We start from the raw sequence: 70,446 nt of genomic DNA on the forward strand, positions 1-70,446 counted from the left end.
CACAGTATCCAATATTCATAGTATAATTCCATTTTCATTAAAAAGTACCACTATAGGGGTTCCTGGTTGGCTCAGTCAGTAGAGCATGCAACTCCTGATCTCGGGGTCGTAAGGTTTAGCCCCACATTGGGTGTAGAGGTTACTTAAAAAAATAAAATATTTTTAAATTTTTTTTTAATGTTTATTTTTGAGACAGAGAGAGAGACAGCGTGAGCAGGGAAGGGGCAGAGAGAAAGGGAGACACAGAATGTGAAGCAGGCTCCAGGCTCTGAGCTGTCAGCACAGAGCCCGACGCGGGGCTTGAACTCACGAACTGTGAGATCATGACCCAAGCCGAAGACGGACGCTTAACCAACTGAGCCACCCAAGTGCCCCAATAAAATATTTTTAAAAAGTACCATTGGGGTGCCTAGGTGGCTCCAATGGTTAAACGTCCAACTCTTCATTTTGGCTCAGGTCATGATCTCACAGTTAGTGAGTTCGAGCCCCAAGTCAGTATCTGTACTGACAGCACAGAGCCTGCTTGGGATTCTCTCTCTCTCTCCTTCTCTCTCTCTGCCCCTCCCTGACTCACGCTCATGTGCACATGATCTCTCTCTCTTCTCAAAATAAATAAAAAAACTAAAAAAATTTTTGTTTTAATTTTTTAATGTTTATTTATATTAGAGAGAGAGAGAGCCAGAGCGTGAGCAGCGGGGGGGGGGGGGGGGGGGGGCGCAGAGAGAGAGATGGAGACAGAATATGAAGCAGGCTCCAGGCTTTGAGCTGTCAGCACAGAGCCCGATGAGGGGCTTGAACCCATGAGCCGTGAGTTCATGACCTGAGCCAATGTCTGACACTTAACTGACTGAGCCACCCAGGCACCCCCCAAAAAATTTTTTAAGTACCATTATATATTAATACATATATGCATACAAAAAAAGTTAGAGTACTTTGCTCTAAGCCATTGACAGAGGTGCCCGTGGTGTGGGTGTGTCAGAAATCGGTCAACAATTCAACAAATCTCTTTATTGTTCCTTGTGGGCACTCATTAGCTTACATTCTCAGCCACCCTTGCAGATAGGAATTGCCTTGTGCCTGGGATCTGGCCAATAGAATTGACAATTCTCCATACTCTTTCTGTGGCTGCTTTGGAAGGTCTGTGTTCAATATGGAGGCACGAGATGAAAGGAGCCTGGGCGCCTGAATCATTGTTTAGAAGAGAACAGTTAAGTGATCAATGATGAAATCCTATTTTGGATTTCAGAAGGAAAAAATAAACTTTTATTTTATTATGCATCCGAGATGTCAGGATTTGTTAAACTGCTAGCATACATTTACTCGTACAGTAGGATTTTGGAGACTAACTTTCTACAATATATACTTATTGTTTGCATTTTGTAGAACTTTCTTTTTAAAAATTTTCTTTCTTCTTTTTAGCCAGCAAAAATGGGTTTATTTATTATAAACACTTTCTTTTTTAATGTTTATTTATTTTTGAGAGAGAGAGATAGAGGGGGTTGGGCAGAGAGAGAGGGAGACAGAGGATCCTAAGGGGGCTCTGCCCTGACAGCAGAGAGCCCAATGTGGGACTGGAACTCACAAACCATGAGGATCATGACCTGAGCCGAAGTCGGATGCTTAACTGACTGAGTCGCCCAGGCGCCCCAACAAAAATGGGTTTATTTGGGAATAGCAGAAAATTGCAATCCGGGATAACCAAGCTATGGCAAAAATCATAGGCAATTTCTTTCTTGCATTTGTAATTAGCCTATTATACAATATAGGTTTTAAAAAATTAAATCATAGGTAACTTCTCATACTGCATTTATAATTAGCCGTCTATGCAATACAGATTTTTAAAATTAATGTTTCATAATTTATAATCAACTTTTTCTCCTTCTCCTCTGAGTAATTCCTTCTTACTTAACGTTTTTGTAGAAAATGCAAAGTTGGATGGTGTTACCAAATGGCTGATTGTCCAAGATGTAGAAGTATAGGAGTCAGCTTGTTATCCTTTTTGGTTTTCTTCATTGAGATGCAATTCACATACTGTAACATTCATCCTTCTAAGCATACAAAATTCAGTAGTTTTTCACATATTTATCAGGCCTTGCAACCATCACCACTAATTCCAGAACATTGCCATCACCTCAAAAGAAGCTTCATACCCTTTAGCAGTCATTCCCCATGTCCTCCACCCAGCATCTGACAACCACTGATGGACTTTTTGTCTCTATGAATTTTCCCATTCTGTGCATTTCATAGAAATGGGATCTACAGTCGGTGGCCTTTTGTGTCTGGCTTCTTTCACTAAGTACAATGTTTTCAAGGTTTACCCATGTTGCACCATATATGACTACTTCATTCATTTTGTGCGTGAACACTGTTTCATTTATGGATAGACCACATTTCGTTTATCTATGCCTCAGCTGATGGACATTTGAGTAATTTCCACTTTCTGACTATCAGGAATAGTGCTGCTATGAGCATTTGTGTACAAACTATTTTCCATAGTAGCTGTATCATTTTGTATTCCCACCAACAGTGTATCAGGGTTCCTATTTCTCAACGTTCTAACCCTTGTTACCGTCTGTCTTTTTGATTATGGCAGTCCTAGCGGGCATGAAGTGGTATTTCACTGGGATTTCAGTCTGCATTTCCTGGCTGATTGATATTATTTCTATTTTAATGTTTGTGTGTGTGTGTGTTGATGGTGGTGATGTGATAATTACTTTCCTGTAGCGATAAGGTATTTGTGGGTTACATATTGAAGAAAACATAAAATAAAGAAAGAGTTGGTTGGTTTGGTGTGGAAAGGAAGGAAGGAAGGAAGGAAGGAAGGAAGGAAGGAAGGAAGGAGAAAAGAGAGGAAAGAGGAAGCAAGCAAGCAAGAGTTGGTTCTATTCTCTCACATGTTTTTCATTCATCTGTTCTCCCCTACAACAAAAAGACACACAATCAATTCATTTTAACCTTTTAATGTAGCAAGGTTGCTAGGTTGGGCCCAGTTTTTGACTCAGTGCTTCTCATGTATGAGATTCATTAATACCCTTCTCTCCACCTCCACGTATCTATTTAAAGCTTAGTCGACTCAGGCTGCCTTAACAAAATACCATAGACTGAATGGCTTGAAAAACAGAAATTAATTTTCTCACAGTTCTGGAGGCTGAAAAGTCTAAGTTGAAGGTGCCAACTGATTCAGTTTCTGCTGAGATTCTCTTCCTGGCTTGCAGACAGCCACCTTCTTGCTCTGTCCTCACATGGCCTTTCCTCAGTGGATGCTCTTGGAGAGAGGAAGAGAGAGACAGAAAGACAATGTAAGTTCTCTGCTATCTCTTCTTATAAGAACACTAATCCTAACATCAGAAAAACCCATGCTCCTGACCTTATTTAACCTTAATTACTAAAGGCTCTATCTCCAAATACATACAGCCACATGGAGTGGGGGGGTGGGGGGGTGGGGGGGGGTTAGGGCTTCAACATATGAATTTGGGGGGTGGGAGTACACAAACATTCAATGTATCCACTGATTTCTTAGGAACTCCCTGAGAAACAAAGTGTTGATTTCTATCCACTATTTTATTCAGACACATACAAACCCATCTGATGGATTTGCAGACAAGCTCAACTGTGCACTCGAGGAAAAATTCGAGAAGGGGGCTGCATGAGGCTGGCACAAAGAGCCAGTCCAGCAACAGGGACCATGAGAGGGGAGTACCAGGTCACTACACTGTACAACACCAAGGGTACCATTCGTTGTTTAATCTATGTGAATGGCACTTCGTGGTGTTATTTGGAGTGCAAAACCTATACGCTGGTTCTGAATACAATGTATTCTAGTAACTAGTAACTAGTAGTACCCTTCCTGACACATTCCCATCCAGACATTATGGAGGTATCACTGGGGAGAAGAGTGCTCTATGCATGTGTTGAAAAAGCTGGATCACTAAATATCATCTCATTTGGGGGTTCTCTTTCCTATCTATGGTACTCTTCTGAGTTTACTGTCCTTTTGCTACAGGCCCCTCCTACTTGAGCTTAATGCTAAGAGATCAACTACTAATTAAAATCCTTTGTCTACAAGCAACAGAGACCAACTCTGGCTAACTTCAAGGGAAACATAAAGGAATTTATTGAAAGAAAATGTGAAAATTCACGAAATCAAAAGACAATCTGAGCAACCAAGGATCAAGATATTCAGAAATCAGGGCAGTGCTGGATATGTAGGTAATAGAAAGCCTATTCAGGATGCCGCCCCAGAATCAATCAGCTCCAGGAGTTTTCTGTCCTCCTGTCTCCCACTAAAATATTTTTCCAGTGTCCTATTGGGATTTGATGCCATCGTCTGACGAGGGAAGGGCAGAGACCCATGACTGACAGCCCATCAAGCCAGCGAGTAGTGGGGGAGGAGACACTCTCCAAAAGAAGGAGCTAGAATGCTGATAGAGAAAAACAACAGATGTCCTTGCATTCCAACCACGGGTTGCCAAGCAACGTCCTCCCACTTTTTTTCATACCATACACAATTTTTTAAATGCCTCTGCCTAACATAATATAATTATCTCACATGCAAGCAAAAAAATACATTCAACTCCTTCCAAAAGGATACAACTCGTGTCCAGTTATGGCATCCGTTCCTTCCCAGGTTTCATCAAGGTCCCCCTCCATACTTTGCAACTTGTGGACAAAACGACAAGTTTAACCTTTGCCAACCAACACAGTACACAATTCTAGAGGAAGGCAATAGGGAGGAGAAGGATAACTACTTTTAAATATATCTGACTTTCAGTGCACCTGGGTGGCTCAGTCGGTGAAACATCTGACTTCAGCTCAGGCGGTGATCTCACAGTTCGTGAATTCAGGCCCCACGTCGGGCTCTGGGCTGACAGCTCAGAGCCTGGAGCCTGCTTCGGATTCTGTGTCTCCCTCTCTCTCTGAGCCCTCCTCTGCCCCTCCTCTACTCGTGCTTTTTGTCTCTCTCTCTCTCTTAAAAATGAATATCTATCTATCTATCTATCTATCTATCTATCTATCTATCTGACTTTCTGTATGTAAGTCAGAGAAGGAAAACCCAGTCTTCCTCCTGTGTTTCCCCTTTACTCTCACATGACTACTGCACTCACAGCGCTTCTGACACCAGATGTGGGGGTTTCTCTGTGATGCTAGCTAAACGTCCTACAATTTAACTCAATTCTGATGCTATCTATCTGGAAATAGTGTCAGATCCCACAAGTTAAGGACCCTGTCCTACAAGACTGTCCCCACCCGTACCTCAGATGCCAACTGCAAACCCAAATTGTTGCCTGCATTTCTGACCAACTGGCTGTAAATCAGAGGTTCCCATGACACCGTCCTCAAGTTCTTAATGTGTTAGAGCAACTCACAGCACTCAAGAAAACCATTTACTTACTGCTTAATAGTTTATTATAAAAGATATGGTAAAGGACACAGATGAACATCCAGATGGAAGAGATATGTGGGACAAGGTGTGTGGGAAGGAGTACAGAGCTTCCATGCCTTCTCTGGGCACACCATTCTCCCTACACCTCTACCTGTTCACCAACCGGGAAGCTCTCCTAACCTTACACTATTGGGATTTTTGCGGAGGCTTCCTCACATGGGCATGACCAATTATTAACTCCATTCCTAGCCCCTCTCTCCTCTTGGTGAAAATTCCAAGCATCTGATCATCGCTTGGTTTTTCCAATGACCAGCTGCCAACCAGGAGCCCACTAGAGTCACCTCATCAGAACAAAAGCCACTGCTACTGCCCAGGAAATTCTAGGGATTTGGGGACTTTGTGCCAGGGCTTGGGTTAAAGACAAAATACTAGAACAAAAGATGTTCCTAGTGTTCTTATTACTGAAGAAATTAGGAGGGTTTTAGGAGCTGTGTGCTGGGAGCCAGGGGTGTGTGTATGTGTGTGTATGTGTGTATATATATATATATATATATATATATATATACACACACACATTTTTTTAATTATCTCACAAAGTTATACCTCAATAAAAGAGAAAAATATACATGATGCAGCAAGGAAGGAAATACAAGTAGAGGCAACAGTCCTCACTTATGGAACTGATTATAGTATTTATGGCTCCTCCCCTACCTGTCCACATTCTCTTGTCATTGGCCAGCACCTCAGTTGGTCTAGTGCTTTGCCAAGTGGGTTGTAATAGCCAGCCTTCAAGGTAGCACCCAATAATTCTCAACTCCTGGTGATCATGCCTTTGTATAGTCCCCTGCCACATTGAATAGATCCTAGAATAGTTTAGATTACTGAGATTAATTCTTCTCCTGGGTAGCTACATCAACCACTCTCATGCTTACTACTCTGGTTTTCAGCTCTCTCTCCACTTTGGACCCTGGAGATTTCTCTTTCATCTTACCAATTCAGTTATGCATTTCTTTTTTTTTCTTTTTAATTAAAAAAAATTTTTTAACGTTTTTATTCATTTTTAAGAGACAGAGAGAGACAGAGCACAAGCATTGGAATGGCAGAGAGAGGGGGAGACACAGAATCCGAAGCAGTCTCTAGGTTCTGAGCCATCAGCACAGAGCCCAACGCGGGACTCAAACCCACGAACCGCGAGATCATGACCCGAACTGAAGTTGAATGCTTAACCGACTGAGCCAGCCAGGCTCCTCAGTTATGTGTTTCTTAAAATGTTAGTCAGCATTTCTAAGTGTTTATTATATGAACGTGTTCAGTTTTTCTAATGTTTCAGATAGCTGAGGTTGGAAGTCCCTGTGTGTTTACTTTTCTATCCCCCACCCCCCCACTGGACTGCAAGCTCCATTGGGACAGGGAGGATGTTTTGTTTAGAATTACGTTCCCACAATCTAGCACTGTGCCTAGTATATAATAGACATTCATTACATGTTTGTTAAATGAATGAATGCAAGCAAGGAAGGAACAGATGCCATAACTGGACATGGGCTGTCTCCCTTTGGAAAGAGTTGAGTGTGCTTTTTGTTTGCATGTGAGATTATTTAATTAATTAACTAATCAATTAATTACTGAGAAGTCACATAGAAGACTTTCCTCCTTTAACAACATTCTCTTTCAGAATTGTCTGTTGCTGATAATTAGACCTTGGGACTTGCCTTTCAGATTATCAGTGTTTGGCCTGCAAACACGGTGGTCATTTGAGTTTTACTTCTTATATTTATTTTTTTTTTAAACCTTGAAATTCTCTAGTGGAACTGGAATTTGGTTATGCTGAGCCAGTCATAACACTGACAGACATGGACTTCTCCATGTCAGGCTAAAAGAGACAGCATTAATTTACATAAATACAAATCTTGCATTGCTATTTATAGAGTTGTTCTTTAATGGATGGATATTTCAGGATTGAACATTTGCATTGTTTAGGGGCGCCTGCATGGCTCAGTCGGTTGAGCGTCCGACTTCGGCTTGGGTCATGATCTCACAGTCTGTGAGTTCGAGCCCCGCGTCGGGCTCTGTGCTGACCGCTCAGAGCCCGGAGCCTGTTTCGGATTCTGTGTCTCCCTCTCCCTCTGACCCTCCCCCGTTCATGCTCTGTCCCTCTCTGTCTCAAAAATAAACGTTAAAAAAAATTAAAAAAAAAAAAAAAAGAAAATGTGCATTGTTTAGAATAGGTGCCCCCTAGTCTGTGAAGTTTGACTTGGTCAATTTCATGATCCAAAGAGAATTCTTGATTCTTTTTTTCTAATCCTGCACCTGCCCGCATCTTTCCCTTTTCTGAAGTTTTATCTAGTATTCAGGCCAAAACCTTAAGAAACAACTGTGTATCCTCTTTTTTCTTCCCGTACTCCAGGTGTCACCCCACATCCAGTTCATTAGCAGTCTTGTTGACTCTCCTTTCGAAAGATTTTGAGAACCCAACCCTGTCTCTGAAGTCCAACCCACCAAGTCTAAACTCCCATCATCGGTTACCTCGCTTACTGTGACGGTCCCCTAACTCATCCGCCTGCTTTCTCTCTTATCCGCACTATCAGTTCTCCACTCAACAGCCACAGGGAACTCTTCCAAAATATAAATCAGATCCCATCAGGTATATAGTCATGGGCCACTGTAAAAGGCACCTGGAAAACTTAGCCTCCTGTGTCATCCCTGGCCACACTGTAGGGAAGCCAGGGCCATTTCATAAAAATGATGTATGTTCCATTCCCAGCAAATTAAAAAAAAAAAAAAAAAAAAAAAAAGAGGGAGGTGTTGCTGCTCTGGGAAATTATAAATAGCAGAGTTTGGCCTAATCATCTTGGCTCTTCTCCACACTTCATTGGACAGCCAGTGCAAATAACCTCTGAGCAATCAGCATGAGAATGTTGGAAAAGTAGTCATAATAACCTGATATTTTCCGGATAGGTTTCTCCTATGCTACTTGCTTCTCTCATTACAAAGTTGACCTTTGATGAGCTAGTGAAAGGCTGGTTCATATGATGACCCAGAGTTGCTGCTCTGATGTTATGCCATCACTCAGCAGGAATGAATATGGGGGATTTTCATCCTTTTCCATGATGCCTTCCAGAAGGACCAATGGCCAGAAATCCAATAGGCAGAAAAAGGTTTTCTAAATCTCAGGCAGAGAGACATATTTACCATGAAGCTAATAAAGCTTAAGATTTAAGACTTCTTCCTTGCATGACACCCTTCTAAGGGCCTAATTTTATATTCATATTTATGTATTCCTTTTCTTAAAAAGAACCCCACCTGTTTGCAATCAAGTTTACAACCCCTCCTCCCAGGTTTTGTGACAACTACCAGAAAAAGGAGATTTAGGGTGTTGATAACATGAGGAGCTAGGGGGAAAGAGCAGCAGATGCTGTGTCCCTGGGACCCTCTGTTTTGGTGACCCCCTGAGAAACCTTCTGTCCTACCCATTCCAAGTCACTCAACATCTATACCCTTAACTCCGCAATCATTGCTTCTTGCCCTTCCAAAGAATCCTGGCAAATTGCCAGCTGTGTGGACCCCCACAAGATCCCACTTAAAAAGATGATCTTAAATATCTTAGTTATAGAACCATATATCATCTTGATCATCTCTTTTCCATAGAATAGCAAGAGACCAGTTTGTAGTAGGTATTTCCTCTTGGCACATCTGTCTACCATCTAACATAAGAGCTGAGATTCACTGAAGTCCTGTCAGGATGGATTTGAACTTCTTGGAACACAGTAGACTCTCTGGCTTATTAAATAAACTGAACTAAAAATGAGACCCTTTGCTTTGATCTCTGCCCCCAAATCACACTCTAGATTTGCACTGACTTAGGTAGCCCCATTTTTAGGCAAAATTGCACAAAGTAACTGAACAAGTGTTCGCCCTTCCCAGGTGTTGCACCCTTCATCATTTACAGAGTAGGACATTGAAGTCTTACTGAGTTACATCTTTAATACTATTTTATAGGGGCACCTGGGTGGCTCAGTAGGTTAAGCATCTGCCTTTGGCTCAGGTCATGATCTCATGGTTAAGGAGTTCGACCCCTACGTTGGGCTCTCTATTGTCAGGGCAGAGCCTACTTCAGATCCTCTGTCCCCCTCTGTCTCTGCCCCCCCCCCCCCCCCGCCCAGTAAATAAATAAATAAATAAATAAATAAATAAATAAAAGCTTTAAATAATAATAATAATAACATTTTTTAAATGTTTAAGAACCACCATTTAAAAAATATTCCATAAAAGGGGCACCTGGGTGGCTCAATCAGTTGAGCGCCCAACTCTTCATTTTAGTTCAGATCATGATCTCACAGTTCGTGAGATGGAGCTCTGAGTCAGGCTCTGCATCAAGGGCATAGAGCCTGCTTGGGATTCTCTCTCTCCCCCACTCTCCCTGCCCCTGCCCCCCTAGTGCACACACACTCTCTCTCTTTCTCAAAATAAATTAAATAAATAAATAGATAGATAGGTAGGTAGATATTTAAAAAAATAAAATAAAAACACCCTATAAAAACTGTATGATTCTCAGACCTCACAAAACCCAGCTAATTGTATCTCTTCCACACTTCAGGGAGTGACAAATCAAAGATTTCATTACTATTTAAAAATCAAGTTAATTTAAAATCAATGTATTCCTGACTATACTATATATGAGAACATTCCACACTTCCCAGCAATGTGGAAGTCAAGGTAACAACTCAAGTTTTCAGTCTGGCTAAAAAAAATCACTTTGCTTCTAACTTTACCTAATATTCTATGCCTCCTATGTGTTAAGTATCGCATTGTCCAAGAGGCTCACCAGAAAACTACATAGTCAAATAAATCTAACAGTTTTCCCCCCTTAGGTTCTTACAACTGTATCATATGTAATAGTATTATAAGAAAGATGGGGAGGGGTCCCTGGCTGGCTCAGTCGGTGGAGCATGAGACTCTTGATCTTGGGGTTGTGAGTTCGAGCCCCACGTTGGGTGGAGAAATTTTAAAAATAAAATCTGTAAAAAAAGAAAAGAAAAAAGAGGGGCACCTGGATGGTTCAGTTGGTTAAGCACCTGACTCTTGATTTTGGCTCAGGGCATGATCTCAGGGTTCGTGGGTTCAAACCCTGTGTCAGGATCTGTGCTGACAGCGTGGAGCCCTCTTGGAATTCTCTCTCCCTCTCTCTCTGCCCCTCCCTCCTCAAAATAAATAATAAACTTAAAAAAAAGAGAGATGAATTCCATTAACTCTAAGACCTCCACTCAGTGGGTTTAAATATCCATGTTACATATTCACAGCCTACTAGTCTATAATGAGAACTGGCACTCAGGGCCACTAGGCATAGGCTTAGAGATCATTCCGGACATAAAGGGCCCAGCCCACACCCCACTCACCAAACCCTACACACTGGGGCAGAGCTGCATCCACTCAGAGAGGGGGTACCCTTTACTAACTTCCTCTAAGGGGCCCTGTGGGACAGAGATGGCCCTACTGCCCGCGGCTGTGTCAAAACAGGAAGGAGAAACCTACCCCTCCCATACCTGTCCTACATAACACTTCCTCACCTACCTTCCCCCCCCCCCCCGCCCCCCGGAGGTTTATACACTTCTCCACTCTTGGGTTTCACTAATTGTTCCTGCCTTAGCTACCTCACTCCCTCTGCCCCCATAATTTGCAAAGCTGCCTCTCTCACAATGGAATTAGGACTTCTATTTGCAATGCAGAACAGTTTTGTTTCTCTCTTTGATCCTTGGCCTTCCAAACTATGTTCTCTTAGGCCTGCTGAGAATAATGAGCAGGCCTATTGAAGAGTCAGGTACCCGTTAATAGCTTCTCCCTTTCCTACACAAAAACACAAAGGCCCTGCCAAAGCTTTGAAACTAAACCCTGAGACTCCTCCAGTCTGTGCTCTTGTGTGTTATAAAAAGGAGCCCAGTGAAAGAAATAAAGGGACAAAGAGTGTTCTCTAGTTACAATTTCTAGTCTAGTTCTAGTTCTTTTTCTAGTTACAATTGTTTGCATTTTCTGATTTTTCTGAAATGAATATGCAGAAGCTCAGGGAGGTTATGTAACTTGCCCAAGGTCACACAGCTTAAATGGTAGCCTGAAAGTCAATCCCATCTCAGGACTTCAGATTGCATGTATGGTTCTTTCCACCATAGCTGAGCTATCCCTGGAACGTTGAGGCTGGCTGCCAGGCCTGGAGTAGAAAGAGGCTTTCCCATAAGGAGAGAGACACATTACTGTCCCTCAGCCATTGAAAAATATGATACAGGATATAAATATCTCTACGGTCAAGAGAGCTGAAGAGAGCTGATCCCTTCACCCCTAAGTGGGCAGCCCTATGTACCAAGTTTGTGCTATGATCACTTCCCGATTCTAGCTGAGCTAATAGGATCTCTCCGTCTCTCAGGGAAATCTGTAATTAGAATCAGGGGTATCTAGTTCAATCTGGGAAGGTCCCTCAAACAGAGAAAAAATATGCTTGAGAGCTGTACTTTGGCCATCTTCTACCTGCTATGGGGAACAAAAAGCTAAGCAATGATGTTGAGAGAGAGGGAGAGTGACATATGTGAGGAAGAAATCGGGATTCCTGATGTTTTTAGTTACTGGATCCAGTAAATTCCTACTTTGTCTAAGGAGTCCAAAGAACTTAAGACAGAGGGTGCTACATCCCAAGCCAGTCATTTCCAGATTCTAAAAACTACAAATCAATGGCCATGTATCACATATTTCCATGTAACAAGAAGCCAAATGGTTTAGTGGCCAAAACCACAACAAGGGCACAGACTTCCTGCATGACTGGGGCAAGTTTCTTAATATCCGTTTCCCCAATTGTGAGATAGAAATAGTACCTTTCTCGTATGATTTTTGTGATGATTAAATGAGTGGTTATCTGGAAAGTCCTCAGAAATAATGACGGGAACATAGAAAATAGTATGTAAATGTTAGATGTTATTCAACTTTTTTTCTTCTCCTTTCTCCTATTTTATACATGGGGAAACTAAAACCCAAGAAGGCAAGGGTATTGCCCAAGGCCATGCTGCAATTACACAGTAAGGCTGGGCCCAGAACTAAAGTCTTCTGATACCGAGTTCAAGGTTTGGTCCATCACCCTGAATGTCCCATAACAAACCACCTGTTACAGTGTTTCCTTGGAGAAAATGTTAGAACCCAAGCCCTGAGGGTATTAGGAGATCTGATTAGGAAGTAGCCCCCTGCCTCTGCTCCTGGTTGGAGAACAAGGCTACTCTAACTTGGCCTGCTCAGCTGGGCCTCCATGCCTGTACAGTTGAGGAAGAGGAAGAGCGTTTGTAATGATAATGTAAGATTTTGAGAAGTATTTTGCAAAGAATCCTGCTGCCAAAAACATGTCTCCTAATATTTAGGAAATCAGGAAGTGCAGAATCACAAGGAACCAACATCAATGATCTCAGCGGCCAGAGACACCAAAATGGGTGATTCATAGGAGGATGCCTAAATATGCACCCCAAACCTCTGTGTGCTGTCTGCCAAAGCCCTAGGCCTGATCATCACTGATAGAATAATAACAGCCTCTCCTTTCCTTCTGCCTTCCAAATTCACATGAGCACCTCTCATTTTCGGGATACCTAGGACCCTGCTGTTAAGGGAATCTGGGAAATGTAGTTTGAGGCTTCCAGCCCCCAAAATATAGGGGAAATTATGGAAGGAAGTAAGAATGGTGTTCACCCAACAATCTGGTATGGTTTATTTTATCCCTTTGGCTAGTCAGTGACGTTTATATACATTTTTCTATCCATATTTAACTTTCAAACAACATTACTGTTCCCCTTAATATGATGCAAGTATCCCTCATATAAATAAAGATGTTGTTATAGGCTAAGTTGTGTTCCCCTCAAATTCATATGTTGAAGCCCAACTCCCAGTAGCTCAGAATTTGACTATATTTGGAAATGGAGCCTTTATAGAGATGTTTAAGTGTGGGCCTTAATTCAGCCTGACTGGTGTCCTTATACAAAGAGGAAATTTGAACACATAGAGACGCTAGATGTCCCAGTTTCTTTACAACCTTGCAGGGTTTTGAGTAGAAGCATGAGCTGATCTCACATTTTTAAAATGATCACACTGGCTGCCATGTCGCAGATAGAAAATAGGGAGTAGGGTGGAAGCAGAGAGACCATTTTGGAGACTGTTGTAGCAGTTTAGAGAGATGATGATGGCTTGGATCAAGGTGGTGGTAATGGTGCTGGTGGAGGTAAAGAGTGATCAGACTGGAATGTGTTTTGAAGATAGAGCCAATTGAATTGACTGATGGATCAGATGGGGAGCTTGAGAAGAAAAGAAGTGTCAGGGAGATTTCAAATATTTTTGGTCTGAACAATTAGGAGAATTAAATTGCCACTTACTACACTAAAATCAATCTGGGAGAGGAAGAGGGTCGGGTTACCTGTGTTGGGGAGCAGACTCAAGGTTTTGGTTTTGACACGTAGATTTTGAGATGTCAGTTACTGATATAAATAGAGACATCAAATAGAAATGGAATCTACAAGTGTGTATTCAAGAGAAAAAATGAGGCAGAATGAATAGTTTGGAAGGTGTCAGGATATTTAAATCCAAAGGGCCAGAGAAGATCACCTATGCCAATGATTTTCCACTGGGATGTTCCACCCAGTAGAGAAGCATTTGGAAAATTGCCAGAACATTTTGTGGGGGCGGGGGATGACATGATGATTAGGGTGGGGACCACTACAAGGCTTTAATGTGTGGGACCAGGGCTCCTGGGCTTCCTGTAATGCTTAGGACAATCCTGCACGACAGGAATTGTCCCACATTCCACATAAGTTTCAAATGTCCTATCAGACATTCGTTTGGTGGAAAATACATTGATTGTTTATCTCAGTCTAGAGCCTAAACCTATTCTCCACATAAACACAGAGTATTTTTTCTATGGTTTTAATATGTACTGAATATCTCAGGAACACCACTTCCGTGTGATTACTTGATGGAAGAGGGTGCTTTGTCTTGTTCAGAAAATCAGCCGCACAGCTGCTCTCTGTGTTCGAGATGCCAGTCCAGTTCTCCTGGATCAGTCTGCATGTGCAGCTTTGGCAGGCATAGTGATTCTAGGAATGGCTGCAAGCATCTGATGATTACATTAGGGCTTCTGGTGAAGTTGTGCATAATTTATACATGTTCGAATATGTGACACTTTTCTGCGCTGGTTTCCTCTTCTTTCTCCTTATAATATAGGGAATGAAGTTCGTTATTGTGAAATTGTGGGTGTAGAATGGCGTGAAAGGTACTCTCCATTTGCCCCTCCAGACCTGATCCACTCTCTGCTCTTGGGTTACTTGCTCTGTGCCCCAGGAGGCAGACTTTAATGAATGGTGTCAATCAGCTCCATTGCCCAGTGGCTTCCTGTTGAGTTCGGCCAAAGGGAAATACTGCTCCCTCATCCTGGCTCTTCAGACCTTGGGATGGCACACAACTCCCTCCAGTGCTTCCTCATTCCTTGTCAGTTCCCTTAACTTTGCCCACATCGTTTTCAATAATCCCTTCATTAAACTGGCTTCAATTGGACTCAGCTTGAGTGTGCCATCTGTTTCCTGCCAGGCCCTAACTAATACACTAGTGACATTATTTCTGAATTTCATTTCAGGACAGCAAAGGGCAAATTACAAAAGATTTGTTATAAAAAGGGAGTAAATCCAGAATGTGGAACATTCTTGAGGACAATTGAGCTGGTTTCTGCAGTAAATCAGTAGAATGAAAAATAAAGGGAGGGGGAGGATTGCTAGCATTAAAAAAGATTGAAAGGGCACGACAACAAAATGTAATGTGTAGACCTTGTTTGGATCCAAATTTGGACAAACCCCGTATAATAAGGCATATCTGAGACACGAAGGAAAGTGTAGTTGTGGGCTGGTTTTAAGTGATACCAAAGAACATTTTTAAATTTTGTTAGGTTTGGTCAGGGCATCATGGTTGTGCAAGAAAATGGCACATATCTTTAAGGTGTAAAAGGGTATAGATAAAGCAAATTCACTACTATTAAATGCTAATAATAGATATATGGGGATACATTGTACTGTTCTCTCTACATTTGTTTGTATGTTCGAAATTCTTTATGGTAAAACATTTTGAAACTAAATTAGATTAAATTTAAAAAGGACGTTGTGAGGGGCACCTGGGTGGCTCAGTCGGTTGAGCGTCTGACTTCGGCTCAGGTCATGATCTCACAATTTGTGAGTTCAAGCCCCGTGTCAGGCTCTGTGCTGACAGCTTGGAGCCTGGAGCCTGCTTCACATTCTATGTCTCCCCATCTCTCGGCTCCTCCCCTGCTCATGCTCTGTCTCTCTCTGTCTCTCAATAATAAATAAATGTTAAAAAGAATTTTTTTTAAGGACATTGTGTCTAATAGGGGCATCAACCAAGGCAGGAAGTGAAGATAAGAGATTTGGATTGAAACAGGAATGTATCCAGGCAAGATCTATAGAGGGGAAAGGGGGCAAGAGAATATTGATAATAATGACAACAAGGGCCCTAAGGTAGGTAAATGGGCAAGGTGAAGGGTAACAAAAAGGTGGTAGGGTCAATGGGCTGGATGTCCTGAAGAAGTTGAAAAGTTATTGGATTCAGGATACTGACAAGAGTGAGCCACAAAGACAAGTGGTGATGGTCAAAGAATGATGCTTAAAAATAAACAAAATATTAGCTTTAAGATCAATGAAAAAATATATATTTAAATTAAATATGTGGAAGTTTCATAGAATTAGTAAGTGAATCTGATGAAACTACTAGATACAAGGTGAAGATACAAACAAATGTATTTCTATATACTGGCAAGAAACAACTGGAAAATGAAATTTACAAAGTAATACCATGTATAACTGCATGGAAAATATCAAATTCCTAGGGATAAATCTACTGAAAGATTTATAAGACCTCGACACTGACAATTCCAAAAAATTTTTGAGAGAAATTAAAGGCAACCTCAGTAAATAGATATTCCACGCTCATGAATTGGACAACTTAATACTGTTAAGATATCAGTTTTTTCCAAATTGGTCCATAGGTTCAATGCAGTCCCATCAAAATTCCAGCAAGCTGTGGTGTGTGTGTGTGTGTGTGTGTGTGTGTGTGTGTGTGTGTGCATGTGTATCTCTGTGTGTGTAAATTGACAAGCTGATTCCAAGATTTATATGATAATCAAGGACCTAGCAGATCAAGAACTCTGTTTTTTTTTTTAAGTTTATTTATTTATTTTGAGAGAGAGAGAGGCGGGGAGGGGCAGAGAGAGAGAGGGAGAGAGAGAATGTCAAGCAGGCTCCACACTTTCAGCACAGAGCCAGATGTGGGGCTTGAACTCATGAACCGTGAGATCATGACCTGAGCTGAAACCAAGAGTCAGACACTTAACCAACTGAGCCACCCAGGTGCCCCTCAAGAGCTCTTGATGAAAAAGCTGGAGGACTTACATCATCAGATTTCAAGATTTACAATAATAAATAATACAGAGCACCCTGGGAGGAACAACAGACAAATAAATCCCTGGAACAGAATAAAGATTCCAGAAACAAACCACACATACTATATATATATACTATCTTTTAAAAAAAATTTTTTTTTAATGTTTATTTTTACTTTTGAGAGAAAGAGAGAGACAGAGACGTGAGGTGGGGATGGGCAGAGAGAGGAAGACACAGAATAGGAAGCAGGCTCCAGGCTCTGAGCTGTCAGCACAGAGTCCGACGTGGGGCTCAAACTCACACACCGTGAAATCACGACCTGAGCTGAAGTCCGATGCTTAATGGACCAAACCACCCAGGCGCCCCAATACTATCTTTGATTTACATCGAAAGTGTCACTGTAATTAAGTAGGGGAAGGATGATGTTTTAATTTTCAAAAATTTTTTAAGTTTATTTATTTTTGAGAGAGAGAGAGGGAGAGAGCTAGTGGGGGAGGGGAAGAGAGAAAGAGACAATTCCAAGCTGATAGCACAGAGCCCGACACAGGGCTCGAACCCATAACTGTGAGATCATGACCTGAGCTGAAATCAAGAGTCCGATACTCAACCGACTGAGGCACCCAGGTGCCCCAAGGATGATCTTTTAATAAACAATGCTGGAACAATTAGATGTTAGTGGATAAAAAGGAACCCTGACCCTTAACTCAAAACTATAACAATAAATTAATTTGAGATGGATCATTGACCAAAACATCAACACTTCAACAAATTTCTAAATAAAACCATAGGCAAAAATTTTTTTAATTGGGGTAGATAAAGATTTCTTAATCAGATCAGAAAACACAGTAACCATTAAAAAATTGATAAATTGGACTTAATTAAAATTTAAAAATATGAGGTGCCTGGGTTGGCTCAGTTGGTTAGCGTTGACTCTTGATTTTGGCTCAGGTCATGATCTCACGGTGGTGAGATAGAGCCCCGAGCCAAGCCTGCAGTTGGGCTCAGTGCTGGGAGTAGTTCCTGCTTAAGATTCTAGCATTCTCTCCCTCTGCCCCTCCCCCACTTGCATGCGCGCGCGCGCACTCTCTCTCTCTCTCTCTCTCTCTCTCTCACACTCTAAGTAAAATAAAATAAATAAGAATGTTCATAGCAACTTTATTCATAATAGCCAAAAGTGGACAAAATCCAAACATACAACACAAGAATACAACAATTTGGGTTTTTTAAAATTTTTATTTATTATTGAGAGAGAAAGAGACAGAGCGTGAGCGGGGGAGGGGAAGAGAGAGAAAGGGAGACACAGAATCTGAAGCAGGCTCCAGGCTCTGAGCTGTCAGTACAGAGCCAGACTTCGGGCTCCAATCCATGAACCATGAGATCATGCCCTGAGCCGAAGTTGGCTTAACTGACTGAGCCACCCAGGCACCCCTGAGAATACACCAATTTGTGGTATATTTGTAAAAGGTAATTTTATCAGCAATAAACAAAATGAAAAAAAAAAAAAAAAACTAATATACAGAACAACACAGATGAATCTCCAAAACATTGTGCTAAGACAAAGAAATCAGACACCAAAGAATACATATTATGATTCCCTTCATAAGAAGTTCAAGAATGGACAAAACTAATCTATGACGATAGAAATCAGAATAGTGGTTACCTCTGGTGGATTGGGTATTGATTGAATGGGGCACAGGGAACCTTCCTGTGAGATGGAAGTGCCTCTGTATCTTGAACTGAGTGGAGGTTATATGGGTGTGTACATACAGGTAAGTTGAGCAATATAATTAGTATTTGTCCATTTTCCTATCTGAAATACCGTGGTACCAAGTTTTAAAATAAGGAGTTTCTTTTTTAGTTATAAAAGCAAAATAAATAGACACTTTTTACAGGAATTAAAACAAATGTAAGTGGAAGGATGAAACCAAGACTTGACTCCATTTTGAGGACATGGGTCTATCTTCAACTCCCTGCCGGTCTGAGATGGGACAGAGGGAGGGCGTGTTTTCTGCAGATGACAAAGGGCAGATCCGGGATCTGTGGGGGCAAGCCACAAGGACATAGTTTCCATTTGAGATGAGGAAGATCGTTTTCACACCTTACTCCAGAAATGAAACAGGCGGACTTGAAACAGTCTGCGGTGGCAGTGTGTGGGAACAGAAGGCTCCCAGCCAGCCACAAGTCAGGGATGTTGTAGAGGGCATCCAATACCAGATGGGGGGTGGATTAGACCACCCACATCTCTTTCCTTGTGGCCTCTGCCACTGGGCCCCTTTAAGAAATAGTAGTGAGTGGAGGCACCTGGGTGGCTCAGTGGGTTGAGCATCCAACTTTCGCTCAGGTCATGATCTCACCATTGGTGAGTTTGAGCTCTGCGTTGGGCTCTGTGCTGACAGCTCAGAGCCTGGAGCCTGCTTCAGATTCTGTGTCTCCCTCTCTCTCTGCCCCTCCCCTGCTCATGCTCTGTCTCTCTCTCTCACACACACACACAAATAAATAAACATTAAAAATTTTTTTTAAAGAAATAGCAGTGAGTGGCACAGCTCCTCTCACACACCAAAATGCCACTCCTATTAACAGAGATGGCCACACCCATCTGCTGGCATCCACAGACTGCTGGAGAGCTAGCTCCGGAGTCTGGTCTCTGGTGGAAGTGAAAGGGCAGGCAAGGACACAGGACAAGAGTGCTAGTCCTTAAGAAACTGACAATTTGGTGGGAAAGCAAAAATAACCCTGAGCTGGGAGTGAAAGCTAAATTCTGATGGATTTCAGGGCAAGCTGGCTCCAAAATATGCTATTTTGGCATACTGATTATTTTGAATTAAAGTTACTTAGGAAACAGCCAGTGCAAAAGGGACACTCTGACCCTCCTTTGTACCCTTGAAAGCAGGTAATAAATCTCCTATGTGAAAGATTACCAGCAGATAAAGAGACATCCTTACTGCCAGAGATGGGAATTCAGGGCCAAAGCCTATATAAACACACCTTGTTACTTTTACTAATTCACTACCCAGCCCAAATTTTGTTTAGAATTCCTTACTAACTGAAGCTCCCAAACATAAGTTTTCTTTGTCCTGTCAATTCTTCGCAGATTTATGTTTCTTTGCCTATAAGGTATAAAAGTTGCCAACTTTGGTCACTTTCCTGAGATTCATATTTCTATGAGTTCCCATAAGTATGAATTAAATATTTCTCGTGTTCATCTGTCTCATGTCAATTTAATTCTTAGACCAGCCAGAAGAACCTTGAAGGGTAAAGTAAAATTCTCCCCTCCCCCCACCCAATAATTACATCTTGCTTCTGCTTCTGGAGGGCTGTGTGATGTTGTGCAACTCCTTTGCCATCTCTGAGCCCAGGAGCCAGGCTGGGTGGTTCCCCTGAATTCCCCAGTACAGACATCCTTCGAGGCTGCACAGGGGTCCTAGAGGGGAAGGCACTGGGATGAGGGACCACTATGACCACAGTGGGAAACAGGAGTCAGGGAGATTCCAGGCCTCATTCCCCATCTCTTAAACTACTGTTAAAGTTAACGGTTACAGTTACTGCCCCAAGAAACTGCCCCCTCCCTGCTTCTCTGGCCCTAGGTCACCTGCAGGACGTCCCAGACTCCCCACAAGCTATCCAGGCCATGTTAGATCACCTAGGGGTAGGGATCCAGTACACCCACCCTAGGCCAGTTTCAGTAGGATCTCTGCCAGACAGAAGGCAATTTCCTGGAGAATGAGCAATCAGAGCTCACTCTGGGCTTGGCCTCTTTAGGGCTTGGGCCTCACCCCGGAAAGGTCCTTGGGCCATAGCAATCAGGGACTTCCTTGATTGCCCTGGAGATATGAGCATTGCCCAGCTCTGCCCAGCTGCCCTGGAAGAAAAGAGGAAGGCCTGGATCTAAGCCAAAACACTCAGACCTAAACCTTCCCTGGCTCTCTACTTTCTCTGTCATTGCTGCTTCTTTCTTCTCCCCTCAATCTCCTGCCTCCCTCCCTGGGGTTACAAATAAATTTTAACAAGTAGGGAAATTTGCAAATACAAAATCTTCAAATAATGAGAATCAAGTGCATGTTGTCCTAGGGGAGCCTGGAAGAACCTCTGACTGAGCCTGGTAGAGTCAGGGACGACTTGCAAAGAGACGCTACTTTGGCTGTTCCTGTAATACAGAGAGGTCCAGGCAGGGGGCTTGTGACCACAAACTAAGTCATGTGCTTTAACAAAGAACTATTTCTTTCCTATTCATTCCTAGGTATTTCGTTGCTGTCATAAATATGGTCTTCTCTTTCACCATATCTTCTAACTCAGCACTGAACAGTAGAACTTTTTGTAATGATGGATTTGTTCTATAACTACGTTAATACAGTAGGCACAAATCACATGTGGCTATTGAGAACTTTAAGTGTGACTAGTATGATTGGGAAACTGAATTTTAAAATATTTTTAAAAATGTTTTGTTTTGTTTGAGAGAGAAAGAGAGAGAGAGGGAGAGTGAATGAGCACGATCAAGTGGGGGAGGAGCAGAGAGAGAGGGAGAGAAAAAAAATCCCAAGACTCAGGGCCTGAACTCACAAACTGTGAAATCATGACCTACGCCAAAACCAAGAGTAAGTTGCTTAACTAACCAAGCCACCCAGCTGCCCCAAGAAACTGAATTTTAAGTTTTACTTAACTTTAGCTATTTTTAAATTTTTATTTGTTATTTATTTTTTTAAAATGTTTTTCTATTTATTTTGAGAGAGAGACAGAAAAAGAGAAGGGCAGAGAGAGAGAGGGAGAGAAAATCCCAAGCAGGCTCCACACTGTCAGTGCAGAGCCTGATGTGGGGCACCAACTCAAACTGTGAGATCATGACCTGAGCCGAAGTCGGACGCTTAACTGAGCCACCCAGGTTTCCCTATTTTTATTTTTTTAAGTTTATTTTTTTAGTAATCTCTACACCCAGTGTGGGGCTTGAACTCATGACCCTGAGATCAAAAGTTGCATGCTCTTCTGACTGAGCCAGCCATTCGCCCCAATTTTAGCTATTTTAAATTTAAATTCAAATAGCCTCATGGTTATCATGTTGAAAAATGTAGTTTTAACTGATTGCAGTTTGTACATATAAAAGGTATTAATTTTTGTATGTTAATTTCATACCCCATTTCCTTACAGAATGTTGTTTATGGCAGTTTTTCAGTTGATTGAATTGGGTTCTCTTGGAATACAAACATGTCATTGACAAATAAAGATAATTTTACCTATTCTTTTCTAATTTTTATTGATTTTTCTTGTCTAATTGCATCAGCTAATACCTCCAATTAAAGGTTATATAGAAATATTGGTAATAGTGTGTATTCTTGTTCCTGATTTAATAGAATTTCTAAGTGTGGTTTCTTCTTTTTTATATAAAAATGATACAAACAGGTGACAAATAAATTGTTCTGTCCCCCTAGCCTGCTCCTCTGGTGCTCCCTGAGCTACTGAGTTGAGGTGCCACCGTTTCCCAAGTTAGAAATCTAGGGATAACCTTCATTTCTCTCTCTCTCTCTTCTCCCTTCCCTTTCCTCCCCTCCTCCCTCCCTCTCTCTATTATCCAGGCCAACCAGCTGCCAAATCTGTCTTGTTCCCATTTCCACTGCCACCACCCATCTTGTACTTTTCATTGCCTAGAAACATTAGAAGAGCATTTGCTACATTAGTCACCCTGCTTCCACTTCCTTTTTTAAATTTTTATTTTAGTGTTTGTTTATTTTTGATAGAGAACACACTAGCGGGAGAGGGGCAGAGAGAGAGGGAGAGAGTCCCAAACAGGCTCCCCATTGTCAGCACAGAGCCTCATGTGGGACTCAATCCCCAGAACTGTGAGATCTTGACCTGAGCCAAAACCAGGAGTTGGGCACTTAACTGACTGGGCCACCCAGGCACCCCACCCTGTTTCCACTTCTTCAATCCTTTCTCCACAAAGCAGATGATATGGTCTTTCTAAACTCTTGGTCTATCTTGTGGTGTCCCTACTTAAAACTTGTCAATGTCTTCTCTCTTCTCTTAGGGTAAAGACCAAAAGGCTTCACATGGCCCACAAAGCCTTGAACCATTTGCTTCTGCCTTAAAATCGCTTTTCTGTTTAAATCCCTGCAATAGTTTTTTGGCTATTCTCAAAATAAAATTTGAACTCCTACTGAGGCCACAAGGCCCTGGATGGTCTAGTTCCTGTAGACCTCTCCAAACTCACCTCATACTACCTGCATTCACTGCACTTTGGCTGCACTGTTTCCTTTGAGTACTTCAAATACACCGAGCTCTTTCCTACCTCAGTCTTTGCACTAGTTGATTCTTCTATCTACAATGCTTTCCCCCAAGCTTTTTGAAGGTCTGCTAATTCTCCTCCTTTGTGATTCAAGTCAAAAGCATTTTCTCAGAACATTCTTTCCTGGGCACTCAATTTAAAATAGTCTCCACACCAGTTCCCTCTATGACATCACCCTACTTCTTTCATGGTGCTTCTTACAATCCAAAATTATCTTATTTATATGCCCACTTATTTGTCATCGGTCCCCACTGAGCATGTAAACTCTATTTACCACTCTATCCTCAGAGCCAGTGCATGACACACAGTAGGCCCAATAGAAATATTTGTTCCATAAAATGGATAGCCAAGGTCAGAGTCACTGACAGATCTTGGAATTCCTTCTTTGCAGTGTTGAAAGGTGTTGCTTGCCACTTTCTTCCAGCAGGTGGAGCCAAAGCCACACCTGTTTCTTAGCGGGAGTAGGGGGTGGGATGTATGATTGGCATGGCTGAGGGCAGTAGGGCAGAGTCAAGAGACAGGCAGGGTTTTCTGTAGTAATGCTGGATCCAAGCAGAGAGGAACTCAAGAATGCGCTTCTCAAAGGATGAGTAGATATGAGCTGTCCAGAAGGCACGTGGTGTTGCCAAAGACCCAAGGAGTTTCTGGGATCCCTGGGTTGCTTTCCTACTCACCCCCAACCCCCCATATCATCTTCTAAGAAATAAGCAGGGGGTCTTTGAGGAGAACAATTTTCTGTGAGCATGAAACTGAAGAGGGGGTTTTCAATTCCCAATCCCCATTGTACAACTGGGGGAAATGGAAGCCAGAGAAATGCATCATGGTGGGTCAGCGCCAGTTGGGTGTGGCTCACAAAGCCTTCTTGCTGGAGCTTGCGTTTAAAAACTCAGCTGCATAAGCCCCACCCCACCCCACCCCACCGTGCCCAGCCCTGAGCTCAATATGGGAGACTAAAGTGGAAGGGGTGTGGATTCTCAAGAGCTGCCCCAAGGAACAGAGGTGCAGGAATTGCTTTAGAGAGGCATTCTGGAGCCAAGGTGCATTGGACCAGTGTCTATCAGATGGACCAGGGGCCAGAATATGTTCCAGGGCTGGGCAGGTGGCCTGGGGGCGCTGGGGAAATCAGCAAAGGTCTCTGACTTCCTCTTGAAAGCAATGGGGACTCACAGAAGGGTTTCTAAATAGGATGGCCACTTTGGTTATCTTGGATAGTTTACAGAAGGAATGTGAGGAGATCAAATCAAAGACAGAGACCAGTGAGGCTGCTGGTATAATCCTCCTGGTGAGAGACCGGATAAGTAATTGTAGGGATGGGAAAGAAGCAAGCTTGAGTGGTTTAGGAAGTTTAAAATAATTTTTATTTTTTTAAAGACAGGATTTGGTGGGTGTTGGGAGTACAGGGAGAGGGGAGGTAGGAGTGGGTTTCTGCAAACATTATCTGAGCCCCTGAGCACTCCAACTACAAAGGCCAACCCAGAGCCCAGGGCCCCTGGCCTGCCCGGGCAGCCTGACCCTGAGATGGCAGCTCTAAAGGCAGCAGGACCTGGCTTGGCGGTGACCAGACTCTTGATTCACACAATGGCCTAAAGTAGTGGGTGAGAGCACTGGCCTTATAGCCAGACAGAATGGATTCAAACATCGTCTCCTCTGTCTGATGACCTCGGACAAGTTACTTTTCTGTGCCTCAGCTTCCTTATCCGTAAACTGGGAATAATAATGGACTCACCTCACAGGGAAATTATGCATCTGGTTATGCCTGTTAGTAACACTTGATAAATTTATGAAAGTGGCTTGGCAGAACTTCAGAGCAAAAATGGAGCCTCCCCTGCTCCCTCCGAAAATGGAGCCCTAGACCCAAAGTAAAAACCAAGCCTGAATAGTGCACACGCTTCTCTTCTCTGGCCTGCATTTATCCATCTATAAAATAGAGAAGCTGGACCAGTACCCCTGATCCTGCCAGCTTGGCCTAAGTGTATGAGACCCAGTGATGTGCTAGGGGGCAAGCTCCTAGAGAGCTGTTAAATTTTGGGGAACTTCTGTTAGTACATCCATTGGTAGGTAACCTGAAATTGGCTACAGCAAGAGCATTTACACCATGGAAACAGACAAGCACTATAAACCAGGTCTTCCCCAGCAGCCTCCTCCCCACCAGAGGTGGTTTTTCACCAGCACACCTGTGGGGAGAACCCTTCCTCAACTGACACACAAACCCAGCCAGGTACAGTCTCACTTTCCAACACCATCATTAACAGCTACGGGGAAAGAATCACAGGTCTCGGGACCCCACACAGCCCCAAGCACATAGGATATGTGCCAGCTCCACATGCTCAGGCAGGCACAGAGCAGAAGGCACAGGGCACAGGCCTGGGCAGAGCAGCCTGTCTGTCTGACAGCCAGCAGGTCGCTCTCAGACACAGGGGAGTGGAGAGTGGTGGTTAAGGTCCCGGAGTCTCACAGACCTGGGATGATATTTCAGTACGGTAACTCTTGGCCATGTGACCTTAGCCACGTCCGTCTCTATACTGGAGCTCAGTTTTCTTCTCTTTAAAGTGGAATAGTCCTGACATAGCAAGACAGCTTCAAGGATTGAGTGTGAACACCAACAAAGTGAATGTAAAGCCTCCACACTGTGCCTGGTACAGATAGGTGTTTAGTAAATGTTAGCCGATGCTGTTATCACACCTCCAGACACATTCTTCCCCGCCGGGGCACCTGCAGCTTAGTGTTCCCTCTCACCATCTGCGTCTTGGCACAGAAGGGGTCAGGGCAAAGTGGCTGAGGGCAAAGACAGAAACAGGAACCTCTGGTTTCCAGCTTTTATCAAAATTAATAACATTAATAGCTCACAGACATATACATACACACACATTGCTATGTACATGGTCATTAAGTTATTAATTAGTCTCTGTAAAAAACGTTTCCACATTAGTGTTCCGGGCTAGGCCCGATCAGTCCTTGGCATATTCACAGTAGCAGCCCCGGGGCTTGGCCCCACGGGCAGGCAGACGTGAGGCAGGTGGCTGTATGAACAGCCCTCCCCGTGGCAGGCACAGGAGGTATCCCGGACCACTTACTCTTGAGTCTTTGGCTCCCTTCCTGGCACCTGGAGACCAGGTATTCAGCGATCAGGCAAGTAGGTCCTTATTTCTCCTGTGGTCCGGGACCCAGGCACTGTGGATGGTGGCTTCGGGCAACACAGCAGACCCTAGAGGATTCTGGCCAGCTCTGTAGAGTCTGTGTCAGAGCAGCCAGAGCTGCTGGCCTCTTCCCTGCAAGAGCCGAAGGAGATGGGTTGGAGGAAGCATCCTTGGTCTGTCTGCAACTCTCATTGCCCACAGGGTACTACAAGCCCTGGAACTACACTTTGGACTTGGGCTGGCATGATTCACTTGACCCTGCCTTCTGGTCTCCCGAAAGGCAGGCTCAGGCCACACCTGAGACCCTGCACACCAAGAGAGCTGTGAAGAATACAGGCTCTGGAGTGAGAACGTCAGGGTGCAAACCCCAGTTCTACTCCTTATCAGCTGGGCCAATTACTCTTCCTGGCTAAGCCTCTGTTTCTTCATCTACCAAGTGGGAATTGTAGGAATCTCCTGACACCTGGGGTTGTTGAAGAACTGTAGGAGATCATGAATGCACATTCCCTAAAATGTAAACTCCACGAAGGCAGAGATTCTGTTTGTTTCATTCACTAGAGCAATGCCGGTCACATAGTAGGTTTCCAATAAGTATCTGTTGAATGAATAAATGTAAAACCAGCCAGCACAGTGACCGGCATGCAGCTAAGTATCAGAGAGATGTCAGCTGACATTATTATCAGTCAGCAGTGAGAAGAGGAAATAGAGCAGGGACCATCGAGGGAAGATGGGCAGGAGGTTAAGTCAGGATTTGGCCACAGGAGGCACGAGCTGAGGGGCTAGACTGGATGATGCCCCCTCCTCCACCCCCTTGCTCTCACCTCAGAGCCTGCAAGTCCTTCTTGTTCTGCCGCCGCTTCTCCTCATCAATGGGGTACAGCTTGAAGAGCAGCAGGCCTAGCAGGATGAGGACTATGGGGGCTATGGTCACCAGCATCTTCAGTGTGAACTTGACACGTGCCGGCTGCGAGCAGCCACGGGTCTGGTACCCGGCAAAGCTGTGGTGGGACCCAGTGGTCAGGGGAGTGGTGAGGGCAGGGCACCTGGGGCCCAGCCCTGCCCAGCACTGCTCCAAGACCCCACCCCACTCACTCAAGACTGAGGGTGGAGATGCCCAATGAGACTCCAGAGGCGAACTTGGTGAAGAAGACGTAGAAGGAGAAGAAGATGGGCTCGGTTCCATGAGACTGGGGCTGCTTCAAGTGGAAGTCGTCAATGACATCAGGCAGCATGGACCTGCGGAGTGGTGGCAGCCATGAGGACCCACCCACCCAGCACTCCAGGGCCCCCGCTAGCCCATGTGGCGCCTCTGTGTCAGTAAGAAGAGGTGGCCCTCTGAGACTTTGTAGGCCCAGGGCACACAGCTCCGTGAAGTTCACAACTTCGTGGATGTTGCCCCGGTCTAGGCGTGCAGCTTGGTAAGTAGAGTGCAAACCAGATTTAAGCCCCCCATGTCCCATCCTGATTAGGTGTTTTTGCACAGTTCACAACCAGTGCAACTGTACAGGGAAGACTTGTTCTACCCCCAACCTGGACCCACAGAATGGTCTGCGGGAGAAGTTCCTGCGGAATTGTCCCCAAGGAGTTTCAGAATAGGGGCTAGGGGGCTGGGAAACATAGCCAGGTGGGCCTATATACACTCACCAGGGTAGTAAGAAGGCCGCTGCTACACTGATGCCGGCTGCCACGGCTACCACGTATGTGATGATCAGATTACTCTTCATGAAGGCCACCAAGATGAGAAATGGCACTGCTGACTAGGAGAAGGGGTGAGTACGGGAAGATGGGTCAGCCTGGAGACTCCCACCAGCAATCCCCAACCCAGTCCGGGCCCTACCCCTTCAGCCCCACTCACTGAAATCCCAGTGTATACTGCTGTCTTCTTGCCAAATCGGGTTAGGAACCACTGCCAGATGGGAATGGTGAATGTGGCCGAGAGCTGGGGATGCACAGTGGGGGGTGAGGGAAGTGGGTTAGTCATGAAGCCCCGTTGCCCTTCCCAGGACCTCAAAGACACTCCTAGCAGCCAGATGGCACCATCTGGGCAGTAAGAAAGCTGACAGGCACCACTGATGGCTCCCCAGGGGAGCCGAGAGCTAGTCCCAATCTTATCTCCTGCCTTCTCTGAGCTCAGCTGAGCATAGCTTCTCAAAGTTCTTGGTTTCTGCTATGTTCTCTACCGGAATATCTTGCCCCACATCTTTCACAGTCCTATCTAAGCAATTGTAGGTCAGATCCAGCTGACGATTCTGAGATTCCTCCCTCAGCCCTCCTAACCTTAGCCGGTCCGGGAAATATCCTCTGACTATCCAAAGAACCATCTAAGAAGTCCAGGCTGCCTACCCACCCTCGGGGCCCCACACACACCATGATGGCCAGGAGCAGATTCTGGAATTCGTTTCGGAAGCCCAAGGTGTAGGTGCAAAACAAGGCGAAGTTCCCCTCCACCAGCTGGGGGATGGGCAGCGTATAGGAAAGGAAACGTAAGGAAAGACGTGAGGTCAAGGCCAAGGCTTCCCCATGTTCCAGGGACCTCTGCTCACCCCACCCCCAATCCATCTGTCCCTCAGGCTTCGTCACGGAGTCCTTGTTTTACCCCACCCCTATTGCACTCCCCTCAACCCCCACTCATCCACTCCCCACCACTGCCTGCTCTCAGGCTGAGCCTGTCAGGCCCCCACTCACCATGAAAGCCAGGGAGGTGAAGAGGAAGCCAGCAATAAGTTTGACATATGGGCCATGGCTCATGACCAGTCGGAGGCCCCGAAAAAAGGACATCGGCTCAGCCTGCTGAGTCTCATAGGGTTCTGGGGGCCAGAGGGGACAGTGAGGAAGGAGCAGAGACACCTCCCAAAGCCCGAGGCCCAGGCAGAGGGACAAAGCCCTGCAGCGCCGGGGCCTGCACCGCTCCCCAGGGATCCCTCACCTCTCTGCTCCCGCACGCCCAGGGTGAGGATGACAGCACAGATGACATAGATGGAGGCAATAACTCCTGCCGCCAGCAGGTATGCATTTTGCTGCAAAGGGGATAAAGGCAACATAGAGAACATCAGTCTGATCTCATCCCAACCCTCAGCAGCTCCACGCCGTGGGCCAGTCCCTTCTCTGGGGCCTGTCTCCACTGGTGAAGTGGGAGAACTATCCTGGGATGGCTGCTGCTTCCCATGGCTAGGCAAAGTCCAGAGGAACAGAATGTTAAGAAGCCAGGCTGTGGAGTGTGAGAGCTCCCCCAGATCGAGTTTCTATAAATCACCAGTTCTACGACCCTGGCCAAATTATTTAGAATTATCAGAAATTATCAGAAAAGTGGGCATATTAACAGTTTGTAGAGCAAATGCCCAATATTCGCTATGCTGAGGATGACTGCAAACCACCCCATTGTGCCTCATCTCCCCAGATCCCTGTGCAGCCAAGGGCCTCACCGTTTCTTTGAGTGAGGTGGCGCTCTGTGTGTGATTGGTACCTTCCGAAGCCAGTGCAGAACCATTGGGGTCCTGGAGGCAAGGCGTATCCGCTTGGCCCACGATTTGCCCCTGGATCGCTGTGCCCAGCACGGTGCCCAGTACCTCCACGGTCATTCCTGAATGGTAAAAGGGTCCTTTGGAGGGGCCTTGTGGCTTGTAGGCCCCCAGGGAGGAAGGTCAGGTGGACAGATGCCCAGTTCTAGCCCCAGGTGATGGTAGCAGCTCCAGGAGGGTAGATATAGGGTGGTGAGGCAGATGACGCCTTGGCCTAACCTTATGGCCTTGCTTTGTATGACCTCTGGCTGGCTAGTCCCTGCACCTCTCTGTTCTCACCAAAGCAATAAAAGGATCAAGTTATTTTTGAGATGGTTTTACACCCACTCCCAGCAAGGGAAGAAATGTGGCGGGAGGGTCAGGAACAATAGACCCACGGTCCCCGGTGGATGGATCAGTGGGCTGGAGAGAGACTTACGATACGCAGTGGCAGAATCCCGCTCACTCTGCTCTGTGCTGATGAACATCGTGAGAGCTGAGTAGGGAACGTGGAAACACTGGCATGGAAGAGAGGCCCTTGACCAGTCAGATGATGGACAGGCAGATGTGGCTTTGGGCACCAACCCTGGAGGCCCCAGGGACTGCCCTCGTTCCTCCCCACCAGACACCCAGGGGAGGTGCCCACACTCACCGTGACCAGTGTCTCAAACAGGCAATAGAAAAGCAGGTACCACAGGGCCTGGCCCTGTGGGAAGTCAGGCACGAACCAGATGAGGAAGTAAGCAATGATGGCCAGGGGTGTGGAGAAGATGATCCTGAGGAAGGGGAAGGTCTGAGTAGGGGCTGGATGCCAAAACTCCAGGATCTGGGCCCCAGCCTGGACTGCTCTGTAGTCCCACAGGGTGCCTGCCGGGAAGGAAATTCCTCCCCCTGAATCTACCCACCCCAGGGTCTCTGGGAAGAGGCTAATGGCCAAGCCCGGAAGGGCTGACTTCAACAGTGCCCCTGGACTGAAATCCTGAGCACGGAGCAGGAGGTCAGACCCTGAATCTTGCCTACATCTCCCCAGTGGAGAGGGCTCCCGAGGCAGGGGCTTCCTATGGGCTGGGGGAACTGAGAATGACAGCTAACCCTCAGGTAGTAGGGTGGCAGGGAGCAAACCCAATACCAGTGTTCTTACGCGCACACACATACAGTCAGCACACATACACACACACACTGTGGGCACACACACAGCGGTAGGGGAGGCTGACTCCAGGCGGAAGGACTGGGCTTAGTGAGATAACTATAACGGGACGTAAATGTGTGCCTTCCCACTTCTGCATTCTACACCATCGCAAAAGCGGTTAGACCTCAGGAGGGACCGACTGCATGTCATTAGTACACACGGGCAGCAAAGAGCAGCGGCTAAAAGAAACCCCTCTGGAGCCATACTTCAGGAACCCAATTCTGGCTCTACCAGTGACTATAACTACCTTACAAGTTATTTAACTTCTCTGAGGCTCATTTTCTCATCTGTAAAATGACACTAGTAACAGCACCTACCTTACATTCCACATTTACTCAAAAGATATTCAAGTGCCAGCAACGTGCTAAGCACTATTCTTATTACTTAGGATGTTACCAGTGAACAAAACAGACGAAAGCTATGGCCCTGGTGGATCTTATATTCTAGTTGGCAAATGAAGAATAAGCATCATTTAAAAGTTATATATATTATTCAGCCTTAAAAAGAAATGAAAGTCTGACACAGGCTACAACCCAGATGGACCCTGAGGACATTGTGGTAAAGGAAATGGGCCGGCCACAAAAGGACAAATATTGCATGATCCTGTTCTCAAGACACCTAGAGTAGGTGTTCAGGGACAGGGAGTAGAGTGGTGGTTGCCAGGCGCTGTGGGGAGGGAGGTATGGGAATTATTTTTTTCATGGGGACAGAGTTTCAGTTTGGGAAGATGCAAAAGTTCTAGAGATGGATGGTGGTGATGGCTGCACAGCAATGAGAATGTACTTGATGATACTGAAGTGTACATTTAAAAATGGTTACAATGGCGGGGGGTGGGGGGTGATGCCTGGGTGGCTCGGTTGGTTGAGCGTCCGACCTCGGCTCAGGTCATGATCTCGCGGTTTGTGAGTTCAAGCCCCGCGTCGGGCTCCGTGCTGACAGCTCAGAGCCTGGAGCCTGCTTCGGATTCTGTGTCTCCCCCTCTCTCTGCCCCTCCCCCACTTGTGCTCTGTCTCTCTCTCTCTCTCGCTCTCTCTCTATCAAAAATAAATAAAATGCAAAAAAAAAATTTTTTTTAAATGGTTAAAATGGCAAAAGTTTATGTTATGTGTATATTTTACCACAGTTTTCAAAAGGTTATGTATTAGAAGGTGATTAAGTGCTATGGAGAAAAGAAAGCAGTCTAAAGGGGATTAGGAGTATGGGGGTAGAGGTGACAAGAGCAGACAGGGTAGCCCTCACGGAGGTGCTGATATCTGTGCCAAGACTCGGCTGAGAGGAGGGAGTTGGCCTTGAGCAGTTGTCTGAGGCAAATGTGTGTCGGGCAGGAACAGTCAGTGCAGAGGTGCTCAAGCAAGTTTGAGGAGAAGCAAGAAGGCTACTGGGGCTGGAGTGGAGTGAGCACAGGAGGTGGGATTAGGAGATGGGGTTGGAGGACATGGAGTACCAGGTCATGTCCTTACAGGCCACCGTAAGAACTCTGGTTCTATCTCACAGAGCTGAAGTAGTTTTGAGACTTTAATAAGTTGGTACTAAAATGCAGAACAGTGCTTGGGACATAGTAAGTCCTTGCTGTGACTACCGCACCAGAAAGCCCAGCGGGAGAGTACAGGTCCACGGCCAGGGAATCAGACCTCAGGCCCAGCCCTGCTGCATCCCAGCCTGCCCTTGTGACCTTGTGGATACTCTGCCTCTCACCACGTGGCCTTGGGAACTCCAGGGAGAGCGTCTGTCAAAGTCTTCCTGGTCGGAGGGGTGGATCTAAGTGCCGGCTAAGGGCAGGGGCTGCTCTGAGGCCTGAGAAGATAGTGGGCCACAGGGCTGATGAACCCTGAAAGGCGCGGCCTCTACCCACACCACAAAAAGGGGCTGGGTCCCGGCTGTGGTATGGACCAGGAGGAGGTCCCGTAGCCTACACACAAGCCCCTCAGCCCCCCACCGATCCAACGTGCGCTCAGACACAGGGGTGGGGGTACCATTCAAGAAGTATCACCCAGAATTACCACCCGAACAGGTGAGGACATGTACGCAGACACCGTGCTAAGTCAGAAACCTGCCTGAAGGGCCCTCAGCAACTTCACCAGGCTGGCTGCCACACCTGCCTAGCTCCAGGCCCTCAGATCCTGCTTCCCACAGGGAGGGCCTCCTCTTTTCTCCCTCTCTGCCCTCCCCCCTCCTTCCCGAATCCACGCGTCTCCTCGGAGAACAAGGGCTCCTTCCGTCAGCCTTCGTCAAACACTCCTGCCTCTCCTTTCGCTGAGAAGCTGAGAAACCGAATGTGACTGGAAGTAACCCAGCTGCTGCCTCCGGCCACCGCAAGGGGCTGTCCAGGGTAGCTCTCTCCCATTGGCTGTGCCTCATGAGGAGATGTGGCAGCAGAGCCCCACCTCCCACAGGCTGCCAGGGACTCGGGTCTGGGGCCCAGCTGGCTGGCTCCTACCTGGGCGGCTGGCTCCTACCTGGGCGGCCTGTCCAGGTGAGGCGGATGGTCCTGCCTTGCAGCCACCCCCATCCCATCGCCATCTCCCTCCCCCTCCCCCTCCCCACAAATCCACCCCCCCCCCACCCCGCCACCCCCACAGCCCTGCAGCCTGGATCAAAGGCCCCAATCTGGGCCTTAGCCAGGGGCTGGTGCGATTGTGGTGGGAGGGGGGCCTCGTGGGAAAGGAAGTTGTGGGGGTGGAGTGGGAGCTGTGGGAAGAGCTTTGAAGGCCGGAGACCAGGTATGGGCACCCCTGGGGCAGGAAGGCGCCCATTTGAGCCTGGATGGGCTGGAGATGAAAGGGGTATGTCCAGCCCCCTCCCCCCACCAAGCAGGATGTCCTGGAGAGAACCAGAGCTCCAGACTGTCAGCTGGTCCCGTGTGTCTCCCTTGGCTGTGTGATCTGTGGTACTACCTCCCCCCACTTTGCCCTATAGCCTGAGGCTGAGTAGTGTAGGCTTTGTATCAAGGGAAAAGGTAGTTTACATCATCCAAGGGGCCAGAGGTTATGGTTCTGCAAATCCCATTCTTGGTATTACCCTCCACCCTTGACCACCAGGAGCTACTCTGAAGGGGTGCCAAATTATACATTACTTAATATGTGCCAAGCACCGTTCTAAGTACTTTACATATAAAAAAAAATTTAATCCTCACCATAAACTCACGAGATAGGCATAATTATTATCTCCATTTTGCAGATGAAAAACTTGAGGCTCAGAGATGTTAAGTGATTTGCCCAAGGTTGCATAGCTGTGAGTGGTGAAACACAGGCAGGCTGGATTCCGAGTATAACCTCTCAACCACTATGCAGCACTATCTCTGCCGCTATAACGACTGAGGGGGAGGAGTTAGAATTCCAGCTTCGCAGGAGGGAATGGACCTTGGGGAGCAATGGGGCCTGGTGTAGGGGAAGCTGCTCAGTCTGGCAATTTAGCCAGCCTGGGAAATGAATTGGCAGAGCATCCATCCCAGTGCCCATGCCTGGGGCAGCTGAGGCCTCAGCTGGGTTTCAACACTCGGCTTTCTGCGTCATTTCTTCTCACCCCCCAGCCTGTGACAAGTCAGATGGAAGGATCAAGAGTTAGTGGGCATGCCTGAAGCCCTGCCTTCTGCCACCTCAGAGGAGCCTCTTTTACTCACCAGGGCATGAGGCGGCCCAGGCGGGTCCAGGAAGATTTGCTAATGCAGAAGCCCACGAGGGGGTCTGTGAAGGCATCCCAAGCTCGGCCCACAAAGAGGATGATGGAGGCAGAGAAAGGGTCCACCTGGAATGGGGAACAGGTAGAAGAAGGTGACCCCTTCATCCTTCTACTCATCTCAACCCTCGATGGTAGGCAAAAGCAGGGGCTCCCTCCCCATCTCAGCCAGGCCCTTGGGACTCTGGGCTGCTCTCACTCAGGCCTTCATCATCTTCTCTTGCCTTGTTCATAATGATAACAGCTCCCTGATAGCAGCCAGTGCAGAGTGCCTTCGAAGTTTTCCCAGATCTGCTCCCTTATGTACTCCCTTCCACTGCCCTTGAAAACACTCCCCATCAACTAGAATGAATCCAGAATCACTTCCTTGCTTCCCTCTCACAGCCCTGAGCGCCAAGCACCTGGTATCAAAATGAACATTTGCTCATTTGACTACAGTGGGCCTCAACTTCCCCATCTGTATAATGGGAGTTATGATCCCTATCTTACAGGACTGGAGTTAAGATCCCTGTCTTACAGGTCAAGCTCTATCTTGGATGTGGAAAGGAATCTTTAGATGCTTTTAAAAAGTGACCTGTGACTATCCACTGAAGCCATCCCCCTCCCTGCAAACCTTTTAGGCCTAAATAGTTTCTCTGGACTCTTCCTTACATTCATCAAGGCTCTACTATATTGCTTTGGCTCCAGGAAATAGGGAAACTGGTGGCCTCTCTCACACTGTAGTTTCCCCAAACTGACTCTCCCTAACCTCACACTCATGAAGACAATTCTATACTTTGATTGCAGGTTCCTCATATTTGTACCCCACTCAGGACCCAGCCCATGGGAAAACTAGCTGCTTGAAAGAAGTTATTTGTCCCTTCTGGGGCTCAGTGTTCCCCACCTAGAAATGGATACAATGAAGATGCTTTGCCTGCAGTGGCTGTTGAGCCTCCCACTCTCCCATCCAGACAAGGTGAATTCTCAGCATGCCTGGCTGCTGGCCAAAGCTTCTCAGAACAGAGAAGAACCCTGCTTCACCCTAAGTACCTCTCTCAGTCAAAGACCCTGTGCACTGGGCGCCTTAACCTAGCTCAGCACTTGGGGGCCTCTCTGCCCACTGACATGCCTCGGCCTCTCAGGTGAAGGTGGGAAACAGCTTATCTACAAGCCTGGCAACATCTACCAGCCCCTGAGCTGGGCCAGCTGACTGTTGTCCAGCTGGGGACATGGTGTGCCAGTCTCTTCTAAGAACGGGGTCACCAGCAGGCTCCATTCTTTCTCACACCACCGTCTGCCCCTCCAGGCTCTGTTGCTCTTGCCAGGCAAGGAGAAGTTGCCTGACCTTGCCAACTAAGACTCCTGGGGCAGATAGACTCCCCTGCTGGATACTTTCCAAAGCAAGCCTTCTTATTTCTTATCTACGGCCGACTCTGAGAGGCAGCAAAGTAGGGATTCCCAGTCCCATTTCACAGATGGGGAAAACTGAACGTATCTACCCTCCCACCTCAGGATGCTGGAGGAGCCCTGGTGGGCTCAGCCCCACTTACCTGAGCCACATCCAACAGGTAGATCTGCAGGAAGAACCCCAGGGCACAGCCTGTCACCTGGTAGGGGGCCCCCCCAACTGCATAGCAAAGCTTGTTGCAAATGGACAACTGTTGTTTCTTCTTTGGTTCCTTCTGGGAAGAAGAGGAAAGGATGAAAAGAGACCCAGGATCCTGGCCTCCATCCTAGAAGGTTCCAGAGGCAGGACCATTCTTCTGATCCACTCTGCCAGGAGGAACAAGTCTACCTTGCCCTGTTCCCACCCAGGGTGATCTCACTTCCTACAAGAAAAGAAAGGTATTCTCTATCTTAGGAAGCTGGAAAGGGGGATTCCATACCAAGGAAGTGGCCCCTAAGCCACCCTACCCCCAGATTCTGAGTTAATTTAGCAGCCCACCGTCCCTAAAAACAAAACAAAAAACAACAACAACAACTTCCCGTAGGGTTCCAACCATGCTCTGTTCCAGTTGGAGGGGGAGCATGCTCCAGCAGCAGACCTGTGGACCTGTCCCCACCAGGCACCACCAACCGTCACAACCTGAAAATCACAACCTGAAAATCCTCCGGCTGCCAAGAGCCGCCTAAGCCCAGCCCCTGCTCCCGCCCTAGTTCAGAGGCCAGGACCCACCTGCCTACTGGGTGAGGGGCCCAGCCCAGCTGGCTGGGGGCACAGCTGTTCCTTCCATCTGTCCCAGAGCGACCCTGGCCCCTGTAGTCAGCCAGAGCTTGAGGCAAACCCGGGAGCTGTCCTACCCTCCCTCTTGCTATTCCCCATCCCCAGTTCCTAGGGAACCTTGGAGAGGGGAGGAAAGGCCTCTAGGTACAGGGCTGGGCCCTATCTGGGTGGGGCACTAGAGAGATTGAGTTTGCCCAGGAAAGTGAAGATTACTCATATTAGTAGAGCATAATTGCTCCCCCCACCCCCACCCCCCACACACACTCCGCTCCTTGCAAGGATCACTTAATAAAACTAAAAGGAAACGGCAGTCACCTCCCAGGCAGATACCTATTGCCTGGGATCTCCCCCTGGAGTCGCCTGATTCAAATGGATCCTTCACTAGGTCCAGAGAGCTGGGGATGGGGTCGAAGGTCAGGACACGCAAAGCAAGGCGCGCTCATCAACACCCACACTCACACAAGGGCCTCTCTCTCTCGGAAGTGCTGCTCTTTTAAGAGCAGAGAGCCGTTGTTCTTATGAATGAACTTGAGCGGCCCTCACCGCAGAGTTGAGGTGCCAGCGCGGGCATGTGGGTGTGGGGAGTAGGGGCTGTGAGATGGGGAATTAAGGGGACTTTCCCGGATTTCTGGGGTCTCTGGCTTCCAGGGCGGCAATCCTAAACCGCTCGTCACAGAAGAACGGAAACCGGCTGAACACAGCCAGGCACCACGTGAAGCTGCCGGCGCGGCCGATCGGCGGAGAGGCGGGGTGGGGATGAGCAAAAGGGGGCGCCTACAAATCCTCTCCATCACCCCCTGTCCCCAAGGCCGGTACCCCCGGGCCCTCCCCTGCCACTGGGCTAGCCTGTCCCCGGCTAGCCCGAGGCGTCCGAAACCAAACCTCTTCCTCGACGTCCCCAACTCAGCTTGCTCTCACCCCTAGCCCTCCGCCCGGGGAGGGGTGGGGGGCGGTGAAAGGGGGGGGGGGTCCTCACCTTCACCTGGGCCGGCCGTTCAGCGGCTTGGAGGATGCCGGTGGGCAGCAGCCCCGCCGCGGAGCCGCTCTCGGAGCCCTCTCCCTTGGCCATGACCCGCGGGCCACGCCGCCTGGGACCGGAAAGCCGGGATGCGCCTCTGCTCCGCGGGACTCCGCTCTGCCGGGACTCCCGTCGTGGCCGCCGCCGCCGCCGCCGCCGCCGCCGCCGCCGCCGCCGCCGCCGCCGCCGCCGCCACGGCCGCCTCTCGCTAGTAAACCCGGCGGGCGGGCGAGGCGCACACTCCCCTGCACGCCCCCTCGCGCCTCTTAAAGGCCCGGCCCTGCCCACTCTGATCCAATCGCAGAGCCGGCTGCCCTGCCTGCAGCCAATCCCCTCGCCCGCCTGGCGGCTCTCCCGCCTGCCTAAGCCTCCCAGCCTCTCTGCCACTGAGCCACGTTCTCAAAAGCCGGCATCCGGCTGCGCGTGCTCCTCGCAAACCCCGGAGAAGACCGGGAGACCCACCTGACACGCACGAGGAAACTGAGGCTTAAGGCTGGAAGGGACCTGCCCGAGGTGCCCCAGAGTGAGTTCTCCCTGAGTCGGGCCCACGGCCGGTGACTTCTGACCCCCACGGCTAGGAAAGGTAGGGGCTGGGAAGCCCACTCCCCCCCCCCCCCCCCCTAAAATCAGGAGTCAGGTCGTGCCTCCCTCTCCTCCAAACCTGGATGGAGGATGTAGCGCTGGCACTTCCAGTATCGATGTCCCTCTTGCATCTCCCAAGACTGACCATTCCCTCTTCCCAACACTGGCTTCTCTGGGGCCCAGGGCAATGGGGGACAACGATGACGTATCGCAGTCACTGCCCCTGCTGGCAGGGAGCTCCCAAGGTGTGCAGAGGAGACAGGACCAGCCCCCCAGTACCCCATGATAGTAACAGTGGCCTTTTATGGAGAGTTTCCTCCGTGCTTAAAATGATGTCATCCAGTCCTCACAGCAACGACATGAGCACGGTATTATCATCCCCATTTTATAGCTGAGGAAATGGAAACTCAGAGAAGTGAAACAGCTGTTTTGTGGCAAAGCCAGGCCTGGCAGGTTTGTCCCTTTCCAGAGCCTTCTCTCTTAACGGCCCTGCTCTGTCTCTCTCAGCAAAAATTACCAGGACGCTAAATGGGATATATGTGTTTCTCCAACAAAAAACCCTAGGAGATGTGACAAAACTGCAGTGGCACTCTGGGTTGAAACAATCAAGGAAGGATTTGAAAAAGAGAGGACTGAGTAATCTGGTCCTTGAAAGAAGATATCTAGAAGGACATTAGTCTGGAACAGACGCCAAACACAGATCCAGAAAACATGCTTTTTCTACCACCTCTGGGTCATCACCCCCAGGCTTCCCAGACACTCAAGAGGCTGGGGAGGGGGCGTGGGGGTCGGTTGCTCTAATTAGTGAAGGGGATGCTGGGATCTCAAAGGCCACTTTCTCCCGTTCCTGTGATTGCTGAGCTTCCACTCCTGTTTTCTTTCTTAGGCTCTCTGACTGATTGCAGGGAGGAGAGATGAGGTCTGGCTACCCCAGGATGGCCACACCAAGCTTCCTCATATGCCCCAGCAGCTCCCATCGTGGCACACAGCTCTTGGTCACTGCTGAGCAGACAGAGCCAAAGTGAGACAGTTGGATGCTGTGAAAAGGGCACGGGCTGACCTCCCATGGCTCCACCAGGAGCTGTGTGACACTGTTCTTTCTGTCTCTTCCCTTCCCCAGGCTTGAGTTGGCTGTGGTGGACTCTGATCCCTCCCAGCCCTAAAATCTTCACTCCTGTAGCATCACGCCATATCACAAGTGATTTAGACCCCCCACCCCCAGACCATGAACTCCAGGAAGACAGGAACCACATCTTTTTCCACTGCTGTGTCCCCACAAACTAGCTGGGATCTGACTCATGGAAGGAAACTAATAAATATGTGTTCAGTGATGCATGCTCAGTCTTCCTCCGGTACAAGCACAGGAAGAGCCCATCTGGGAAAGCCTCAGGCTCCTCCGTTTACTAGCTGCATGGCTGGTCCTGAGCAACTCAGTTACCCTCCGTGTATGTAAAGTGGAGATAGTAATAATGACTCCCTGGTAGGGTAGCTTTGGGTATGAAACAAGAAAATGCCCAGGAAGTGCTTAGCACAAGTACCTGGGAGCTGAAGCCGGACTGGTCCCCCTCCTGGCCTGATTCCAGCCTGTCAGTGTAGCAGTGCAAGATTCCAGATATGGCCTGACCATGCCAGCACAATAGACCTATTATTTCCCCCAGTCTGGACGCGACACACTGTTAATGCAGCCTAAGACTGCTGGGCTCCAGAGCCTTCCTCTCCCATGATTAGTTCCCATCAGGTTGTGATCAACTAAATCATTCAGATCCTTTTCAGCAGAGCTGGGGTCAAGTCAGGTCTCTCCCCCACCCTCTGCTTTGTGTGAATGTCTTCGAGCTCACAGAAGGACAATGTCATCTTGCTTATTCCAGCCTGTAGAAATTGTTTTGAATGCCGGTTCTGTTGCCCACTGTTTTCTCTCCCTAAGTTTAGATCCAGGCTGCTCCTTGCAGCTTCACTCTATCATCCATAGTGTTGCTGAGGACAGAGCCCCCGTAACATACCTCCAGGGACACTCATTGACCAGCAATGGAAACAGAGCACTGCTAATACAGAAGCTCCCAGTTATTGAGCACTCTCTGTATGCCAGGCAAGCACTGTGCTAAGTGCTTTGTGTATATCGTCTCATTTACTCCTCACAACACCCCTGGAGAGGGTAGTTTTTATTACTCCATTTAATAGATGATGAACCTGAGGCTAATAGAGGAGAAACAGGGACTAGTTTTATAAACCCAGAGTCAGGCCCCTTTTTCTGGTGATGGTGTGGTTGTAGACTTGTCACTTAGAGATGCCTTCCAGTCCTGACCACGTGTCTCCGCTGGCCTTCTTGCCAACTGTCCTTCCTACTCCCCCTTTACCCCCACACCACCGGGCCTGGAGTCCAAGGGGCTGTCCTGAGCCTCCAGTCCACAGTAGGCAGAGGGCTCCATTAGCTTCTGGAGCCTGGAGCAGGGGCCTGGGCCCATTTTTCATAGTAACATTCTTTTCATCTAGGGCGGCAGTGAGGACAAGGGTTTCTCCTTGAAGAACAGACAGACAGCTCCCCACTCTGTGCTCGGACCACCCTCCTAGGCATCCTTAACCTTTTCTGGGTCTAACCCGACCTCACAGCCTAGGGCAAATGAGCTTCAGAGCCCTCTCCCTGCCCCCTTGTTGCTCTCCACCTGTCTATGCCCTCATGAAGCACCATGCCTAGCCTGGTGGGCTTCTTCATATGCCCTAGCATAGTCCCCTGAGAGCCCTTGGGGGAGGCCAACAGGTCCCCAGAGCTTCTTGGGAGGCAGAGCAGCAGAGTTAAGTGCAAAGATCTCAGAGACAGGTTACCTGGCTGCATAGCCTATCTCTACCATTACAGTTTACTCTTGGGCAAATTGCCAAATCTCTTTGAGCCTCACTTTCCCCACTTGTCGAATGGGGATAATAATTGTACCTGTCTTTGGGGTTGGCATGAGGATTAAGTGGGGTGATTAAAACAGTGCTTGGCACAGAGTGAGCACTTTAAAAGGATTATTAGGAGCACCTGGGTGGCTCAGTTGGTTAAGCATCTGACTCTTGATCTCACCGTTCATGAGATCAAGCCCCTTGTTGGGCTCTGTGTTGGCAGCATGGATCTGCTTGGGATTCTCTTTCTCTCTCTCTCTCTCTCTCTCTCTCTCTCTCTCTCTTTCTCTCTCTCTCTCTCTCTCTCTCTCTGTTTCAGTCTCTCCCCATCCCTCCCCTGCTCTCTCTCTCTCAGAATAAACATTAAAAAATAAAAGGATTATTATTATTATTATCTTTATTAGCACCCTGGGCAAAACCTCTCCAAGTAAGGCCGCTTAAGTCAGAGGGGAGGAAATTTGATGTAAATAGCTAGAGGCTAGATTTATGTCTGGTTCCACAATGTGGTATTTCAACGTTTTTTGTTTTTTTTTTTTTTATTTATTTGTGGGACAGAGAGAGACAGAGCATGAACGGGGGAGGGACAGAGAGAGAGGGAGACACAGAATCGGAAACAGGCTCCAGGCTCTGAGCCATCAGCCCAGAGCCTGACGCGGGGCTCGAACTCACGGACCGTGAGATCGTGACCTGGCTGAAGTCGGACGCTTAACCGACTGCGCCACCCAGGCGCCCCCACAATGTGGTATTTCAAGCACAATTGGATGCCGTTGGGTCGGGGCACGATTATCAGGTGGAGATGTTGAGGTTTCAGCTAAGTGAAAGAGTTGCCAAGTGTGATAGCTTATAGTTCGTTATCCAGTGGAAGATTTCTTCAGTGCCTAACTGGCAGACTCACCACCCTGACTTCTGAAAAAAAGGAACCAGCCCATTCCTTAAAGTATACTTAGCTCAAGAGTCACTAGTAAGTTTACATTCTGGGTGGTGGTGCTCTGAGGCCAGGGGATGGCCAGAGTTAAGGCCTGGGCAGGCCCCGGAGCAAGGGTTTCCTAGAATGGCTGCTACGATAGGGATGCCCCAGTCTACTCTCCCTGGATCCCCTATTATTTGTCCTGTAGGAAGGAGGCAGGGCAGAAAGTAGGAAGAAGGGACTCTTGAGGGTCCCAAAGAGAGGCTCTTTGGGGAGGAAGTATCTGAGGGCCCTTGAAGTCGCCAGGAGGCTGCTAGTTCCTGCCTGTATGTTGGCTGGGCAGTTGTAGGGTAGGAGAGTCTCCGAGGCTGATCCATCTGACCACGAGAGGCTATAGACCACTTCGGAGGGAGGCCCCCTATTATGGGCTTCGGGACTAGGCTAGGTGATAGGTCTGACTTCTGAGCCTCAGGTGTCAGGGGACTGAGGGGCATGGAGAGTGCCCAGAGATTCCCTGGGATACCTGGTGCCTCCCCCAGCCAACCAGCCAGTATCCCTGTATCTTCTCATCCTGGGTTCCCCCAAGTTCAAGTTTCTTCCCAGAAAAGAGAGACTTCCCTACCCCCCAGGAAGACTCTGCAGAGGAGTTGTCAGAATGATGGAGTAGAAGAAGCTGAGTAGACCAGCCTTGGCTCAGAGAACCACACCATCTGAGACAGCCCCAGGGATTGGGCCAACCTGCCAGGTAGCCTCAGGATCCAGGAGATCAGGTGAGGCGCTTTCTGGGCAGGAGCTTAGAGCCTGGCCTCAGAGGAAGGGGGAGGGGGGCCTGGGTGGCTCAATGGGGCACCTCGGTGGCTCAGTCGGTTAAGCATCTGACTCTTGGTTTCAGCTCAGATCATGATCTCACAGGTCGTGAGTTCCAGCCCCAAATCGGGCTCTCTGCTGATGGTGCGGAGCCTGCTTGGGATTCTCTCTCCCTCTCCCTCTGCCCCTCCTGCATCTCTCTTTCTCTCTCTCTCTTTCTCTCAAAATAAATAGTAAACTTTTAAAAAAAGAAGAAGAAGGGGTGGGGTGGAGGCTGAAACCTGAGCAATACTCCTCCCTTCCAGGCCAGCCAGGACTCTGCCCTCGCTCTCCTTATGCTCACACCACGTTCCTGCCTGAGGCCCTGCCTTGGCTTGCTGGCCTTGACCCTCTCAGAGTAAGATCTTCAGCATAAGTGACTTGCTGGACTAAGGCCAGCGTGGCAGAAGCGGAGCCTGCCTTGGGAAGCCCAAAGTTCCACCCCGCTTCTGGGCCTCCTTTTACCCATCTGCTCAAAAAAGCAGGTCGGACAGCCTAGCACCAAGTAACGGCTGCTTCCACTTTCACCACTGCACGTGGAGACTGGCCTTTGGTGGCCTTCAGACTTGTGGTAACCCTGTGGTCTCATGCTGATAAGGAATAAGAGAACAGCATGGTTGGGGCCCTTAAAGAGTGTGGCCTGGAGTCAATCTTGTCAGGTTTTGAATATAGTTCTGTTTCTAGCTAGGTCTGTGACTTTAGGCAGGTCATTTACTTCTCCGAACTTCATTTATTTGCTCAGTAATAACAGCTCATAGTGTTATCCTGAGGATCGGGTGAGACAATATATATGTGCAAAACAAAACTTACAGTTGGCTGTTAACATATGTTAATTTATGCCCTTTGTCCATTTCTTCTGACTGGCCGGATGTCTTTGATGAAGAGGCAGTGGGGAGGGGGGGCACCTGGGTGGCTCAGCTGGTTAAGGGTCTGACTCTCGATCTGGCTTAGGGCACGATCTCCCAGTCAGGCTCTGTGCCAACAGTGTCTAGTCTACCTGGGATTCTCTCTCTCTCAAAATAAGTAAAGTTAAAAAAAAAAGGCATTGGAAAAACATTTCTGTTCTGGGTTTAAAAACAAAATAGGAGGTAAAAAAAAATTTTTAGACATTAATTATACTGGAATTAAAAATATTTTATTTAAAATAAATTTTTTATTTTTATTTATTTATTTTTTTAACATTTATTTATTTTTGAGACAGAGAGAGAGAGAGAGAGAGAGCATGAACAGGGGAGGGTCAGAGAAAGAGGGAGACACAGAATCCGAAACAGGCTCCAGGCTCTGAGCTGTCAGCACAGAGCCCGACGCGGGGCTCGAACCCACGGACTGTGAGATCATGACCTGAGCTGAAGTCGGACGCTTAACCGACTGAGCCACCCAGGCGCCCCTAAAATAAATTTTTTAAAAAAAACCTTAAAGGGGCACCTGGCTGGCTCAGTTGGAGTGTGCAACTCTTGGTCTCGGAGTTATGAGTTTGAGCCCCACGTTGGGCATAGAGGTTGCTTAAAAATAAAATCTTTAAAATTAAAAAAATAATAATGAAATGAATAGAATAAACTTAAAACATGGGGGCCTTAAATTTTTTTAAAAATTTAGGGATACCTGGCTAGCTCAGTTGGTAAAGCATGCAAATCTTGATCTCAGGGTTGTGAGTTCAAGCCCCATATGTGTCATTGAGTTTACTTAAAAAAAATTTTTTTGTTGTTCTTTTAAAATTTTTTTTTTTTCAACGTTTTTTATTTATTTTTGGGACAGAGAGAGACAGAGCATGAACGGGGGAGGGGCAGAGAGAGAGGGAGACACAGAATCGGAAACAGGCTCCAGGCTCCGAGCCATCAGCCCAGAGCCTGACGCGGGGCTCGAACTCACGGACCGCGAGATCGTGACCTGGCTGAAGTCGGACGCTTAACCGACTGCGCCACCCAGGCGCCCCTGTTCTTTTAATAAAATCTACTTGGAAGAGGTAGAAAGGTGGCCTTGTCCATGGTTTACTGAGCTACTCTGGACCCACCCAGCAACACAAAGGTGAAGAAGGTATGGATGATCCTGTCCTTTGAGGGAGTCACATTTTTTAAAAAGTTTTATTTAATTATTTTGAGAGTGTGAATGTGTGTGTGCATACTCACATGAGAGAAAAAAGAGAGAGAGAGGAGGAGAGGGAGGGGCAGAGAGAGAGGAAAGAGAGAATCTCAAGCAGGCTCTGCAATGTCAGCCTGGAGCCCGACGCAGGGCTTGAGATCATGACCTGTGCCAATATCAAGAGTCGGATGCTTAATTGACTGAGCCACCCAGGCACCTCTGAGGGAGTCACATCTAATCACGGAGACAAACATAAGCAGACTAAGCTACAAAGTGTAGCGAAGTCCTAATGGAGATCTGTCTGAGGGCACAGACTTGAGAACACTAGATTCTGTTTGAGAGATAGAAGTCTGGGAAGGCTTCACAGAGGAGGTGATGATGGAGCCAAACCCTGAGTAAGAGTTCCTGAGATAGGGAAGGGCATGAAGCAAAAGGAACACCACAGATGGAACAGTAATGGAGCATGGTGGGTATAGAAACAATGAGTATCTTGGTGGGGACTGGGCATTTGCTAGATGGGAAATTGATAAGCCCTGAGGCTGAGAAGATGGGAAGAGGCCTTGCATCCTCACCCTGAAGATAGTGGGGAGCCATTATAAGGATTCTAAGCAGAAGAGTAAAATGACCATATCTGTACTTTATTTTTTTTATTAGTGTTCTTTTAAATCATTACCTCCCACTCTTTTTTTTTTTTTTTTTTTTTAGTTTATTTTTAGAGAGAAAGAATGAGTGAGAGAGAGGCAGAGAGAGAGGGGGGACAGAGGATCCAAAGTGGGCTCTGTGCTGACAGCAGAGAGCCCAGTGTGGGGCTCGAACGCACAGACCATGAGATCCTGACCTGAGCCGAAGTCGGACACTTAACGGACTGCGCAACCTAAGCGCCGTGACCACATCTGTACTTTATAAATATGACATGACACTTGCAATCCTTAGACTCTCGTTCTATCTCTCCTGAACTATTGGAACAATGCCCTAATGGGCCTCCTCTAATCCAATCTTCAACAACAGATGAATTAAAAAAAAAAAAATCTGGCCATTTCATCGTCCTGTTTAAAGTCTACCTATAGTATGTGTTCAACAAATATTTGATGAATGAAAGATTAAATGAATGAAGGGGCTATCTGTAATAGGCCCTTCTGTGTTTCTGGGTCTATGAGTCTAAATAAAACACTTTCTGATTGCCTTTTTGGGAAAAGTAAGACCAGAGAAGGGAAGGGACTTTCTCAAAGTCACACAGCAAGTCAGCAGCATTGGGATTGCTTCCCATCCCATTGAGATTCCAAGGGGTAGTCCTTGCAGAGAAAGCCCTAGGCCATGTTTTGCCTGATGTCTGAGTCTCCAGTATGGACCCTCCAGACCAGGGCTAGGAGAACCACAGAACACTCCCCTTGCCACCACACAAACACCAGCTCCTTGTCCCCCTCCTGCCAGGAGTAGGGTTGAAATCTGGAATTCCTCCTCCTCATCTTGCAGCCTTGGTCTATCGCTAACTGCTGCTAGGAGGAACATCCGGGGTCTGCTAGGCTGTGGGCTGGGTGTGGAGTTCTATGCACCCCCATAACTATTAGGCTGGACTCTGTGTCCTGGAACTAAGATGGGTCTGTGTTGTGTTCTAGGCTTTTGAGTAGCTTCTGGGTTGCTTTGGGCTCTGGACTTTGGGCTTAGCTTTAGTCTGAATTCTGGCTCTGAGCTTCTGGCCCTCTGGCTCTGGGTTCTAGGCTGTGACCTGGATTATACGCCCAGGACTCGGTTCTAAGTCCTGAGCTCTGGTCTTTGGGTCTGGTGAGGGGGGCAGAGGGAGAGAGAAAGAGAATCCTAAGCAGGCTCCCTGCTCAGCACAGAGCCCGATGCAGAGCTCGATCCCACAACCCTGGGATCATGACCTGAGCCCACATCAGGAGTCAGACATTCAACCAACTGAGCCACCCAGGCACCCCTGGGTTCTGGACTTTAGTGCTGGCTTCTGAGCTGGACTTTTGACCCGTCTGGGCTTGTTTGGGCTCTGTGTTCTAAGCTTTGGGCTGGACTTTGGGGCTGGGCTGGGCTGGATTCTAAACCTTAGGTGGTAAATTATGATCTCTCCTCTGAACTCCAGGCTCTGGGCTTATGTTGGGTGGGAACAGGAGGCCAAAGAAGGGAAAATAGCAAATTCTTGAGCCTCTCCCCTCACCCCACTTCTTTTTGGAGACTTTTGGCTTTGCTTACTCCTTCTGAGTGACAGGGCCAAAGTGAAGGTAGTAGCAGCCTTCCTTGAGCTGCCCAAAGACTTCCTGGCCATCAGGAAAAAACGAAAGGTGAAGGGTAGGGCCAGTGGCACGTGGAAGTGTCCTCCGGTAGCCACGATCCATTCTGCTTGCTATCAGGACCTTCCCACAGAGCAAAGGGCAATGAGGACACATAGGCACAGGCCAACGCCTGGCTCCCTGTGGGAAGGCAAGCCACAACCAGGGGCTGGGACGGAGACTGAGGGGTCCCCAGCCCCCCCCTTTCCCACCTCATTCCTGAAACTTCACCCCACCCTCTGTTCCGGCCAGGAGTTGGACTTGAAGCTCTCAGTCCCCAGAAAAGGTAGTTCCCATGGCTCACCCTAAGCTTTACTTGCACCCTCACACTTAACCTGACTGCCTTGTCCCTTAAAATGGACTGCTCCACGTTTTATTCCTCTTCAGGTAAGGTTGTCTTCCTCCCATGCCTGCTCAGGAGCCTTGCACCCAGAAGGACTCCTCCCCAGCCCCACTGCTGCATATGCTCACTCCATGAGCTACCATGAAGGCAAGGCCCACATGCCTGTGACAGACTTCACTGAAGGGGCAGGAATTCCTGTAGGGAAATACAACTAGAAGAAATCATTTTAAATTGTGCATGTCATGTGACTGCCCAAGGGAAAAACAACCAAAACCTGTTAACAGGATGTCTCCTTGTGAGTACACTCGGTTCCTAACTTTATTCTCCCGTCTCAGATCTTCCTTCCCTTACACTCACTGAAAGAGACCACCTTTTCAGTTCTCCCCTGGGCAAAATCTACATCAGGCTCTGTTCAGGAAGCCTCACCCCCTAAGCCACATGGGATAGGATCAACAGGATAAGAAACACTTAGCAGAACACTTCCCAAAGTCTGAGTTATTCAGTCTAAAAGACTATCCTAGCAGGAGCATGGAGGGGTACAGGCAAATAGCCTGCACCAAACAGCCCAGGATGGGCTTGGAAATTTTGACTCTCAGTGTCCTGTCTCTTTAAAGTCTTTCCACCAATGAGAAATGACAAGCTATGCCTCCTCCTCATTGTTCAGATTTGGCCTTTTGGGGTGAGTGGGAATGTCAGGAGGGTGGTTAAATGCAGATCAAATACACACACATACACACAGGCACACAAAACACAACTGTTTATTCTCAGCAACAGTATAGTGTAAATCCATGTTGAGGAGGAGAAACACTTTCCTAAGAGCCCCATAATCTGGTACCTAGCCCGTAGTGGGGGTAACTCGAATTAAGTTTCAGAGCAATGTCAGATCCTCTGGGTACCTCCTCTTGCTTCAGGCTGTGGCCCAGCCTAACAACTGGCCTGGCAAAGACCTCAATCTATGCTGGTTCCTCTTGGATATACATTGTCCTTGTAAGAGCTTTGAAAAGATGATGTCCTTATTTTTGGACCAAATGAAAGTCAGGGGCGGTGGAAGGCAAGAATTCTTCCCACATCTGAGAAGAACAATCCAGAATTTACATCTCCGCTCCAGTTCCCCGCTCTGACCACTGCATCCTCTCTTAGAGCTCTCTTTGTCCATCGTGGGAACGCCTCTGTCTGAAACACACAGGGCTGTGAACCTCCTGGTCATACTCAGTTCTTGATATGTTTTGTTTGTTCATTCTGTCTCCCCAGCCAGACTGGGAACCCCAGGATGCAGGGATGAGGCTAGGATCCCTTCATTCAGATGAACATTCTCTGAGCCCTGCCTCAGTGTCAGGCAGAGTCCTTAAGGAGTTCAGAGTCTAGAGAGAGAGATCAACAGGTAAATAAATCATTACAGTAAAAGGCTGATAAAAATTACGATAAAGGTAAACAGAGGACTGATATAGGCAAGATTGCCACATCACACAGCCAAAAAGGTCTATATGACTGGTCCCCCACTGGAGTTGTGCAATGAGACGGCCATGGTCATGTGCAAGCCCAGAGGCTTCCAACCTAGCCTAGGAGGTCTCAGCAAGTCCTTAAGGATATGAACTATTAGCTGAGGCTCAAAGGGCAAGTGTGCCAGGCAGATGAGGAGAGTGAAGGGCACGTCAGGCAGAGCAAACAGCATGTGCAAAGCCAAAGGGGGTGAGGGAGAATGGTAAGTGTTAGGAAATCTCAGGAAATACATTTTGGCTGAAGCACTGGGCACATGTGGAAGAATGCCTAGAGCTTGTTTGTTAAGTGAGTTAATGAATGCAAGAAAGACCATAGTAACAAGAATCATAATGGCCAACATTTGCTAACCACTCACTCTATGCCAAGCACCGTGCTATGTGATTTACGTGAATTCTCTAATTTTAACTTCACAACAACCCCATGAGGTAAGTTCTTTATTATTCTCTCCTCTGCAGATAAAGAGACTGAGATTGAGTAGTTAACTTGCTCAAGGTCAGAGAGCTAGTGAGTGGCAGAGCCAGGATGGAAACCCAGATGTCCTGGACTCTAGAACCCTGAACCCTTGACCCCTGCTTCCCTCAACGCTAGTCCCTTAACTTTGGGCAGAGGTGGCCTCAGCACAGACCCAGGAGGGCTTTTCCTCCTCAACCTTAGATGTTAGAACTCTGAGGACCTCTTCCTTCAACCCTCTTTCCTCTTTACCCCGTCCTCTCCCACCCCATCAGTGACCATATTACACCAATAACTCCCCGAACTACGGCTTCACCCAACCTGGATGCCTGAATGTGTATTTCACACAGTTGTTAATACAACTGACGTTTTTGGGTCTGTTAGGCACCGTGCTTGGTAGATGACACAGACCCCGGCCTTGTGAGATCACAGTCGGATGGACAAATAGAACCAGGCAATTGGAATGGAGTGTGTCGTCAGAGAGAGCTGAGGGACAAGAGAAGAGATGGCTGGTACCAGGGAAATGTATCAGCTAGGCTTGAGTTTGGCTGTAGGTGACAAAATTCCCCAATCACAGCCACGTCACGAGCTAGTATGGCGGCTCCGTGATCATCACAGCTCAGTGCTTTCTGTTCTATTGCCCCATCATCCTCTGCCATCCTTAACACAATGTTTCTATCTCACTGGCCAGCGTGGCTTCCATGTGAGTTGGAAGGAGGAAGGTGTGAAAAACAACACACACTCCCTTTAAAAAACAGTTCCTGGGGCGCCTGGGTGGCTCAGTGGGTTAAGCCTCTGACTCTTGATTTCAGCTCAGGTCATGATCTCGTGGTTTGTGAGTTTGAGCCCCGCATCGGGCTCCGCGCTGACGGCCCAGAGCCTGCTTGGGCTTCTGTCTCCCTCTCTCTCTGTCCCTCCCCTGTTTGCTCTCTATCTGTCTCAAAAAATAAGTGAAAATAAAACTTAAAAAAAATTTTTTTAAGTAAAAAATAAGATAAAAAACAGTTTCTGAAGTTGCACAGAACAGTCGTGCCCAGAAGCTGTTGGCCCACATTCAGTCACAGAGTCACACGTAGCTGCAAGGAATTCTGGGAAATAGGGTTTTTACTCCAGGCCAGCCAGGTGCCCAGCTAAAAATCAGAATTTTATGACTAAGGGCAAGCAGAATAATTGGGTATTAGGGGACAACTAGCAGTTTCAGCCTCAGAAATTTCCCTGAGGACCTGACACTTAGCCTGAATTTTGAGGGATGAATCAGAGTCAGCCAGGCGGAGTAGCCCATTTTAGGCAGTCATTCTTGGAAATGCAAGTGGTTCAAGGCATCTCCAGCATGGAGTGCATCTTAGGGAGCAATGGAAAATACAGACAAGATCACATTATCTGAGGAGTCATTTCGAGAGGGGGAGTCCTGGTGCATTCTGAGGAAAGAGACGCACCAAGGGGTGGGGCAGGGAGGGCCAACCTGTTTAAAATTAGGTTTCTCTAGAGATCAACAGCCTAGGTGCGATGTGGCTTTAGAAGTCCCTTAGGGGCGCCTGGGTGGCTCAGTCGGTTAAGCGTTTGACTTCGGCCCAGGTCATGATCTCACAGTTCGTGAGTTTGAGCCCCACGTCAGGCTCTGTGCTGACATCTCGGAGCCTGGAGCCTGCTTCGGATTCTGTGTCTCCCTCTCTCTCTGCCCCTCCCCAGCTTGTGCTCGAACTCTCTGTCAAAAATAAACAAACTTTAAAAAAAAAAAAAAAAGTCCCTTAACTTTCCTTCTGGGGCCTGGGGTCCCAAGAAATACCAATTTGCAATTGCGACACGACCATGCCACAAATACATCCACACCTACGCATTCACTCACCTATGTGTCACCCCCAGACCCTCCCATTGATGTTGGTTCCTGTGTTTGGGGGTCAGGGTTCCCCAGTTCTCTTAACCGTAGGAACCTGTGCCTTATGAGCTTTGATGAACAGAGATTCAGCAGGAATACTGTGGAAATCCTGGAATGGGGCTGCAGTACTTAGGTAATCATCTAGGAGCAGTTAATGGCAGCAAGGCCATTGGCCTCACAAGCCTTAGCGGCCGGTCAAAGGCAGGGCATTGCCCACATGAGCTACCAGCTGTAGAAGCCTCCCCATACACATCACCAGGACTTCCAAAGGTTGTGTTTATTTCCCTGGTGTTTTTTTTTTCCCCCCAGACATCAGGGCAAGATAGTCAGCTGAGTGTGAAGCATCTGGCTCTTTGGAGAATAGACCCAACCCCCTTGACTCTGCCCCTACTGCCCTTCTTTGCTCTTGCAGCAAGTAGACCATGACCTTGGCCGGGCCACCTCAGAGAATTCAGCAGGGAATCCTAAATACACCAACACTTCCCCACTGCCTAAAAGAACTCTCCAGTTCATGCTCTCCCCCTGATCTGGCTCACACAAGACACACACATCATATACAGACACACCAACACACATTGCTTAGACCACGTACCCAGATCTACATCTGTCGCCCCACGTACAGGTATTCACACGCAAAAGTCACCTACACACACTACATATGTGCTACATGTAGACATGGCCCTCCAACTACCCACATCACTTCGAGACCCGTGTACATTGCACACAGACATATACGTGTTACACGTGATATTCTAACATGCCTGTATTTACCATACACCATGCACAAATACATCCATACCTCCATATTCACTTACCTATGTACACATCACACCCAGTCCCCCATTGATGTTGGGCCCTGTGTTTAAGGTACAGGGGCCCCCAAGTTCCCTTATGCATAGGAACCCTTGCCTTCCGAGCTTTGATGGACAGAACTCAGGAGGTAGTCAGAGGGGAGAAGGAAGCACCCCTACCTCCGCAACCCAAATACATACACTCAGCCCACAGCAAAGAAGGAAGACCAGCCTTTTCCCCAGTACCCTGTGGAGCCATGTTTGCCCCTGACGTCAGGGACATGGAGTTCTAGGCAGGGGCTCCAGTGTGGTGCCTTGGCTCTGCCCCCACTGCCCAAGATGTCCTAGGGACAACAGTCCCAGCCAGAAGCTTGGAAGCAAGGCTGTGCCAGGGCCACTAATGTCATAGTGGCAGGACAGCCCTTACGCAATGAGCACTGTGGAATGTGCAGGGCACCCACAGGAGCTGACCTGGTGGATCTGGAAAAACAGGGAGGGGGAAAGGCCCTGGCGGTTATTGACATCTACTGTGTGCCAGGCGCCATGTCCAGACCTCCACAGCATTGTCTCCTATCATTCTCATGTCATCTGTTCTCTTGTTTTATAGACAAGAGAATCGGGGCCCAAGGAGGTGCTCAAAGCCTCACAGCCAGTAAGTGGTAGGGTCTTGCTCTGAACCTGGGACTAGTTGTCCCTACAGCACCAGGGCCTTGAGGTTGGGCTGGGATGCTGCATGCAGCAAGGCAGCTCCAGGGCAGGCGTAATCCCAGAAGCAGACCGGCCACATGGGGCCCTGTTGTGGTCTTTTCCCAGTCTCTCTCCTTCCTTCTAACTGGAGAGTACAGACACCCCATGCTTTTCAAACATTTGCATGAAATGCCACTTTGCTTTTACAAAAGACCTACATCAGTACCTGTTTTTTTTTTTTTTACTAACCAAAGAAATTCAAGGGGGATTTTCACTTTTATAAAAGATGAAAAAAACAAACAAACAAAAAACCCCCAAAACAAAAAATGGGACACCTGGGTGGCTCAGTCAGTTGAGCCTCTGACTCTTGATATCAGCTCAGGTCATGGGGCCACAGGTCCTGGGATGGAGCCCCACGCTGGGCTCCATGCTGAGCATGGAGCCTGCTTGAGATCCTCTCTCTCCCTCTGCCCCTCTCCCCCACTTGCACGCTCTCTCACTCTAAAAGAAAAGAACAAAAAGGGTAAATAGCCAAAATAGTGCTCAATGTTTGGCATCAAGCTGTCACAGAAGCAGCGTGAACCCCTGACAGCCAGAGTGGCCCCACCAAGCTCCTTCCCCAGGAAGTACACTCAGCCTCTCAGCATCCAGCCACCAGAGATCTGAACCGTGTCTGTAAGCATCTATGCTTTAATCTCGGATTCATTTTGCACATACACTAGCGAGATGTGTCCTAAAGTACCAGAAAAGCCTAACAGAAGCTTTTGGGTGTGGGAATGCTGAAGAATTTTTCCATATAAGTTCATGGCCATTGCTTCTTTACGCCATTTTAGCTTACAAAAGGCTTCATAGGAATGCAGGGGAAACCTGGAACTGAGGTGGGAAACTTCAGCCCAGGAAAGTGGAGCTGGGGATGGGGGCGGGGGGTAGGAAACACAGGGCGCCTGGCTGGCTCGCTCGTTGGAGCAGGCAATTCTTGATCTCGAGGTAGCGAGCTTAAGCTCCATGTTGAGAGTAGAGTTTACTTTAAAAAAAAAAAAAAGAAGAAGAAGAAGAAGAAAAATAAAAGGGAGGGTAGGAAACAGATGAATGGGTTGTGAGTTTGGACCCAATGCCATGGACTAAGCCCATATTAGTCCTGGATATTAAGCCAAAGCTGGTGCTAGGCCTGGAGCTGGATCTCCAGCTTGCAGCAGGTCAGAGCTGGAATCAGAGATGGGTCTGAGCCAGGAGCTAGACCTGCAGCTGCAGCTGGCTCTGAAGTGACTCTAGGCCATGCCAGAGCCGGAACAGACGGAAGGGAGATCGAGACTAAGGTGCTCCCATCCCACGTTTTCAGAGCCTCCCCACTATGTCAGGTAACACGCTGGGCACCAAGGGAGGGATGCACAGAAGCTCACGCCACTCAGCAGGAAAGAGAGACAGGGACACAAAGAACTTTAATCCAAGGCACATTAGGCTCCAGCAAAAGGACCCTCTGTGCAGCGAGGCTTTCAAGGGTAGCCAGAACTTCAGTCACCAGAGATGGACAAGGGAGATTACGGTAAGCCAGGTTGGCACTGGGAACAGAGGCCCCGAGGCCAGGAAGCCTAGCCCAGGGTCTGTTCAGAGGAGGGGGAGTTAACATCCCATTTGGCTGGAACAGTCCAGGGATCAGTGAGCACGAGGCTGGCAAGGCTGGTGACCAGAGTCCACAGGGCCTGATGACCCACTTGGGAATTTGGGCTTTATTCAGAGGGCAACAGGACATCATGGACAGGTGTTAAGGACAATGACTGGGTCAGACTTGTGTTTGAGAAGAGCCCTCTGGCTGCTGGTGTGGATGAGGGCCTGGGGGAGGGAAAGGGAGAGCTGGAAGGCAGGGGGACCAAGGAGGAGGCTGATAGCCAGGGCAGGAGATCATGAGGCCCAAGCTGGGGCAGTCACTCTGGGACTGGAGGGAAGGGCACAGATGCAAGGTCTGCAGAGGGGGTATGATTGACAGGATTTGGTGATCACTTTTTGATTATGAGGGAGAAGGTGAGCCTAGGAGGACCCTCAGGGTAGAGCTCAAATGTCGGGGAGGCTGGGAGGGCTATTGCAGAAGTGGGGTCGCCCCAGGAGAAACTGTAGGGACAGAGCCCAAGCTCCAGCCTTGTCCTCCCAACTAGGCCTCTCACCAGCTGCATGTCTTTGCATGTTATTTATGCCTTGTGAGCCTCAGTTTTTTCTTCTGTAGAATGGGGAAATTTTCATTTTCTTCATAGAGTCTTTATAAACATGTATGATGATATTTGGCACATGGTAAGGGCCAATTAATTTTTCAAAGCTCAGCCATGCCCCAGCCCAGATCTCTGGCTCCCGAGAAAGATCACTGGCCTCTATCAGTGACAATCTCAATACTTCCTGGCCATAAGGGGTGACCTAGCCTGACCTGCCAAGTATCCTATCATGTGATAGGTAGCTCCAGGTACCTCCAGCCTTCCAATTTCCCTGCAGCTGAGAAAAATGTCCTGGATGCCCTCTTTGCTTATTCTCCAGCCAGTGGGCCCAGGTGGGCTTCTCCTCTGAACTCCCCTTCCCGGTAGTGTCCCAGAGGCCCACTAAGTGACCCTGGAGGAAGGAAGGAACTTCTGAAGGATGCTTAGATGTCCTGAACCAGCCTGGGGTCTTGTCCCACCTCACCCTTTATCGGGCTACAGCAGGCTCCAGTCAGAAACCCTGCTCCCCACCTATCCCTCAGTCTATCTGTGCAGGGAGGTCTTGAGGAGGGGTCCAGTCCTACAGGACGGAGGCAAAGGCCACCTAGGGAGGCACCTGGATCCCGCAGAGCCTGTAGACTCCTCTCCTTCCCCTTGTAATCCCTTAAATGTCCTTAATCCCTTAATGTTAACAGGTCCTCGGGGTCCATCCTGGGCCTCCTGCTCTCCTCCACATGCCCACAGGACTTCCTTGTCACCAACAATACATCCTAAGGCCAGCTCTTTCTCCCGAGCACCAGACCCCCTCTATCCCACTGGTCTCATAACTGGCCCAGACTTTTAGACCCCGCGGGGCTAAATGAACTCATTCGTCTCCTCTGGACCCTCGGGTCAGTGAATGGGCCTTCCTCCCACCCGTGCTCCCAGGCTTTGTCTCCTCTCTCTCCTCTGCACACCACACCTTATCACTTCTGTTTTCTAAATGCCTACAGCCTGTCTGTTCCTTCTCTCCATCTCTGCTCCACTTTCTGCTAATGTCTCCACATCTTCCACCCTGTCACTTCTGACCTCCAGCCCAGCTGGGAAAGCTCAAAGGCCTGCAGGTCCTTTCCTTGATTCAGGGGACTCGAGTGGCATAAACTGCCTCATTCTGCAATGTTTGAGACATCTTTCAGAAGGAGAACGTGTTCCAGAAGGCAACATTTTAAAATCTGACAATCAACAATCACAACGTAAATACAGTATCTGCCTTTCAAAATAAACTTGTCTTGCAGACCTTTGCAACAGGGGAGTTGCCTAAGAGGTTTTTGATTTTGGTTTTGGTTTTTTTGTTTTTTTCTGGTCCAAAAGTTAACACCACGTTGCAAGAGACATACAAAAATACACTCTGGGGGCGCCTGGGTGGCTCAGTTGGTTAGGCATCCGACTTCAGCTCAGGTCATGATCTCACAGTCTGTGAGTTCCAGCCCCGTGTCAGGCTCAGTGCTGACAGCTCAGAGTCTGGAGCCTGCTTCAGATTCTGTGTCTCCCTCTCTCTCTGCCCCTCCCCCACTCACACTCTGTCTCTCTGTCTCTCTTAAAAATAAATATTTAAAAATTTTTAAATAAATAAACACTATATGTAAAAAAAAAAAAAAAAAACTACTTCTAGCAAAATACAATAATACAATAACAGCTTAGGAAATACAAGCTTCCCAGACCTTCAGCCTTTTTAAAAGAAGCCAAAATCTGAGTTTTAGGTAAGATCTCACAATTTTAAATGTTAGCAATTAGTTTTTAAAAATCTTTGAGGGGTACTTGTGTGGCTCAGTCGGTGAAACGTCCGACATCGGCTCAGGTCATGATCTCACAGTTTGTGGGTTCGAGCCCCACGTCGGGCTCTGTGCTGACAGCTCAGAGCCTGGAGCCTGCTTCGGATTCCGTGTCTCCTTCTCTCTCTGCCCCTCCCCCGCTCACGCTCTGTCTCTGTCTCTCAAAAAATGAATAAACGTTAAAAAAGTTTTTTTTTTTAATCTTCAAAACCAGTGTTCAGCCTCCAGTATGCAACTTTGGGGCCCTCTAAGTGCGCCCTCCATGCTGCTCTCGAAATGGTCTTTTGCAATAATAAAAATTATTAAAAAAAAAAAATCCTACACTTGGGGCATCTGGCTGGCTCAGTCGGAAGAGCGTCGGACTCTTGATCTCCCCGTTATGAGTTCAAGTCCCACGTTGGGTGTGGAGATTACTTAAAAATAAAATCTAAAAAATAAATAAATTAAATTTTAAAAAAAAATCCTGCACTTAATGAATGCTTACCAGTTCCAGACTGGTTCCAAATGCTTCACATGCAATTCATTTAATCCAACACTCCACCTGATGAGGCCCAGAGGGACCAAGTAATTTGCCCAAGTTACACAGCTAGTGAGGGAAAGGAGCAAGGATTCCAACCCAGCCATCTGGCCACAGAGCCACGAAGTGGGAGGGTCCTTGGGTCATGGACTGGTTTTGCGCTCCTGCTCCTGCCATAGCTCAAAAATTGATGAATGCACCAATAAACGAATGAAAGTGCAGCTCTAGCCTTCTCTGCCCAGTTATTACTACCTGCCTGACTGCCGCCGTCCTGCCCCAGCAGCGGATGCCAGGAACGCGCCCCGGGGAGTCCCTGGCGGCCCAGCAGGGAGCGGGGCTCGCACAATGCAGGTGCCGGCCGCTCCCTCCCTTCCGCCGCTTTGAGGCTCCAGGACAGGCCTGCCGCCGCTTCCTGCGCCCAGCCCCGGCCCTTGGACGTCCGGCTGCCTGCCGGCCCTCCCGCCCCCAAGTCCCAGCCCTGGAGGCGGGGGAGGGGTAAGGGGGTACGGAGGAGGCGCCCTTGCCGGTCGCCCAGTGTTTGGCCGAGTCCTGGCCTGAGGGCCGGTTTCCAGTTCGAGTCCACTTCCTGGCTGTGGGCTTGGGGCAAGAAGGCCAGCGGTACCACCACGGATTTGTTGCCTCCTGGCCCTACCCCTCCTGCCCTCCCTCCTGAAACACAGAGCGTCAAGGTGGTCCGGCACTCGGCACTCGGAGCCAACTTAAATTCACACCCTCCTCCCCACCCCACACCCTGCCTTTGAGTATGACAATAGCTTCTACATCATTGAACACCTTCTAGGTGACTGAATCACCTGCTGAGAGTTTTGCATGGATAATCGCGTTTAATGGACACCGCGGCCATGCAAGGCAAGATGATCATTCTTCTCCTTATTTCACAAGTTAGGAGACCAGAGACCAGACTGGTTAAGTGCCTCTCTCAGGTCATGTGGCAACGGGGTGACCCAGCCCCGATCTGCAGGACTCCAGTGTCTTGCCTGGTGCTGCAGTGTTCTGTGTAGCTGCTCCCAACACTTCCGGAGCAGGGATTTGCAGCAGGCCTGGGACCCTGGTGGGAGTTTCCCTGGCCCTCAAGAAACCCCCCCTTCTGATGGGGAACACTTTCTAGGGTTGGATGATCTAGAAACTCACTTCGTTGCTATGCAGACAGAAAGGCATGCCTGAACACTTAAGCATAAACAGGTTTCAGGTGGAAGGAAGAGCTTGCACAAAGCCCGAGCCTGGGTGAGGACCCCTGGGCCAACTGCCTGCAACAACACAACAGTGCTCTCCACTGCTGTACCCCTCAACAGCCTCTGCCTGCTTCAGTTGGGTGCTTCCTTCCATGGGGACATCTGAGTGTGTCTGTGTTGGCAAGACCACTGGGAAAGCTCATCTCCTCCCCGCGACACCTGATGTGGGAGAGGCCGAGGCAGTGATGTCCTGGCAAATATTTAACAACTGGCACGGGATTGGGGGGAGGGGGGGTGGAGCCTCAATTTGTAGCATTTGCGGGTTTCCATGGAGCAGATATTCCACCATGGCCACTTTCAAGCTACCACAGTTGAAATTGGACAGAGCACACCATTATACAGTACTGCTGACGTAACAGATTCAATAGAGAGGTAACAGTAAAATAAGTAGGGAATGGTGAGTTTGGGGTCTTGACTACCTTTGTTTTTAACATTTAACTTAAGTGTCAATTCGCAGAATTTAATTTTTAATGACCGGGCTTAACAAACAGCTCGCACGATTCCTGGAAATGTAAAACTCGGCTCTCACCCAGCTGACACACGCTAACTCCCGTCAACTTTGAGCCAGGGTCACTCGGGTCCCCTGGCTGGCAGCTCCCTCCGTGCCTTCTTCCAGCCTCAGGGCTCCTACACACAGGACTCCCCATCTCTAGCCTGGGATTCCCTCTAGTGGACAGAAGAGTCATTCCAGGTGATTCTCTCGCTCCACCTGTGTCCATGGCTCAACCCAGAGGGCGTGGATGAGGTTGGTCATCCTTCATGAGAAAATGTTCTTAATGAGGGTCCGTATGGTTTCAAAATTGTCCTCAGGCACTTGGCATTCCTTCTCTCTGGAGGGCAGCGCCAGGGGGGCCCTCTGGGCTTCGGCCATTGTCACACTCTCTAGAGCTTCTTAAAAGTCCCATCTCATCCCCCAGGTGGCAGCTCAGGCTGGCTACACCAGCCCTTCATGTTTGGGGAACATCCACGGTCAGGTCTGTCTCTAAGAAGACAAGCTGCTTTCCTGTTTGCCTTAGGGATTAAGCTTTCACACAACTCACAGCCCACTAGGGAAACACTGTTGGAGACCTTTCATATGTGTTGGGCACATTAGAAAATGGAGTCACTTAGATGTAGAGCTGGGGCTCAGGACTCCCTCTCTTGCATTATGCTTGGACTCTCTTCTTCTGGAAGGGATATATCCAGAGCATAGATATATTTGTCACTCTTCCACTCACAAATCTCCTATAATTCCTCATTGCTTACAGCTTCAGTCCAAGCTCCTTAGATAGGCACTCAAGACCTTGGTTGAGATTCCATCCATATTGTTTACCTTAAATTGCCAAAGAAGGAAACAGAAGAAAACTGACATTTAAAAAATTCTCCTCTGAGGGGTGCCTGGGTGGCTCATTTGGTTAAGCATCCGACTTCAGCTCAGGTCATAATCTCATGGTTGGTGAGTTCGAGCCCTACATCAGGCTCTGTGCGGACAGCTCAGAGCCTGGAGCCTGCTTCAGATTCTGTGTCTCCCTCTCTCTCTGCCCCTGCCTCACTCAGGCTCTGTTTCTCTCTGTCTCTCAAAAAGGAATAAACGTTAAGAAAATTAATTAAAAATAAAAAAATTCTCCTCTGGGCCTCGCACTCTGCTAAACACTGCAAATACAGGTGTTCCCCTGCCCCCCGCCCCCCGCCATCTGAAAGTAGAGGGTTCCTATGCAATCTTTCATAAGTCCAACTGGCCATTTCACTTTTATGAAAGACTTATTATTAGTAGAGGCTTTTTTTTTTTTTGGAAAAAAAATGAAATCCTCTTTTTATTTCTTTCAGTTAGCAAAAACAGATACTAACGTACTTTCAGAAAGTGAGGGATGCCTTGTATCTTAATTCTCCAATAACGCTGCTAGATAGAACATTTTACAGATGAGAAAACTGAGTCAGCACCAGCTGACTTGGTGTGGCACAACTTGCAAATAGATAAATTTTATATCCAGCATACATCTCTTTGTTCTTGAAAGCTGCCCTTGTCTCTTCAGGCCTGGCACCTTCCCAGGTTAGTTGCAGAGGGAGGTCCAAAATTCCCAGAACCTTTTTCTCACTGCGCTCAAGGCCAGGTCACATTCCTTAGGGTTCTAAGAAAAGGGCTGCTTTTCAGTGAAACTCAAGCAGAGGTAATAGATCTACAGGCAAGGGATAAGACACCAGATTTTTATCTAATTAAATTCTTCTAGTGCTAGCACCAGAGTCCTTCCTCTCCCTTCCTTCCCCTTCCTTCTCCCCAACTCTCCCTTCTCATTCTTTCTCTCCTTTATCTCCTTAACTTCCACTGGAATTGTAGACATCTTTAAGGCTCAGATCAAATTTCCTTTCTCCAGAAAGCCCTCTCAGAGCGCCTGGCCCCGGAATCTGCCTAATGAAAGTGAGAGTTGTCGCACTTTGAAAGGAAGAAGAGATTTCTGGCTAAATGAGGATGGATCGCATGTGTTTATCTCTACTTACTCCTGCAACTTCACTAAAATGGCAGTAAGTGGATTGGGGGCGGGGGAAAGGTATAAACTCACAAAGGAAAGGAATGAATGACTGGTTAGTGGTCACAGGGTTTCCTTTGGGGATGATGAAAATGTTCTAGCATTAGTAGTGATGGTTGCACATACAAAAAAAAGAAAGAAAGAAACGGGAGAACCTGGACCCCTGCCTCACACCATATACAAAAATTAACTCACAGGCACCTGGTTGGCTTAGTCAGTAGAACATGTGACTCTTGATCTTAGTCAGGGTTGTGAGTTCAAGCCCCACATTGGTCATGGAGGCTACTTAACAACAACAACAACAACAACAACAAATTAGGGGCACCTGGGTGGCTCAGTCAGTTAAGCAACCAACTTCAGCTCAGGTCATGATCTCTCTGCCCCTCCTCCACTCACTCTCTCTCTTTCAAAATAAGTAAATAAACTTTAAAAATATTTTTTAAAAATTAAATGGATCAAAGACCTAAATGTAAGAGCTAAAACTATAAAACTCTTGGAAGAAAGCATAGGAGTAAATCTGTATGACCTTGGATTTAGCAATGGGTTCTCAGATATGAGACGAAAAAAGCACAGCAACCAAAGAGAAAATAGATTAATTTCATCAAATTAAAAACTTTTATGTATTAAAGGACACTATTGAAAAGACAATTCACAGAATGGGAGAAAATATTTGCAAATCATGTGTCTGATAAGGGTCTAGAATCTGAGACTATACAAAGACCTCTTACAACACAATGACAAAAAGACAAACAATGTGATTAAAAAATGGGTACAAGATTTGAATAGACATTCTGGAAAGAAGATATATTAATGGCCAATAAACACACAAAAAGATGCTCAATATTATTAGTTGTTAGAGGAAATGCAAATCAAAACCGCAATGAAATACCATTTCACACCCACTTCACATGCAGTAATAATAATAATAACTGAAAATAACAAGTGTCGGTATGGATGTGGAAAAATTGTCACCCTTATACATTATGGGTGGGAATGTAAAATGGGGCAGCCACTGTGGAAAACAGTTTGGCAGTTCCTCAAAAAGTTAAATGCAAAGTTGCCAGATGACCCAGCAATTCCACTACTCAGAATATACCCAGGAGAACAGAAGACATATATTCAAACAAAAACTTATACACGAATGTTGATAGCAACATTGACCGTAATAGCCAAAAAGGGGAAACAACCAAAATGTCCATCAACTAATGAATGGATAAACAAAATGTGGCCTAGCCATACAATGAAGTCTTACTCAGCTATAGAAAGGAATGAAGCAAAGGGGCACCCGGGTGGCTCAGTTGGTTAAACGTCCCACTTTGGCTCAGGTCATGATCTCATGGTCCGTGAGTTCAAGCCCCACATTGGGCTCTCTGTGCTGACAGCTCAGAGCCTGGAGCCTGCTTCCGATTCTGTGTCTCCCTTTCTCTCTGCCCCTCCCCCGCTCACGCTCTGTCTCTCTCTCTCTCTCTCTCTCTCTCAAAAATAAAAATAAACATTAAAAATAAATAAATAAATAAATAAATAAATAAATAAATAAATAAAAAGGAATGAAGTATTGATACATGTTACAACACGGGTGAACCTTGAAAACACTATACGTGGGGAAAGAAGCCAGACGCAAAAAGCCCCCTATTGTATAATCCCATTTATCTGAAATATTCAGAATAGGCAAATCCATATTTGGAGTGATTACTTAACGCATATGGGGTTTCTTTTGGGGGGTGATGAAAATGCTCTGGAAATAGATGGTGGTGATGGCCTATTGGCACATCAGAACCCAAGAACAGGTCAGGAACTGGAGACACGGGATACCTCTGAAAGCAGGTTGTAGGATGGGGCTGAAAAGAGGAGGTTTGGATGAAAGTAGAAGGAGTTAGACTCCTCAGTCTCCTCCCTAAACCTCTACAGCCAGGTGATTGCCCTTTTCCAACTTGGCAGGAGGTTGAACTGTGAGGCTCTAGATTTGGGAGCACCGGCACAGCTGAGACGAGGGGTGCCAGACTGTACTGTAATCAGGGGGGATTTGTTAAACTGTAAGACCCTCTCATCCCCTTTTCCCTGTTCGTTCCCAGAACGCTGGCAACCAGGCTTCTAACTTTGTCCCTGGAAGAAGATTGGAAAACTTCTCTGTATGAAAATTAAAAGACCCACGGGTACTGACAGTGGAGGAGTCCCCAGCAAAACAGCCACATACCTGTCTAATAACGCTTCAGCGAAGCTTAGTAGTCAACACACACACATACTTACAGAGATTTAACTCTTGTTTTTATTTATTTATTCTTAAGATTTTATTTTTAAGTAATCTCTATACCCAATGCGGGGCTCAAACTCACGACCCTGAGATCAAGAGTTGCATGTTTTACAGACTGAGCCAGCCAGGAGCCCCCAATCTACTTTTAAACTTCACTCTTTAATATTAAAAAAAAAAAACAACAACAACTGACAGCAAGGATCACCAGATACTTGCTTTCATCGAAACAACAACAACAACAACAAAACCCACAAAGCAAAGCAAACTGAGGGATGGAGGGAGTTTCAGAGGAAACAGGGAAAACAGGGAGCAGAAGAAACTCCCCAAATTTATAATTAGTACAAAAACTATTATTAATAACCTCAGAGGAAAAAAGAGGGAAACAATTGTGTCCGTGGAAAAAGAACAGGAAAGTACAGAAAAATGAACATTTATGAAACAACAGAAAAAAAAAGTGCTCTTAGAAATTAAAAAATATGCAATAGTCAAAAACATTTTTGTAATCAATAGAAGAATTAGAAGGTGAGGAAATCTGGGGCACTTGGGTGGCTCAGTTGGTTAAGCAACCGACTTTGGCTCAGGTTATGATCTCGCACTTTGGGAGTTCGAGCCCAGCATCAGGGTCTGTGCTGACAGCTCAGAACCTGGAGCCTGCTTTGGATTCTGTGTCTTCCTCTCTCTCTCTCTGCTCCTCCCCCACTCATACTCTGTCTCTCTTTCTCAAAAATAAACATTAAAAAAACAATTAAAAAAAAAAAGCACTTGGGGGGCACCTGGGTGGCTCAGTCGGTTAAGTGTCCGACTTCAGCTCAGATCTCATGGTTTGTGGGTTCAAGCCCCACATCAGGCTCTGTGCTGACAGCTCAGAGCCTGGAGCCTGCTTCGGATTCTGTGTCTCCCTCTCTCTCTGCCCCTCCCCCTCTTGCACTCTGCCTCTTGCTCTCTCAAAAATAAACATTAAAAAAATTTTTTTTTAATTAAAAAAGTAAAAATAAAAAGAAGTTGAGGAAATCTTCCAAAAAGTCAAATGAAACACACAGAGACAGAAATGAGAGAAGAGATAAGGCTAACAGGAGTTTTAGAAAGAGAGAAGAAAAAAACAGAGGGGGGAAATTTTTCAAAAATATAATTATAGGGGCGCCTGGGTAGCTCAGTCAGTTGGGTGTCTGACTTCAGCTCAGGTCATGATCTCCCAGTTTGTGGGTTCGAGCCCTGCGTCGGGCTCTGTGCTGACAGCTCGGAGCCTGGAGCCTGCTTCAGATTCTGTGTCTCCTTCTCTCTCTGCCCCTCCCCCACTTGTGCTCTGTCTCCTGCCTACCAAAAATAAATAAATGTAAAATATATATATATATATATATATATATATATATATATATATATTTTTTTTTTTTTTTTTTTTTTTTTTTTTAATATAATTACAGAGTGAATGGGTTTCCAGATTTTAAAACTTAGGGCAAAGAATGCAAAAAGATGCATTTCTGACACTAACTGTTTAGAGTTAGTTCAAACTGCACAGGTTAAGGGCACAGTCCTCCATAAGACTATCTTAACTTCAGACACCAGCTGCAATCTCAGGGCTTCCCAGGCCACCAACACTAGTGACCAACTGCTACAAATTCAGGAGTTCTCACCACCCCTTCAGGTTTGATAATTCACTAGAACAACTCACAGATCTCAAGAAAATGCTATACTAATGGTTACAGATTTATTATGGCAAAAAGGATACAAATCAGGATCAGCAAAAAGAAGAGACACATAGGCAAGGTCTTGGAGGGTCCCAAACAGGAAACTTCCAATGTCTTCTTCCTGTGGAGTCAGAATGCATCACCCTGTCAATACACGTATGTGTAATAACATACACATAGCATTGCTCACCAGGAAAGCTCACCTGAACTTCAGTGTCTAGTTTCTTTCTTTCTTTCTTTCTTTCTTTCTTTCTTTCTTTCTTTCTTTCTTTCTTTCTTTCTTTTTAACACTTATTTATTTTTTGAGAGACAGAGACAGAGTGTGAGCAGGGAAGGAGCAGAGAGAGAGGGAGTCACAGATTCTGAAACAGGCTCCAGGCCCTGAGCTGTCAGTAAAGAACGCTATGTGGGGCTCGAACTCACAAACCATGAGATCATGACCGAAGCCAAAGTCAGTTGTTCAACCAACTGAGCCACCCAGGTGCCCCTCTTTTTTTTCTAATTAAAAATTTTTAAAAAAAATTTTTAAGTTTATTTAATTACTTAGAGAGAGAGAGAGAGAGAGAGAGAGAGAGAGACATGAACTGAGGAGGAGCAGAGAGAGAGAGAGAGGGAGAGAGAGAGAATCCCAAGCAGGCTCCAGAGAGCACAGAGCCTGATGCAAGGTTTGATCTAAGGAACCATAAGATCATGACCTAAGCCAAAACCAAGAGTTGGACACTTAATCAGCTGAGCCACCTAGGAGCCCCTAAAATTTATTTATTTATTTTTATTTTTATTTTAGAGAGACTGAGATCATGGGTAGAGGAGAGGCATAGTGGGAGAGAGAGAATCTTAAGCAGGCTCCATGCTCAGTGTAGAGCCTGACTTGGGCTTTAATCCCACGATCCCGGGGTCATGACCTGAGCTGATATCAACTATCTAGAGGGCCACCATGAGTAATCCATTAGCATAAACTATCAGGGCCCATTATGAATAACAAAGAAAGTCCTATTGCTTGGGAATTTCCAAGGATTTATTTCCGCTCCAGGGACAGGGACAAGGGCCAATCAAACTCTTTATTATACAATAGACCCATACCAAGGCATATCAATGAAAAAATTCAGAATGTTAGAGACAAAGAGCACACCCTAAAAGCTTCCAAAGAAACAGGTCATCTACAAAGCTTTGTTTGTAGTTCAAACATCAGCCTCAGGGCACCTAGCTGGCTCAGTCAGAAAAGCATGAGACTCTTGATCTTGGGGTCATGAGTTCAAGTCCTACGTTAGGTATAGAAATTATTAAAAATAAATAAATAAATAAACTTCAAATGATATCCACCTCAATAGCAACATTGGTTTCTAAGAAACAGGAAAGCAATACCTTTAAATTTTTGAAGGAAAATTATTTCTAATTTGGTATTCTATACCCAACCATACTATCAACCAAAGATGAAGGTATAATAAACACAATTTGAGAAAGGCAAGGTCTCAAAATTTTACTTCCCAAGGACACTTTCCCAGACAGCTGCAGAAGGATGGCTCCAACAATGTGAGGAAGTAAATTAAGAAAGAAAAAGCAATGAGTTCCAGAAAACAGGGGAGCCAACACAGGAGAGAAGCGAAGGGAATGTCCAGGATGATGGTGAAGGGAACTTGCTTGATGACAGTTGTGAAGTAGGCCTAGACACCAACAAATTCAGATTAGAATAGGAAGATAAAAGGTTCCAGGAGGTATGTTTCCAAGAAAAACATGGAACTGATAGATTGACTACCTGATGTGTTTGACCATATGAAGTGATCTTTGTACCTCCAGGTGGGAATGTATAGGGTTAAATTATATATGTATAATATATAATATATATATGATATATATAATGAATAAACAAATATAAATCTAAACAAAAGATAAAAAATGAAAGAATTTAACTCTGAAAAAAGTATACAAGAAAAGAAATATAGTCAGAGTGTTCCATAGTCACATAGTCAAAATATTGTAACTAATATTTTAAAATCTAGGGGCACCTGGATGGCTCAGTCAGTTAAGCCTCCAATTTTGGCTCAGGTCATGACCTCGTGGTCTGTGAGTTCAAGCCTCACGTTAGGCTCTGTGCTGACAGCTCCGAGCCTGAAGCCTCCTTCAGATTCTGTGTCTCCCTCTCTCTGCCCCTCACCTGCTCACACTCTGTCTCTCTCTCTCAAAAATAAATAAACATTAAAAAACATCTAACTATAATTTTACTGGGAGAATAAGGGAAGACCAAGTATGTGGGAAGGGAAATATAAGAGCTACATCATCTTCTATTGTAGAATCTATTTTAAATCAGGATAAATAGGGGTGCCTGGATGGCTCAGTCGGTTAAGTGTCTGGCTCTTGGTTTTGGCTCAGGTCATGATTTCACATTTTGGGGATTGAGCCCCGCGTTGGGCTCTGTGTTGACAGTGCGGAGCCTGCTTGGGATCCTCTCTCTGCTCCTCCCCTGCTCACTCACTCTCTCTCTCTCTCTCTCAAAATAAGTAAGTGAACTTTTTCAAAAATCAAGAAAAATAGATTATATTGGTCAAAATATGGAAGTAAATATTAGGGACCAAAAAAAAAAATCTAAAAAAGTAGTTGCTTGTGGGGAGTGAGAATCAGGGGTGGTGAGGGCAGGGCAGAAGACTGCTTTTTTTTTTTAATCTTGTCATACACTTTGTTGATTTTTAAAAACCATGTGTATGTATTATTTTGATTTAACATGTTTTAAGAAACATAAAGGAAGGGGTGCCTGGGTGGCTCAATCAGTTAAGTGTCTGACTCTAGGTTTCAGCTCAGGTCATGACCTCAGGGTTTTTGGGATCGGGCCCCACATTGGGCTCTGTGCTGACAGCGCGGAGCCTGCTTGGGATTCTCCGCCTCTCTCACTCTCTCTCTCAAAATAAATAAACATTAGGAAAAAAAAAAAAGAAAGAAAAAGAAAGGAAGTGAAAAGTTGAGTGTCCCTAGGGTAGCATTTGTTATGCTGGAGAATTTATCACCACCCTGCGTGCTGATATCACCTCGAAAACCAAAGCTGTTAGCCTTAAAAGCAGCAGCATCTCTGTGGAACAGATACACATTAACCAGGCTCATGAGACTGATATTTCCTATCAGATGCCAGTTCATTAATTTATAAGGGGAAGTGGGGCTTTGAAGCAGACGTTTTTCTTGTTTGCCGATGAGTGCATTATCTCCCTAAGGGTGGATCTACATAAGAAATAGAGTGGTTTTCAGCAGGTTGCTTGGTAATCCAAAGAACTAGTGAGGTGGGGGGTGAATTGGGTGATTTCAAACCATGAGGCCTCTTTCTCCCTTGTTCTTGGACCAGCATCTTTGTGTCCGGACAGCGCTAGGATAGACACTCTGATGGTTGCTTTGACAACTCTTACTGCTCTGTGCTTCATTGGCAATGCAGACTCCTAACTGGAACCTTCGTTCTTCAGCTACTTTAATACCTTTATTCAGTCTAGACTAGGCCTGACAGTTATTCTGTCTCCATCAGATATGTTGGCACATCTCTGTAGCATCAGAGACTTATATCCACTCAAACAGGCAACACATTTACAAAGCACCCATGATGTGCCAGGCTCTGTTCTAAGCTCTAGAGTTACAGTGGCCAACAAGAGTGACAGTTGTCCCTGCCTGATTAAGTTTACAGCCTGGTAAGGAAGACATATATTAAACAAAGTGGGCAAAGTGAAGGAGCAGCCCAACTCACAGGGACAACTTCATTTCCTTTATCCTAGTTCTGTTTTTTTTAATATATAAATTATACTTTTACCTTTTTAAAGTTTATTTATTTATTTTGAGAGAATGAGTTGGGAAGGGGCAGAGAGAGAGAGAGAGAGAGAGAGAGAGAATCCGAAGCAGGTTCCACACTGTCAGTACAGAACTGTGATTTGGGACCTGAGCCGAAACCAAGAGTCAGATGCTTAACCCGCTAAGCCACTCAGGCACCCCTTTATCCTGGTTCTTGAGGTGGGGTCATCTCGTGGGTATCACCTACTGCAATGAACCATCTAGATAAAGAAGGCTCATTTTCCAAGCCTTCTGTGGATTCTGTATCCCAAATCCTTCCAATAAGGTTATTTTATGCGGAAATTTATCTAGGGTTGGTTTCTGTCATTTATAACCAAGAATCCTGACTGGTATAGCAACCATCTCAGACATCTGTGGACCAGAGAGCAAGTTACCAAAAGACGGTTCCAAACCTTCTGCCTTAGGACTACAACCAAAACTGGAGCCTTTCAGATCTGTGCCTTCATTCAGCACAAAGCAGGGCACACAGGCTGTCTCAATAAAATATGGTTGGCTGAGTCACTCAGTAAGTCCACAAACATCTGCCAGAAGTTATTCTAGGTACTAAGGTTACAAAGCTAGTACAAACTGGGGTGCCTGGGTGGCTCAGTTGGTTAAGCATCCGACTGCAGCTCAGGTCATGATCTCACACTCTGTGAGTTCAAGCCCCACGTCAGGCTCTGTGCTGACAGCTCAGAGCCTGGAGCCTGCTCTGGATTCTGTGTCTCCCTCTCTCTCTGCCCCTCCCCAGCTCATGCTCTGTTTCTCTCTGTCTCAAAAATAAATTTTAAAAAATTAAAAAAACAAAAACAAAACCAAAGCTAGTACAAACTAGTTGCTGCCGTCAACAGTGTCCCACATGCATTTTAGATCCAATATAGTCAAAACTGAGGGTGTCATCTTCCCTGCCTTTTCTCCCAACCCATATGTCAACTCACACTTTGTGTACGCTCCAAACACAGTGAACTGCTTGCACTTCTCACTTCCCTCTGCTTCGATGCCAATAGTTTGGTGTTCTTAGACCATAGGAGTGGGAGGGAAAGAGACAGCAGGCGATCTGGTTGCTGACTATAGACAGTGACCAGACCTTGAATGCCACATAGAACATTCTAGATGTGTTGGCTGCTATCCCAAATTATTTGGCCTAAATGGAATGACCATACAGTTTGGCTTTTCTTCTTCCACTAAAAGTAGTCTGCATAGAAGATGACACAAAAGGCTTATATGTCCATCGTCTTGGCCAGAGATGCAGCTGCAAGCAATGGTCCCATTTTACAGATAAGCAAACAGAGACTTCAAATGACTTGGCCCCACAGCTAGCAAATAGCAAAGCAAGGGCTTGAATGAGGTTTCCAGACTCCAAATTCTCATTTTCTTTCCTCTAGTACTGCAGCTCTTACAGAGCTG

At 47.0% G+C, this 70,446-nt stretch overlaps 2 protein-coding genes and 2 long non-coding RNA genes across 5 annotated transcripts in view; 3 read left to right on the plus strand and 1 right to left on the minus strand.

Annotated features, from left to right (window-relative positions):
• Positions 1–683: 683 nt before the first annotated feature.
• On the plus strand, positions 684–4,300 carry LOC145715678 (uncharacterized). The gene is made up of 2 exons (XR_014138113.1): positions 684–3,299; positions 4,004–4,300. It is a non-coding gene; the product is annotated as an uncharacterized LOC145715678 (long non-coding RNA).
• Positions 4,301–25,909: 21,609 nt separating this feature from the next.
• MFSD2A (MFSD2 lysolipid transporter A, lysophospholipid) lies at positions 25,910–38,000 on the minus strand. Of its 2 annotated transcripts, none has more exons than XM_060626491.2 (14): positions 37,785–38,000; positions 36,135–36,263; positions 34,550–34,674; positions 30,394–30,517; positions 30,181–30,259; positions 29,667–29,824; positions 29,171–29,261; positions 28,930–29,051; positions 28,612–28,695; positions 28,100–28,183; positions 27,889–28,001; positions 27,337–27,480; positions 27,066–27,242; positions 25,910–26,376 (listed from the first exon to the last, which is right to left on the minus strand). In XM_060626491.2, the coding sequence occupies exons 1-14, from the start codon at positions 37,875–37,877 to the stop codon at positions 26,313–26,315; spliced, it is 1,587 nt and encodes a 528-aa protein (XP_060482474.1). In that variant the 5' UTR covers positions 37,878–38,000; the 3' UTR covers positions 25,910–26,312. The 2 variants fall into 2 exon arrangements, with proteins under 2 accessions (XP_060482474.1, XP_060482473.1); XM_060626490.2 differs by having other exon boundaries at positions 36,135–36,266; positions 37,785–37,999.
• Positions 38,001–38,121: 121 nt separating this feature from the next.
• Positions 38,122–42,304, plus strand: LOC144617264 (uncharacterized). The gene is made up of 4 exons (XR_014138114.1): positions 38,122–38,409; positions 39,295–39,429; positions 39,529–41,801; positions 42,038–42,304. It is a non-coding gene; the product is annotated as an uncharacterized LOC144617264 (long non-coding RNA).
• Positions 42,305–61,179: 18,875 nt separating this feature from the next.
• Positions 61,180–70,446, plus strand: part of MYCL (MYCL proto-oncogene, bHLH transcription factor) — a 16,965-nt gene continuing 7,698 nt past the window's right edge. The window contains exon 1 of the mRNA XM_081796431.1: positions 61,180–61,303. The gene's annotated coding sequence lies outside the window, so the exon portion shown is untranslated. The remainder of the gene's footprint in view (positions 61,304–70,446) is intronic.

Source organism: Panthera onca, chromosome C1 (genome assembly GCF_046562875.1).
Source record: "Panthera onca isolate mPanOnc1 chromosome C1, mPanOnc1 haplotype 2, whole genome shotgun sequence".
In the NCBI taxonomy this organism is placed as follows: Eukaryota; Metazoa; Chordata; class Mammalia; order Carnivora; family Felidae; genus Panthera; species Panthera onca.

Excerpts from the sequence above, each read along its gene's own strand:
- MFSD2A (XM_060626490.2), bottom strand. The coding sequence starts at position 37,877 with ATGGCCAAGGGAGAGGGCTCCGAGAGCGGCTCCGCGGCGGGGCTGCTG. Across the intron at positions 28,696-28,929 it reads TCACCTCCCTGGCTTTCATG|CTGGTGGAGGGGAACTTCGC; the intron begins GTGAGTGGGGGC and ends CCCATCCCCCAG. Across the intron at positions 27,243-27,336 it reads ATCTCCACCCTCAGTCTTGA|CTTTGCCGGGTACCAGACCC; the intron begins GTGAGTGGGGTG and ends GTCCCACCACAG.